This window comes from Triticum urartu, chromosome 4A (assembly GCF_056163025.1).
Source record: "Triticum urartu cultivar PI428250 chromosome 4A, HENAU_Tu73, whole genome shotgun sequence".
Lineage (NCBI taxonomy): Eukaryota > Viridiplantae > Streptophyta > Magnoliopsida > Poales > Poaceae > Triticum > Triticum urartu.
The window spans coordinates 609,382,292-609,454,380 of record NC_141876.1 but is presented as its reverse complement, the minus strand read 5'-3'; the positions used below and the strand labels follow the sequence as shown (position 1 = coordinate 609,454,380).

Here is a 72,089-nt window from a genome sequence, read left to right as displayed (position 1 = left end):
TTTTGAACTTATTTGAACTCCATACTTTTTCTATGTTCAAAATGCATCATTCAAAGCCACATCATCAATTTTCAACCCTTTCTGACTTCATTTGTTATTTTTCATGCATTTACTGGTTTTTTAGCTGAATGGCCCTGAAATTGAAAAGCACTACAAATGAACTCTAAAAAGGTTGAAAGTTGGCATGGTATCATCATTTCACCCACATAGCATGTACTAAAAAGTTGAGAGGGTTACGACAAAAACTGGATGCACTTCGTGTACAAAATGGACAATCTCTTTCGAAGTATCAAGGTTTCGGACGAAAACTCATCTGTTACAGAGGGATTTCATTTATTTGAACTTATTTCAACTCCAGATTTTTGTGTGTTCAAAATGCACCATTCAATGCCACATGGATAGATAAGTGACCAAAATAATAGAAGTTCATCATCACATTATGTGTGTCAAAAACCATTACAGATTCACATGGATAGGTAAGTGACCAAATTAATAGAAGTTCATCATCACATTAAAAACAAAGTACATACATAGTTCTCATTGAACAACATATAGCTCTCCAGAGCATCTAGTTAAACCATACATTGAAGCAATGTGAAACCTTTCAATGCAACAATAAATGCGATCATAATCACAACCAAGGTAAAAATTGATCCAACGGCATAATGATACCAAGCCTCGGTATGAATGGCATATTTTGCATCCATCTTGAATCGCATTGCATCCATCTTGATCTTGTGATCACCGACGACATCCGCAACATGCAACTCCAATATCATCTTCTCCTCCTCAATTTTTTTATTTTTTCCTTCAAGTGATTGTTTTCTTCTTCAACTAAATTTAACCTCTCGACAATAGGGTCAGTTGGCATTTCCGGTTCAACTACCTCCTACATAAATAAAATCTATGTCAACTTGATGGGCATAATTGTCATAAACAATAAACGAACCAAATAGTTATAAAAGATAATATATACAACATCCGAATCATAGCCAGGATGAGGGCCGACGGGGGCGGATACCAAAACCATCGCACTATATAATAACAAGCAATAATAAAAGTAAGAAAATTAGACAAGTATCTATCTAAAGTAAGAATTTTTTTTCTTTCAGAAGAAGATAAGAGGCTCACCACAGTGGTGCATGCGACGAGGTCGGCGTGGGCGATCGACGGCGGTGAAGACGGGGATGGGACGTGACGGACCGCTAAACCTAGACAAATCTCAGGGAAAATGGAGCTTGGAGGTCGAGCTTCGGGAGGAGAAAGCTTAACTAGCGTGGCTCGGGCATTTCATCAAACACCTCATGTCCATAGGAGGTGAGCTAGAGCACCCAAATGCCCTCTCCTCGCTGGCCAGAAAAAACAGAGCACTGTGGAGTGCTCTACTGCGGTGACGGGGTATACACACTGGTAGAAAAAGGGCCTGTTGTCTCGGTTCGTAAGGGCCTTTTGTCCCGGTTCTGGAACCGGGACTAAAGGGTCGGTACTAATGCCCTATCCCTTTAGTCCCGGTTCAATCCAGAACCGCGACAGATGGGCCTCCACGTGGCCTGTGCGCGGAGCCCAGGCAGGAGACCCTTTGGTCCCGGTTGGTGGCACCAACCGGGACCAATAGGCATCCACGCGTCAGCATTTCTGTGGCTGGGGTTTTTGTTATTTTTGAAAGGGGGGGGTGGGGGTTAATTTAGGTGTTTCATATATTGTGTTAGCTAGCTATAATTAATAGAGAGAAGTGTCCTCTCTTATGTCCATGCTTGGTCAACGCTACGTACTATACACATGTATAGAGAGGACTGGACACGCTAGCTAGCTAGTAAGCAAACGAAGGAAACAGAAGATCGTCATGAACATATATGCATACAAAGAGAAGTGATATCGACCACCTCTCCTTCTCCGAGAGATTGGTCGAACAACAAGTTCTCGTATATCTATCCGACACTACCGGCTACATATATACAATAATTATCTCTTACAAATATAATCATACGGATTCATGGTCCACATAGTATTCTCCGTCTTCAGCGATCACGTGGTCAAGAAAGAATGCCGCCAATTCCTCTTGAATTGCTCGCATGCGAGCTGGTGCTAGGAGTTCATCCCGCTTCCGAAACATCTAATTTAAAGAAGGGGGTCAATACATATATATATGAATGAATGAAACTCAACACAAATGATGGTAATAAAATAAAATTGTGAATGTTGTTATTTACGTACTTCATATTGTTCGTCAGTGTAGCCCCGCTCACAGGTCGTGTGGCAGATGGACTCGCAAACGTAGTATCCACAGAAATCATTCCCTTGTTCCTCCCACAACCACTTTACAAGAAATAGAGGTCAATCAAACTGATAAGCAAGAATGCCAAATGGTATTGATGAAACTAGCGCTTGAATCACTAGTAGATGCGCGGAACATGCTACTATAGTACTTACTTTCGGGTGTCTAAATTGCAGCTCCTTCGGCAGTCCCGGAGCTTTTCTGGTGAATTCTCTCCAAACCCTGCCGGACAAAGAAAACAATTACTTGATATATCAGGAAATGAACAAAGTTGCTGATATGGTGGATAATGATCGATTTAACTTACTTCTCGAGTATTTGAGTCATGTCTGCATAGTCCTGGGGATCTTTTCGTCTTGAGTCTAAGACGGTTACTAGTCCCTGCTCAAGCTTAATCTCTAGGAGAATCTAGTGGAAACTGCACACGCATGCATAACTCATCAATTACATTACTATAACCTTGACTAATATATAAGGGAAACCGAATACGCACAAGACAGTAACACTCACTTGAAGTTGTAAGGAAAGAGTATTATATCTTTGTTTTCATTTATTACCAATGATCGTAGCAAGTTGGCCTCGGTAGCTGCGGTATGAAATTTAACCTGAGTTGCATCTATGAGATATGTGTTAATGAACCCAATATCACCGACTTGTCTTTTCTTCAATTCGGCGATCTTCAATCTGCATAATATAGTGAGGATGATTATAAATACATGCAATGAAAGAGCTGAGCTATATAGAGAGACTTAATGACAGAAGTACTACTACTTACAGACAGTAGCAGGCGACCGTTGTTTTATCGAGGGCCAATTGATTGAAAAACTGAAAGAACTCCTCAAATGGAACAGGCAACAGTTCAATTCCAACGAGGTCATGGTCCTTTTTAACTTTCACATAAAAGTACTCCTCCCCCCAGAGTCTCTGCAGATTTTCAAGTACCAATCATGCAATCTTCGCATCATCGTTGATAGAGATCTTTCATCTTTGACGAGAGGCTTCCCGTACTCGTATCTTTGTATCTGCACCTCCATGGGTTCATAATGTACATCGTCGGGAAGGTAATCGGCAAGATTGCTATAACCGGGCACCATCCTCGGATCATTAGCGATGTTGTCGCTAGGCACCTTGAGCGGGGGGCACGATTGCTTCGCTTGTTCGCCGATCTGGGCAATTTGTTTCCCAGCTCGTCGTTCTTTCAGCCTTTGATCACTGACAGTACTTCCCGACCGCTCCGCTTCGGAAAATTCCTTTCCAATAATGCGCTCATAGTTTCCTTTCGGCGGAGACTTGGGTGGTTTTGTCAGGGCAGCCAGAGTGTGCTTCGCTTTCACCGGATCTACCTTCTCCTCCGGGGGTGGATGATTCTTTGCTTTCACCCCTTCAAAGAAGTTCCTCACTTCTTCTCGTGCGATCTCAGCATTCTCCTCCGGGGTCCTCTCGTATGGTAACTTCTGTGGAGTCTTCAGAGAAGGACCAAATCTGTATTTCCTCCCGCCTCTGGCTGTACTGCTAGACGCCAGCTGAGCAGATGGAGCGGTTGTCTTCTTCACTTGCTTATGAGGCGGAGGAGAAGGACTACGACGCGCCGGAGCAGCCGGAGCGGCGGCAGGTCTCTTCCGCCCTTGCTGACGAGGCGGAGAAGGAGGAGGCTAGCTGCTCGGGCGCGTTGGCATAGGCGGAGAAGGAGGCGGAGTGCCGCCACGCGCTGGAGAAGGAGCCGGTCGAGTGCCCTGATCGTCACTTGCCGGAGGAGGAGGCGGTGGAGGAGGCGGAGTGCCCTGACTCGCCGGAGGAGGAGGCGATGGAGGAGGCGGAGTGCCCTGACTTGCCAGAGGAGGAGGAGGAGGCGGAGGCGTCTAGTTCGGAAGGTTGATGAGCTCCTTCCGCCATAGGCATGGAGTCTTCAGAGCAGACCCCAGCCTAGTCTCCCCTTCACCGGTAGGGTGGTCAAGCTGGAGGTCCTCAAATCCCTCCGTTATTTCATCCACCATCACCCTAGCATATCCTTCTGGAATCGGCCGGCAGTGAAAAGTTGCACCGGGTTCAGTAGGATAAACAGAGCCAACAGCCGCCTTGACCTTCAAATTCATCCATTGCGTCATAAGGTGGCAATTTTGAGACTCCGTGATAGCATCCACGGGATAACTGGCAGGAGCCGTCAAGGCATGCTCCGGCTGAAGCAGCTCGGTGGAAGCCACGCTGATTCTCCGCTGAGATGGCGGGGTAGCTTCGGGGGAAGCTTCGGCAGTACGTTTGCTGCGGTTTGCTTCTCGTTCCTCTATCGCTTGTACCCTTGCTTGCAGCGCCTGCATTTGGGTCTGCTGCACTTTTTTCCTCCTCTCATGGGATTTGTAACCGCCTACGTCCGGAAACCCAACCTTCCACGGAATGGATCCTGGCGTGCCTCGTGTCCGTCCAGGGTGCTCAGGATTCCCGAGGGCCATTGTGAGCTCGTCGTTCTCTCTGTCTAGAAAGAACGTCCCTTGCTGCGCTGCTTCGATATACTGCTGAAGCTTCCAGACTGGTATGTCCATTTGATCGTTCGTCCAAATGCACTTCCCTGTTACAGGGTCCAAGGTTCCGCCAGCCCCGAAGAACCAAGTCCGGCAATGGTCTGGCCAGTTAATTGTCTCTGGTTCGATCCCTTTATCAACCAGATCATTCTCAGTCTTGGCCCACTTAGGCCGGGCTACGAGGTAGCCACCTGACCCCGTGCGATGGTGATGCTTCTTCTTCACAGCATTTTGCTTGTTTGTCGCCGACATCTTCTTACTCTTTTCTGATGTCTTGTGGGCCACAAATGCGGGCCAGTGATCTCTGATCTTCTCATATCTGCCCTTGAATTCTGGTGTCTCATTATTTTCAACAAAATTATTCAGCTCTTTCTTCCACCTCCTGAATAGTTCTGCCATCCTCTTAAGAGCAAAAGACTTGATTAATTGCTCTTTAACTGGGTTCTCTGGATTATCCTCTAGCGGTAGGGTGAAATTTGACTTCAGCTCAGTCCAAAGATCATTTTTCTGCATATCATTGACATAAGACACCTCAGGGTCATCTGTAGCCGGCTTAAACCATTGCTGGATGCTGATCAGGATCTTGTCCCTAACCAGAACCCCGCACTGAGCAACAAATGCGTTCTTTGTTCGGATGGGTTCAATCGGTTGGCCGTCGGGCGCGATTGCTATGATCTCAAACCTTTCATCCGAGCTCAACTTTTTCTTCGGGCCTCGTCTCTTTACCGAAGTTGTGCTTGATCCGGAGGGCTAGAAAAAAGAACAAAGACTTAATTAATATGTGTACACACCAAAACAATGAATGCATCAATTAGCTAGTCAGCACAGGCTTAACTAATATATATGCCTGGCCGGACTCGGTTCGGTCCCCGGAGCCGTCATCACGGTCTCCTTCTTGCATCGGCATTGGGTTACCGGAGCCGTCCTCATGTTCTTCTTCTTGCACCGGCATTAGGTCACCGTAGCCAGCTTCTTCACCCTCTCCTTCCAGACCATCGGTGTCATTGAGAAACAACGAGACGGCATCACTTCCTTCTGCGATTATGTCCCTCAACAACACTTCTTTTGCTTCGTCTCGGGCGGTGTCCATAGTTTCTACAAATAATTACAACATGGCAATTATTATTCAAACATGACAGATGGATATATTAGTGGCAAACGTAGAACTAGCTACCTAATCATAGTAAGGAATCATATATATTAATTAGTGGCCTCGACGCTGCTTCTCTAGGGTTTGGGGTGGCCTCGACAACGCTTCAAGGGTTTGGGGTGGCCTCGAGAACGCTTCAAGGAGGGGGTAATATCGACCCCCCCCCACGTGTTGAAGCTATCGGGAGGGGGTATATCGACAACCACGACACTACATCTATGTCCCTCGACGACCCTCGTTCCCGATAAAAAAAGAGAAAGAAGAAGAAAAAAAGAGGAGAAGAAAGAATAGAGGAGAAGAACTCCTCTATTCTTGCTTCTCCTCTTTTTTTTTCTTCCTCTTCTTTTTTTATCCTCTTCTTCCTCTCATGTTCGAGAGGATCGCCGAGGGATCGGGAGGTTGCCTAGTGTCAAAGGATTCAACAAAACCATGTCTTCATCATTAGGCGAAAGTAACAGGTGCATGATGGTACGAAGCTCTCCAAAGTTATTTTGGAACGGAGTCCTAGATAGGATAATTCACTTTTTGGTACAAAGTTTAGCAAGAACCTTCCAAATATCGTTATTTGGAAGGCCTTTGCTGAAATTCATACAAAAAGGCAAATTATCCTATCCGGGACACCATTCCAAAATAACTTTGGAGGACTTCGTCATGCCCTGGTTACTTCTGGCTAATGATGAAGCCATGGATTTCTTCAATAGTTTGACACTAGGAAACCTCTCTCGACCCCTCGGCGATCCTCGACCCCTCGAACCCTCGACGACCCTGGAACCCTCGACCCCTAGACGACCCTGGAACCCTCGACCCTCGATCCCTCGACCCTATAGAACCCTCGACCCTGAAACCCTCGACCCTTGACCCCTTAACGACCCTCAACCCTCTACCCTAGTTCCCGACCCTCGACCCCTCGGCGATCCTCGACACCCTCGTTCCCGATAAAAATTAAGAAGAAGAAGAAGAAGAAGAAGAAGAAGAAAGAGGAGAAGAAGAAAGGAATAGCTAGAGGAGAAGATCAAAGAAAAAAAAGAAGAAAAAAAAGAGGAGAAGAAGAAAGGAATAGTGGAGAGGAAGAGAAAATAGAATATTCTATTTTCTCTTCCTCTCCACTATTCCTTTCTTCTTCTCCTCTTCTTTTTCTTCTTTTTTCTTCTTCTTATTTATTTCTCCTTTTCTTTTCCTCTCCTCTTCTTCTTTCTTTCCTCTTCCTATTTTCTTCTTTCCTATCCTTCTTTTTCTTATAAATTTTAGCATATTCTAAATTTTCTTCTAACTTTCTATATATGAACAAAAAACTTTCTATGAACAAAAAACTTTCTATATATATATGAAAAAAAAATTCTATGAACAAAAAAATTAAACTAACATACACATATACATACACATATACATTATACATTGTATATGAACATTATACATACACATATACATACACATATACATTATACATACACATATACATTATACAAAATTTTCTATGAACATATACATACACATAGCCACATACATACATACACATATACATTATATATATATGAACAAAAAAATAAACTTAAAAAAATGAAGGGCAGGGGCGGCGGCACGGCAAGGCAGGGGCGGCGCGCGGCGGCCGCGCAAGGCAGGGGCGGCACGCGGCGGGGCGGCGTGCGGCGGCAGCGAAGGGCAGGGGCGGCGCGCGGCGGCCTCGCAAGGCAGGGGCGGCGCGCGGCGGCAGTGAAGGGCAGGGGCGGCGGCGCGATGGCAGCGCGCGGCGGCGACGGCAGCCAGTACAGGGGGAGGAGCAGGGGAACAGGGCGGCGCTCACCGCGAGGTGGCGTCGGCGACGAGGAAGAAGCTAGGCTCGGGGACGGCGGAGGCCTGCTCGGGGGTGAGGGCAGGGGCGCGCGGGCTCAGCGACGGCGATGGAGACGCGACGGCGAGGCATGGGCGACGGCAAGGGCGGCGGACGGCGTCGGGGCAGCCTGGCGACGTCGATGAGCTCGGCGTCGTCGGGGCAACTGGCGAGGGAAATGGTGAAAATTTCCTAAGTGTTGCTTATATAGCTAAGGCATTGGTCATGGTTCGTGGCACAAACCGTGACCAATGCCCCCCTTTAGTCCCGATTGGTGCTACCAACCGGGACCAAAGGCCTCTTTTCAGCAGCCCAAAGGGCGGGAACCGGCGGCCTTTGGTCCCGGTTGATGGCACCACCCAGGACTAAAGGGGGGCATTGGTCACGGTTGGTGCCACCAACCGGGACCAAAGGCCTTGTGCTGCCCCGCGCCCAAATGTTTAGTCCCACCTCGCTAGTTGAGAGGGAGCCGCACCTGTTTATAAGGTGCGGTGCGCCTTCCCTCTCGAGCTCCTCTCTAAAGCAGGCTTTCGGGCCTAACCGTGCAATTTGTGCCTGTGGGCCTACTGGGCACCCGCGGGCCTGAATCCTGGCCCATGGTAGGGTTTCTAGTCGTATTCAGGCCGTGGGTGCCCAGTAGGTGGCACTTTTTTTGTTTTTTTGTTTTTTTGTTTTCTTTGTTGCTTTATTTATTTTATTTTGTTTCTACTTACAACAAAATACTTATTGTTACTATTTTTATTTTTTTCCAGTTTTTTTTGTTTTGTTTTCTGTATTATTTATTTTCTTTTGTTTTTTGCTTTATTTTTAATTCTTTTTGCTTTTAGGTCAGCAAAATTATAAACTTTATGTTGCTTTATTTATTTTATTTTGTTTCTACTTACAACAAAATACTTATTGTTGCTATTTTTTCTAGTTTTTTTGTTTTGTTTTCTGCATTATTTATTTTCTTTTGTTTTTTGCTTTATTTTTATTCTTTTTGCTTTTAGTTTTAGAAAAATTATAAACTTTCTGTTAGTGCCATTAGTTTTCAAATTTGAAAACACTTTTTTAGTTTTTTTTTGTTTTCTTTGTTGCTTTATTTATTTTATTTTGTGATTAACTTTACTATAAAAATAGTTTTTTTCCTGTTTTTTGATTTATATTTTGCATTATTTATTTTCTTTTGTTTTTTGCTTTAATTTTAATTCTGTTTGCTTTTAGGTTAGCAAAATTATAAACTTTCTGTTAGTGCCATTAGTTTTAGAAAAATTATAAACTTCCTGTTAGTGCCATTAGTTTTCAAATTTGAATTCTTTGAAAATTGTTTGAATCACAAGTTTGTGATTAACTTACTAAAAAAATGAGAATAGATGCGCTTATAGAGAAAATTCAACCTAAATTCCTAGTAAATTTCTATGAATTTCAGAGAAATTCACTATGAATTTAGGTTAAACTTTTCTCTATTAGGGCATCTATTTTCACTTTGAGAGGAGCTCAACAAGGCAGAGAGGGAAGGGCTTATAAACCGGTGTGAGCCCCCTTCGGTTGGCGAGGTGGGACTAAACTCTGCCCGCAACGAGGACCAACCCTTTAGTCCCGGTTTGTGGCACAAACCGGGACTAATGGTCATGGGCCAGGGGCGAGGAGCAAAATTATAAACTTTCTGTTAGTGCCATTAGTTTTAGAAAGTTGAAAGTTGAAAGTTGGCATGGGCCAGGGACTAATGGTCATGGTATTACGAGGGCCGAACCATAAGACATGAAAGCATTTCAAATAAACTCTGAAAAAGTTGAAAGTTGGGATGGTATCATAATTTCACCCACATAGCATGTGCATGTACAAAACGGACAATGGTAGCATGTTCGTGTGTTACAAAGTTGGCATGGTATCATCATAATAGTTGCGGGAGAAAGTCTTCACTTTTTCTTCGCTTGTGTCATTTGCTTATTGCGCCGTAACCATGGATAATCTTCATTGTTTATCAGGATGCTTGGGTCAGCCTTGACATTGAAGCGAGGAATTTCACGAAACTTTTCATAATCTTCAGACATGTCTGTCTTGCCGTCCACTCCCAGGATGTCCCTTTTTCCTGAGAGAACTATGTGGCGCTTTGGCTCATCGTATGATGTATTCGCTTCCTTATCTTTTCTTTTTCTCGGTTTGGTAGACATGTCCTTCACATAGATAACCTGTGCCACATCATTGGCTAGGACGAACGGTTCGTCAGTGTACCCAAGATTTTTCAGATCCATTGTTGTCATTCCGTACTGTGGGTCTACCTGTACCCCGCCGCCTAACAGATTGACCCATTTGCACTTAAACAAAGGGACCTTAAAATCAGGTCCGTAGTCACGTTCCCATATGTCCACTATGTAACCATACTATGTGTCCTTTCCGCTCTCGGTTGCTGCATCAAAGCAGACACCGCTGTTTTGGTTGGTGCTCTTTTGATCTTGGGCGATCGTGTAAAATGTATTTCCATTTATCTCGTATCCTTTGTAAGTCAATACAGTCAAAGATGGTCCCCTGGACAACAAGTACAACTCATCACAAACAGTGTTGTCACCTTTGAGACGTGTTTCCAACCAACTGCTGAAAGTCCTGATGTGTTCACATGTAATCCAGTCGTCGCACTGCTCCGGGTGTTTGGAGCGCAGACTGTTCTTGTGTTCATCGACATACGGGGTCACCAAGGTAGATTTCTTTAGAACTGTGTAGTTTGCTTGAGACCAAGAATATCCGTCCCTGCATATTATTGAGTCTCTTCCAAGAGTGCCTTTTCCAGTCAGTCTCCCCTCATACCGCGATTTAGGGAGACCTATCTTCTTAAGGCCAGGAATGAAGTCAACACAAAACCCGATAACATCCTCTGTTTGATGGCCCATGGAGATGCTTCCTTCTGGCCTAGCGCGGTTACGGACATATTTCTTTAGGACTCCCATGAACCTCTCAAAGGGGAACATATTGTTGGAAATATGCCCTAGAGGCAATAATAAATTGGTTATTATTATATTTCCTTGTTCATGATAATCGTTTATTATCCATGCTATAATTGTATTGATAGGAAACTCAGATACATGTGTGGATACATAGACAACACCATGTCCCTAGTAAGCCTCTAGTTGACTAGCTCGTTGATCAATAGATGGTTACGGTTTCCTAACCATGGACATTGGATGTCGTTGATAACGGGATCACATCATTAGGAGAATGATGTGATGGACAAGACCCAATCCTAAGCCTAGCACAAAGATCGTGTAGTTCGTATGCTAAAGCTTTTCTAATGTCAAGTATCATTTCCTTAGACCATGAGATTGTGCAACTCCCGGATACCGTAGGAATGCTTTGGGTGTATCAAACGTCACAACGTAACTGGGTGACTATAAAGGTGCATTACAGGTATCTCCGAAAGTGTCTGTTGGGTTGGCACGAATCGAGACTGGGATTTGTCACTCCGTGTAAGCGGAGAGGTATCCCTGGGCCCACTCGGTAGGACATCATCATAATGTGCACAATGTGATCAAGGAGTTGATCACGGGATTATGTGTTACGGAACGAGTAAAGAGACTTGCCGGTAACGAGATTGAACAAGGTATCGGGATACCGACGATCGAATCTCGGGCAAGTATCGTACCGCTAGACAAAGGGAATTGTATACGGGATTGATTAAGTCCTTGACATCGTGGTTCATCCGATGAGATCATCGTGGAACATGTGGGAGCCAACATGGGTATCCAGATCCCGCTGTTGGTTATTGACCAGAGAACGTCTCGGTCATGTCTGCATGTCTCCCGAACCCGTAGGGTCTACACACTTAAGGTTCGGTGACGCTAGGGTTATAGAGATATTAGTATGCGGTAATCCGAAAGTTGTTCGGAGTCCCGGATGAGATCCCGTACGTCACGAGGAGTTCCGGAATGGTCCGGAGGTAAAGAATTATATATAGGAAGTGCTATTTCGGCCATCGGGACAAGTTTCGGGGTCATCGGTATTGTACCGGGACCACCGGAAGGGTCCCGGGGGTCCACCAGGTGGGTCCACCTGCCCCGGGGGGCCACATGGGCTGTAGGGGGTGTGCCTTGGCCTATATGGGCCAAGGGCACCAGCCCCAAGAGGCCCATGCGCCAAGAGATGGGAAAAGGGGAGAGTCCTACAAGGGGAAGGCACCTCCGAGGTGCCTTGGGGAGGATGGACTCCTCCCCACCCTTGGCCGCACCCTTCCTTGGAGGAAGGGGCAAGGGCTGCGCCTCCCCCTCTCTCTTGGCCCTATATATAGTGGGGAAAAGGAGGAGCAAACCAATCTAAGGCCTGGCGCCTCCCTCTCCCTCCTGTGACACATCTCCCTCCTCCCGCAGCGCTTAGCGAAGCCCTGTTGGAATCCCGCTACTTCCACCACGCCGTCGTGCTGCTGGATCTCCATCAACTTCTCCCTCCTCCTTGCTGGATCAAGGCATGGGAGACGTCTCCGTTCCGTACATGTGTTGAACGCGGAGGTGCCGTCCGTTCGGCGCTAGGATCATCGGTGATTTGAATCACGACAAGTACGACTCCATCAACCCCGTTCACTTGAACGCTTCCGCTTAGCGATCTACAAGGGTATGTAGATGCACTCTCCTTCCCCTCGTTGCTGGTTTCTCCATAGATAGATCTTGGTGACACGTAGGAAAATTTTGAATTTATGCTACGTTCCCCAACAGTGGTATCAGAGCTAGGTCTATTGCGTAGATTCTATGCACGAGTAGAACACAAAGTAGTTGTGGGCGTTGATTTTGTTCAATATGCTTGCCGTTACTAGTCTTATCTTGATTCGGCGGCATCGTAGGATGAAGCGGCCCGGACCAACCTTACACGTACTCTTACGTGAGACCGGTTCCACCGACAAACATGCACTAGTTGCATAAGGTGGCTGGCGGGTGTCTGTCTCTCCCACTTTAGTCGGATCGGATTCGATGAAAAGGGTCCTTATGAAGGGTAAATAGCAATTGGCATATCACGTTGTGGTTTTGCGTAGGTAAGAAACGTTCTTGCTAGAAACCCATAGCAGCCACGTAAAACATGCAACAACAATTAGAGGACGTCTAACTTGTTTTTGCAGGGTATGCTATGTGATGTGATATGGCCAAAAGGATGTGATGAATGATATATGTGATGTATGAGATTGATCATGTTCTTGTCAAGGGAATCACGACTTGCATGTCGATGACGAGACAACTTCAAGAAGACACGATGATGGAGATCATGATGATGGAGATCATGGTGTCATGCCGGTGACAAGATGATCATGGAGCCCCAAGATGGAGATCAAAGGAGCTATATGATATTGGCCATATCATGTCACTATTATTTGATTGCATGTGATGTTTATCATGTTTATACATCTTGTTTGCTTAGAACGACGGTAGTAAATAAGATGATCCCTCATAACAATTTCAAGAAGTGTTCTCCCCTAACTGTGCACCGTTCCTAAAGTTCGTCATTTCTAAGCACGCCGTGATGATCGGGTGTGATGGATCCTTACGTTCACATACAACGGGTGTTGACGAGCCTAGCATGTACAGACATGGCCTCGGAACACATGCAAAACACTTAGGGTTAACTTGACGAGCCTAGCATGTACAGACATGGCCTCAGAACACAGAAGACCGAAAGGTCGAGCATGAGTCGTATAGAAGATACGATCAACATAAAGATGTTCACCGTCGTTGACTAGTCCGTCTCACGTGATGATCGGACACGGCCTAGTTGACTCGGATCATGTAATCACTTAGATGACTAGAGGGATGTCTATCTGAGTGGGAGTTCATAAGATGAACTTAATTATCCTGAACATAGTCAAAAGGTTTTTGCAAATTATGTCGTAGCTCGCGCTTTAGTTCTACTGTTTAGATATGTTCCTAGAGAAAAATTAGTTGAAAGTTGAAAGTAGCAATTATGCGGACTAGGTCCGTAAACTGAGGATTGTCCTCATTGCTTCATAGAAGGCTTATGTCCTTAATGCACCGCTCGGTGTGTTGAACCTCGAACGTCGTCTGTGGATGTTGCGAACATCTGACATACACGTTTTGATAACTACGTGATAGTTCAGTTAAATGGTTTAGAATTGAAGCACCAAAGATGTTTTGAAATGTCGAAAAACATATGAGATGTTTTGAGGACTGAAATTGGGATTTCAGGCTTGTGCCCACGTCAAGAGGTATAAGACCTCCGACGATTTTCTTAACCTGCAAACTAAGGGAGAAAAGCTCAATTGTTGAGCTTGTGCTCAGATTGTCTGAGTACAACAATCATTTGAATCAAGTGGGAGTTGATCTTCCAGATAAGATAGTGATGGTTCTCCGAAGTCATTACCACTAAGCTGCTAGAGCTTCGTGATGAACTATAACATATCAGGGACATATATGATGATCCTTGAGATATTCGCGATGTTTGACACCGCGAAAGTAGAAATCAAGAAGGAGCATCAATTGTTGATGGTTGGTGAAACCACTAGTTTCAAGAAGGGCAAGGGCAAGAAGGGATACTTCATGAAACGGCAATTCAGCTGCTGCTCTAGTGAAGAAACCCAAGGTTGAACCCAAACCCGAGACTAAGTGCTTCTGTAATAAGGGGAACAGCCACTGGAGCAGAATTACCCTAGATACTTGGTAGATGAGAAGGCTGGCAAGGTCGATAGAAGTATATTGGATATACATTATGTTGATGTGTACTTTACTAGTACTCCTAGTAGCACCAGGGTATTAGATACCGGTTCGGTTGCTAAGGGTTAGTAACTCGAAATAAAAGCTACGGAATAAACGGAGACTAGCTAAAGGTGAGCTGACGATATGTGTTGGAAGTGTTTCCAATGTTGATATGATCAAGCATCGCACGCTCCCTCTACCATCCAGATTGGTGTTTGCGTTGAGCATAGACATGATTGGATTATGTCTATCGCAATACGGTTATTCATTTAAGGAGAATAACGGTTACTCTGTTTATTTGAATAATACCTTCAATGGTCTTGCACCTAAAATGAATGGTTTATTGAATCTCGATCGTAGTGATACACATGTTCATGCCAAAAGATAGTAATGATAGTACCACCTACTTGTGGCACTGCCACGAAAGTCATATCGGTATAAAACGCATGAAGAAGCTCCATGTTGATGGATCTTTGGGCTCACTCGTTTTTGAAAGGTTTGAGACATGCGAACCATGTCTATTGGTGTATATGCATGAAGAAACTCCATGCAAATGGACCGTTCGGACTCACTTGATTTTGAATCACTTGAGACATGAAAATCATACCACATGGGCAAGATGACTGAAAGCCTCGGTTTCAGTAAAATGGAACTAGAAAGCAACTTGTTGGAAGTAATACATTTTGATGTGTGCAGTCCAATGAGTGCTGAGGCATGTAGTGGATATCGTTATGTTCTTACTTCACAAATGATTTGAGTAGATGTTGAGTATATTTACTTGATGAATCACGAGTCTGAATTATTGAAAGGTTCAAGTAATTTCAGGGTGAAGTTGAAAGATCGTCGTGACAAGAGGATAAAATATCTATGATATGATCATAGAGATGAATATCTGAATTACGAGTTTGGCACAGAATTAAGACATTGTGGAAATTGTTTCACAACTAATACAGCCTGGAACACCATAGTGTGATGGTGTGTCCGAACATCATAACTGCACCCTATTGGATATGATGCATACCATGATGTCTCTTATCGAATTACCACGATAGTTTATGGGTTAGGCATTAAATACAACCACATTCACTTTAAATAGGGCACCACGTAATTCTGATGAGATGACACCGTATGAACTATGGTTTAGAGAAACCTAAGTTGTCATTTCTTAAAGGTTTGGGGCTGCAACGCTTATGTGAAAAAGTTTCAGGCTGATAAGCTCGAACCCAAAGCGGATAAATGCATCTTCATAGGACACCCAAAACAGTTGGGTATACCTCCTGTCTCAGATCCGAAAGCAATAAGGGATTGTTTCTAGAATCGGGTCCTTTCTCGAGAAAAAGTTTCTCTCGAAAGAATTGAGTGGGAGGATGGTGGAGACTTGATGAGGTTATTGAACCGTCACTTCAACTGGTGTATAGCAGGGCACAAAGAGTTGTTCCTGTGGCACCTACACCAATTGAAGTGGAAGCTTATGATATTGATCATGAGACTTCGGATCAAGTCACTCCCAAACCTCGTGGGATGACAAGGATGCGTACTACTTCAGAGTGGTACGTAATCCTGTCTTGGAAATCATGTTGCTAGACAACAATGAACCTACGAGCTATGGAGAAGCGATGGTGGGCCTAGATTTCGATAAATGGCTTGAGGCCATATAATCCGAGAGAGGATCCATGTATGAAAAACAAAGTGTACACTTTGGAAGAACTACTTGATGGTCGTAAGGCTGTTGAGTGTAGATGGATTTTTAAAAGGAAGACGGACAATGATGGTAAATGTCACCATTAGGAAAGCTCGACTTGTCGTTAAGATGTTTCCCGACAAGTTCAAGGAGTTGACTACGATGAGACTTTCTCACTCGTAGCGATGCTAAGAGTCTGTTGGAATTGTATTAGCAATTACTGCATTATTTATGAAATCTTGCAGATAGGATGTCAAAACATTGTTTCCTCGATGATTTTTGAGGAAAGGTTGTATGTGATACAACCGGAAGGTTTTGTCAATCCTGAAATATGCTAATAGGTATGCAAAGCTCCAGCAATCCTTCTAAGGACTGGAGTAAGCATCTCGGAGTTGGAATATATGCTTTGATAAGATGATCAAAGATTTTGGGTTTATACAAAGTTTATGAGAAACTTGTATTTCCAAAGAAGTGAGTGGGAGCACTATAGAATTTCTGATAAGTATATGTTGACATATTGTTGATCAGAAATGACGTAGAATTTCTGGAAAGCATATAGGGTTATTTGGAAAGTGTTTTCAATGGAAAGCCTGGATTAAGCTACTTGAACATTGAGCATCAAGATCTATAAGGATAGATCAAAACGCTTAAAAGTACTTTCAAATGAGCACATACCTTGACATGATCTTGAAGGTGTTCAAGATGGATCAGTCAAAGAAGGAGTTCTTGTCTGAGTTGTAAGGTATGGAGTTTAGACTTAAAGCTCGACCACGGCAGAAGAAAGAGAAAGGACGAAGGCCGTCCCCTATGCTTAAGACGTAGGCTCTACAGTATGCTATGCTGTGTACCGCACCTGAAGTGTGCCTTGCCATGAGTCAGTCAAGGGGTACAAGAGTGATCCAAGAATGGATCACAGGACAGCGGTCAAAGTTATCCTTAGTAACTAGTGGACTAAGGAATTTTCTCGAATATGGAGGTGGTAAAAGAGTTCGTCGTAAAGGGTTACGCCGATGAAAACTTTGACACTAATCCAGATTATTCTGAGCAGTAAACTGGATTCGTATAGTAGAATAGTTATTTGGAATAGCTCCAAATAGAACGTGGTAGCTGCATCTAGGAGATGACATAGAGATTTGTGAAGCACACACGGATCTGAAAGGTTCAGACCCGTTGACTAAAACCTCTCTCACAAGCAACATGATCAAACCCAGAACTCTTGGGTGTTAGTCACATGGCGATGTGACCTGTGAGTGTTAATCACATGGCGATGTGAACTAGATTATTGACTCTAGTGCAAGTGGGAGACTGTTGGAAATATGCCCTAGAGGCAATAATAAATTGGTTATTATTATATTTCCTTGTTCATGATAATCGTTTATTATCCATGCTATAATTGTATTGATAGGAAACTCAGATACATGTGTGGATACATAGACAACACCATGTCCCTAGTAAGCCTCTAGTTGACTAGCTCGTTGATCAATAGATGGTTACGGTTTCCTAACCATGGACATTGGATGTCGTTGATAACGGGATCACATCATTAGGAGAATGATGTGATGGACAAGACCCAATCCTAAGCCTAGCACAAAGATCATGTAGTTCGTATGCTAAAGCTTTTCTAATGTCAAGTATCATTTCCTTAGACCATGAGATTGTGCAACTCCCGGATACCGTAGGAATGCTTTGGGTGTATCAAACGTCACAACGTAACTGGGTGACTATAAAGGTGCATTACAGGTATCTCCGAAAGTGTCTGTTGGGTTGGCACGAATCGAGACTGGGATTTGTCACTCCGTGTAAGCGGAGAGGTATCCCTGGGCCCACTCGGTAGGACATCATCATAATGTGCACAATGTGATCAAGGAGTTGATCACGGGATGATGTGTTACGGAACGAGTAAAGAGACTTGCCGGTAACGAGATTGAACAAGGTATCGGGATACCGACGATCGAATCTCGGGCAAGTATCGTACCGCTAGACAAAGGGAATTGTATACGGGATTGATTAAGTCCTTGACATCGTGGTTCATCCGATGAGATCATCGTGGAACATGTGGGAGCCAACATGGGTATCCAGATCCCGCTGTTGGTTATTGACCAGAGAACGTCTCGGTCATGTCTGCATGTCTCCCGAACCCGTAGGGTCTACACACTTAAGGTTCGGTGACGCTAGGGTTATAGAGATATTAGTATGCGGTAATCCGAAAGTTGTTCGGAGTCCCGGATGAGATCCCGTATGTCACGAGGAGTTCCGGAATGGTCCGGAGGTAAAGAATTATATATAGGAAGTGCTATTTCGGCCATCGGGACAAGTTTCGGGGTCATCGGTATTGTACCGGGACCACCGGAAGGGTCCCGGGGGTCCACCAGGTGGGTCCACCTGCCCCGGGGGGCCACATGGGCTGTAGGGGGTGTGCCTTGGCCTATATGGGCCAAGGGCACCAGCCCCAAGAGGCCCATGCGCCAAGAGATGGGAAAAGGGGAGAGTCCTACAAGGGGAAGGCACCTCCGAGGTGCCTTGGGGAGGATGGACTCCTCCCCACCCTTGGCCGCACCCTTCCTTGGAGGAAGGGGCAAGGGCTGCGCCTCCCCCTCTCTCTTGGCCCTATATATAGTGGGGAAAAGGAGGAGCAAACCAATCTAAGGCCTGGCGCCTCCCTCTCCCTCCCGTGACACATCTCCCTCCTCCCGCAGCGCTTAGCGAAGCCCTGTTGGAATCCCGCTACTTCCACCACGCCGTCGTGCTGCTGGATCTCCATCAACCTCTCCCTCCTCCTTGCTGGATCAAGGCATGGGAGACGTCTCCGTTCCGTACGTGTGTTGAACACGGAGGTGCCGTCTGTTCGGCGCTAGGATCATCGGTGATTTGAATCACGACGAGTACGACTCCATCAACCCCGTTCACTTGAACGCTTCCGCTTAGCGATCTACAAGGGTATGTAGATGCACTCTCCTTCCCCTCGTTGCTGGTTTCTCCATAGATAGATCTTGGTGACACGTAGGAAAATTTTGAATTTATGCTACGTTCCCCAACACATATTGTGTAGAAATACGGGCCCCAGGATGACAATCTCGTCGACTAGATGAACTAGGACGTGTGTCATGATATTGAAGAAGGATGGTGGGAACACCAGCTCGAAACTGACAAGACATTGCGCCACATCACTCCTTAGCCTTGGTACGATTTCTGGATCGATCACCTTCTGAGAGATTGCATTGAGGAATGCACATAGCTTCACAATGGCTAATCGGACATTTTCCGGTAGAAGCCCCCTTGATGCAACCGGAAGCAGTTGTGTCATAATCACGTGGCAGTCATGAGACTTCAGGTTCTGAAACTTTTTCTCTGGCATATTTATTATTCCCTTTATATTCGATGAGAAGCCAGTCGTGACCTTCATACTGAGCACGCATTCAAAGAAGATTTCTTTCTCTTCTTTCGTAAGAGCGTAGCTGGCAGGACCTTTATACTGCTTCGGAGGCATGCCGTCTTTTTCGTGCAAACGTTGCAGGTCCTCCCGTGCCTTAGGTGTATCTTTTGTCTTCCCATACATGCCCAAGAAGCCTAGCAGGTTCACGCAAAGGTTCTTCGTCACGTGCATCACGTCGATTGAGGAGCGGACCTCTAGGTCTTTCCAGTAGGGTAGGTCCCAAAATATAGATTTCTTCTTCCACATGGGTGCGCGTCCCTCAGCGTCATTCGGAACAGCTAGTCCACCGGGACCCTTTCCAAAGATTACGTAGTGTAAATCATTGACCATAGCAAGCACGTGATCACCGGTGCGCATGGCGGGCTTCTTTCGGTGATCTGCCTCGCCTTTGAAATGCTTGCCTTTCTTTCGTCATTGATGGTTGGTCGGAAGAAATCGACGATGGCCCAGGTACACATTCTTCCTGCATTTGTCCAGGTATATACTTTCAGTGTCATCTAAACAGTGCGTGCATGCGTGGTATCCTTTGTTTGTCTGTCCTGAAAGGTTACTGAGAGTGGGCCAATCGTTGATGGTCACGAACAGCAACGCCTTAAGGTTAAATTCCTCCTGTCTGTGCTCATCCCACGTACATACACCGTTTCCATTCCACAGCTGTAAAAGTTCTTCAACTAATGTCCTTAGGTACACATCAATTTCGTTGCCGGGTTGCTTAGGGCCTTGGATGAGAACTAGCATCATAATGAACTTCCGCTTCATGCACATCCAAGGAGGAAGGTTATACATACATAGAGTCACGGGCTAGGTGCTGTGATTGCTGCTCTGCTCCGCGAAAGGATTAATGGCATCCGCGCTTAAAACAAACCATACATTCCTTGGGTCCTTTGCAAACTCATCCCAGTACTTTCTCTCGATTTTTCTCCACTGCGACCCGTCAGCGGGTGCTCTCAACTTTCCATCTTTCTTTCGGTTCTCACTGTGCCATCGCATCAACTTGGCATGCTCTTCGTTTCTGAACAGACGTTTCAACCGTGGTATTATAGAAGCATACCACATCACCTTCGCAGGAACCCTCTTCCTGGGGGGCTCGCCGTCAACATCACCAGGGTCATCTCGTCTGACCTTATATCGCAATGCACCGCATACCGGGCATGCGTTCAGATCCTTGTATGCACCGCGGTAGAGGATGCAGTCATTAGGGCATGCATGTATCTTCTCCACCTCCAATCCTAGAGGGCATACGACCTTCTTTGCTGCGTATGTACTGTCGGGCAATTCGTTATCCTTTGGAAGCTTCTTCTTCAATATTTTCAGTAGCTTCTCAAATCCTTTGTGATCCACAGCATTCTCTGCCTTCCACTGCAGCAATTCCAGTACGGTACCGAGCTTTGTGTTGCCATCTTCGCAATTGGGGTATAACCCTTTTTTGTGATCCTCTAACATGCGATCGAACTTCAGCTTCTCCTTTTGACTTTCGCATTGCGTCCTTGCATCGACAATGACCCGGCGGAGATCATCATCATCGGGCACATCGTCTGGTTCCTCTTGATCTTCAGTAGCTTCACCCGTTGCAGCATCATTGGGCACATCGTCTGGTTCTCTTGATCTTCACCAGCTCCCCCCGTTGCAGCATCACCGTATTCAGGGGGCACATAGTTGTCATCGTACTCTTCTTCTTCGCCGTCTTCCATCATAACCCCTATTTCTCCGTGCCTCGTCCAAACATTATAGTGTGGCATGAAACCCTTGTAAAGCAGGTGGGAGTGAAGGATTTTTCCGGTTAGAGTAAGACCTCGTATTCCCACATTCAGTGCATGGACAACACATAAAACCATTCTGCTTGTTTGCCTCATCCGCATCGAGAAACTCATGCACGCCCTTAATGTACTCGCGGGTGTGTCTGTCACCGTACATCCATTGCCGGTTCATCTGTGTGCATTATATATAATTAAGTGTCCAAATTAATAGAAGTTCATCATCACATTAAAACCAAAGTGTATACATAGTTCTCATCTAACAACATATAGCTCTCCAGAGCATCTAATTAATTAAACCATACATTGAAACTATGTAAAACATTTCAATGCGAAAACAAATGCAATCATAATCGCAACCAAGGTAACAATTGATCCAACGGCATAATGATACCAAGCCTCGGTATGAATGGCATATTTTCTAATCTTTCTAATCTTCAAGTGCATTGCATCCATCTTGATCTTGTGATCATCGACGACATCCGCAACATGCAACTCCAATATCATCTTCTCCTCCTCAATTTTTCTTATTTTTTCCTTCAACAAATTGTTTTCTTCTTCAACTAAATTTAACCTCTTGACAATAGGGTCGGTTGGCATTTCCGATTCACATACATCCTACATAAATAAAATCTATGTCACGTTGGTCGGCATAATTTTCATAAACAATAAATGAACCAATAGTTATAAAGATAATATATATACCACATCCGAATCATAGACAGGATGAGGGCCGACGGGGGCGGATACCAAAACCATCGCACTATATAAGATGCAATAATAAAAGTAAGAAAATAATACAAGTATCTATGTAAACATACAAGTAAGAATATTTTTCCTTTCAGAAAGAAGATAAGAACAAGAGGCTCACCACGGTGGTGCCGGCGATGAGCTCGGCGCGGGTGATCGACGGCGGTGAAGACGGGGACGGGGCGTGACGGACCGCTAAACCTAGACAAATATTATGGAAAATGGAGCTTGGAGGTCGAGCTTGGAGAGGAGAAAGCTTAAGTAGTGTGGCTCGGGCATTCCATCGAACACCTTGTGTGCATAGGAGGTGAGCTAGAGCACCACCTAGCCCTCTCCCCCTCGGCCAGAGAAAAACAAAGCACTGGGGTGCTCTGCTCGCGAGCGAGGGGTATATATAGGCACCTCATTGGTCCCGGTTGGTGACATGAGCCGGGACTAAAGGGGAGCCTTTGGTCCCGGTTCAAGCCACCAACCGGGACCAATGGTGGTGGGCCAGGAGCGAGGCCCATTGGTCCCGGTTCATCCCACCAACCGGGACCAAAAGGTCCAGATGAACCGGGACCAATGGCCCACGTGGCCCGGCCGGCCCCCTGGGCTCACGAACCGGGACCAATGCCCACATTGGTCCCGGTTCTAGACTGAACCGGGACTAATGGGCTGACCCGGCCTGGACCAAAGCCCTGTTTTCTACTAGTGACATAGGCAAATCATTTGTCCCGATTCGTGGCTGGAACCGGGACTAAAGCCCAGCCTTCTGTCCCGGTTCGAGCCAAGAACCGGGACCAATGTTTGTGGGCCAGGAGCAAGGCCCATTGGACCCGGTTCGTGCCTGGAACCGGGACAGATGGGTCCATACGAACCGGGACCAATGCCCACGAGGCCCCGGCCGTCCCCCTGGGCTCACGAACTGGGACGAATGCATCCATTGGTCCCGGTTCGTGGAAGAACCGGGACTAATGGGCTGGCCAGATCCGAACGAAAGCCCCTTTTTCTACTAGTGTAGGAAGAGAATAACCAATCATCATAGAGAATAAATCCATGAAAACCATCTCGATAATTGATACGTCTTCAATGTATCGTTCCATGCTACTCCCTCCGTTTCGGTGAATAAGTCATTCATGTAGTTCTAGGTCGATGATTTAACTATCTAAATATGTGCTATATGTGGCAAAATATATATATTTAGAAACTACATACGTGTAGAAATCTAGTGATATACTTTTCATGACATATAACACATATTTAATTCTTCAAATCAATGACCTAGAACTACGCGAATGACTTATTCACCTAGACGGAGGTAGTATTATATTATCTACTTTGGATATTTTATATGCATTAAAATATCATTTTTGGACTGGCCTATTAACCTAGTGCCCAGTGTTAGTTTATGTTTTTCCTTGTTTTTGTCTTTTTTACAGAAAATCAATATCAAACGGAGTCCAAATGGAATAAAACTTTACAGTGATTTTTCTTGGACCAGAAGATATCCACGAAGCTTCGGGAACAGGCCCGAAGACCCACGAGGCGGACACAAGCCGCCAGGGCGCGCCCTAGGGGGCACCCCTAGGGCTTGTGGCCCCTCGTGGCTCTTCCAACCCTAATCTCAGCTCTATAAATACCCAAATATTCCCCATACGTCAGAGGGCACGTCAAAAATACTTTTCCATAACCGCAATCTTCTGTTCTCGTGAGATCCCGTCTTGGGACCTTTTCTGGTACTCCACTGGAGGGGGATTCGATCACGGAGGGCATCTACATTAACCTTGCTGCCCTACTGATGATGTGTGAGTAGTTTACCACAGACCTACGGGTCCATAGTTAGTAGCTATATGGTTTCTTCTCTCTTTTATCTTCAATACAATGTTCTCCTCGATGTTCTTGGAGATCTATTCGATGTAATATTCTTTTGCGGTGTGTTTGTTGAGATCCGATGAGTTGTGGAATTATGATCAGATTATCTATGAATATTATTTGAGTCTTCTCTAAACTCTTTTATGCATAATTAATATAGCTTTGTATTTCTCTCCGATCTATCGATTTGGTTTGTCCAAGTAGATTGGTATTTCTTGCAATGGGAGAGGTGCTTTGTGATGGTTTCAATCTTGCGGTGTCCTCACCCAGTTACAGAAAGGGTAGCGAGGCACGTATTGTATTGTTGCCATTAAGGATAACAAGATAGGGTTTATATCATATTTCTTGAGTTTATCCATCTACATCATGTCATCTTGCTTAAAGCGTTGCTCTGTTCTCATGAACTTAATACACTAGATGCAGGCAGGAGTCGGTCGATGTGTGGAGTAATAGTAGTAGATGCAGAATCATTTTGGTCCACTTGTCACAGACGTGATGCCTATATTCATGATCACTTCCTTAGATATCGTCATAACTTTGCGCTTTTTTATCAATTGTTCAACAGTGATTTGTTTAACCACTATATGCTTTCTTCGAGAGAGAAGCCTCTAGTGAAACCTATGGCCCCTGTGTCTATTCCTTATCATTTATTCTCAGGTCTATAAAACCAAAAAAACGAAAAATACCTTGCTGCAATTTATTTGTATTTACTTTATTCTACCTTTTATTTATATTTTAAATCTATCTCTATTAGATCTCACTCTTGCTAGTGACCGTGAAGGGATTAACCTCTTTTCCGCGTTGTGTGCAAGTGTTTTTTAGTTTGTGCAGGTGCATCTATTGGGGACTTGCTTGTACCTCCTACTAGATTAATACCTTAGTTCTTAACTGAGGGAAATACTTATCTCTACTTTGCTGCATCACCCTTTTCTCTTTAAGGGATAAATCAACACAAGCTCAGGAAGTAGCAATAATAACGTGATGCTCCACAATAAGATTAATGATTTAACAAGCCTCGGTCTCTAGATGAGTGTGAATAGAGTTATACACACCGATTTTACAACTTGGAATTCCTCTTACGCCGGTGACGCTGAAATGGTATGAGTATGAAGGTGGAAGAAAAATACAAGATGAAAACCTGGTGGTTCTTCTTCTCCGGATCTCTTCTCTCTCTGTTCTAGATGAAGAGGCGGCAGCTAGGCCTCTCTGATGCGTTGATCACCTTCACAAAAGTTGCTCCTATAGATAGATGAGCGAGAGCCCCTGGCTCCTTGTACTACCACCCATACGAGCGCTAGCGTTAATTTGCTTGCCCGTCTTGTGCTATGGTGGGCTAGGGGGTGAATCTCCTATGATGGAATTCGCTCCATTTGGCTTGATTTGGACTAATCCTCCTTGGTTTCCTTCTATAGATGATTTTTCTACCAAACAATGAAAACAAGTTTTATTCTCTCTCATAGCGTTAGAAATAACCAAGAAATAATACAAACCCGATGAAAACCCAAGTAAAACCCCTTATAAATAGTCTCAAATTCTTGAGCCATCACTCGATTGCGCACCGACCCGGGAGTGGGCCTACCCGGCTGCACGCTGACTCGGTCGTGGGCTTAGGCCCACGACTCCCTACCATGATGCTTATATATTGGAGGCATTCGCTGGCCAGAGTGCTAACCAACTCAGTTCCTACTCACGCAACCCTAATTGTTATCTATTATTCCTCTCTTTATGCTGTTTCCGGTGATCCTCTCTTGTCGACCATGTGCACAGCTGGAGAGCAGGCCTCCAGAACCACGTCCTTTGCCACCCTGCTGCACCATAAGAAGGGTGATAAGATTCTTGGGAAGCATCTCTACGTGCCTCCTTCTGGTTCGCCTTCTTCTCCGTCCTCTGCTTCGACGACACTGACGCCATGCCCAAGGATGACGCCGCCAAGAAGGAAGGTGCTGACAAAGCTGTAGCCATTGCCGCCACCGCCGCCTTAGCTTGCCCGAGTGGAGCTTATGACTCTTTCATCCCCTATTTACCCCTTCATGTGCTAGCCAGATATGTTCTGTTCATATATGTCTTGGTTCTATGTTTTGTCTGGGCACGCATCCTTAGATTTCAGTATGATCTTTGTATTGTTCTTGCCATATTCATGATTTGGTTACATCGGAAAAGTGAAGTACTACACATACTATGAGGAGACATAGATGTATCGCACCGACTGGAAAGGTACAAAGCAACAACATATGTGTACTTGTATCTCCAAATCACCCCCCCCCCCCTCGAAAAAGTCAACTTTCTCTCCGGTGCAACTTGGAATTACTAACAATATCATGCAAATGGGCCAGACCTCTAACCTTTAACTTGGTGTTGCATTACTTGTATTTTGTGATATTCGATAAAAATAGGGAGAGCTCCACGTATATCATTATCTACTTGTTCTACTTTAGAGCATGGTTAATAGTATAGCCAAAAGCCGGCTATATGAAGTTGTCATGTCACTTATAGTCAACCTAATAGTTCACCCATACAATAGTTAGTCATACTAATATGTTATGTCATTAATATGTGGTCCATCTCTTTCTCTAACGAAGTTTGTTCGAGCTCGTATTACAGCCGGTTGTAAGCTTGTAACTCGCTTCTCTTCTCCCTCACCTCTTCAATTTCTTCCAACTAGACAAAAGTTTGATGTGTCATCTCTTATAGTCTGCCTACGTTATTTTATTGTAGTTAATCTTATGTCAATTTCTTCATCGGTAATGTGACGTCCTACTCCCAGTGAAACACAAAGAAGTAGAAAATTTAGCATTCGCCGCAACTAGACTAGAGCATCTACATTGTCTCAAAAGATACGAGCGAGTGCAAAGCTCGAGGCACATTGGTAACATAAATTCATAATACATGTACTACGGTATATGTGTGTACTTGTATCTCCAAGTCAACTTTCTCCCGAGTGCAACTTGGAATTGCTAACGTGCATGGCACAGACCTCTGACTTGTTGCTTGTTGCTTGTGCATAATTTACCAACGAGTGGAACTATCTCTAAATGTTCACCTTACTATGGGGCAAAATGGTAACAATAACTATGATCAAGTAGACATGGATGTATCTCACCGACCAGAAAAGGTACGAGAAACAACAACACATATGCATGTGTACCACTAGTGCCTCCAAGTCAGCTTTCTCTCCATTGCAGCTTGGAGTTACTAACAATAATATGCGTCGGTCAGACCTCTGACCTTTTACCACGTCGTTTGTTAAGTTATACCTAGAAATTGGTATGCCTACAAATTCAATAAATAGAATTAATTGTCTCACTTCTGCATATTTTGTGAGATTTCATCTAAATAGGGTGAGCTCCACGTATATCATTATCTACTTCATCTAGTTTATGTCAATTGCACCATCGGTGTAACATGACATCCAGCTCCTAGTGAAACACAAAGCAGTGGAATGTTTAACAGTCACCGCAACTAGACTAGAGCATCTGCGTTATCTCCAAAATTACGAGCGAGTGAAAGCTCGGGGCACATTGATAACATCATTAAATAATACACATACTACAATATATGTGTGTACTTGTATGTCCAAGTCAACTTTCTCCCGCTCCAATGCAACTTAGAATTGATAACGTGCATGGCACCAACCTCTGACTTGTTGCTTGTGCATTTAATTCGATCGAAGATCCATCCATATACTAAACTAAGTGAGGTGTAGCTATTAGAAGTATAATAGTGTTTGAGATAGAGATAAGAGTTAGAGATAGGATTGGTTTAAACCATGTACGACTTGTCCCCTACTTCAAGTCTCTCTCATATTGTACTCTATATATACTTCATACATGGGTCACAACATACAACAATATAAATATTTAGCCATCTACAATCTCCACATGATATCAGAGCGGTTAGTCTCACGACGCCGATTCTAGATTTTCTCCACCACTTCCGCAGTGCCCCGCCCGCGGGGAGATTAATCTCCTCTCCCCGGGGGCACAGCACCTGATCTGGTCAAGGATTAGATCAGTTCCATAGACTAGATCGGTTCTATACATTACTTTGAATTTTTCAGCTTTATAGATTAGATCCAATTTAGCCATAAATAAATCCCATAATTAGATCAAATTCCGGTGAAAAGTTGTGCAGAATCGGCATCAGAGTAATGTCCACGGTTGTGCATGCCTGCGGCAACGCATGGGGCACGAGGTGGACATCCGCATCGCAAATGTCAGTTCATCTGCACCGACCAGGGACAACGACGTGCTTCTGCTCGCAACGACGACCAGCTCCATGTACGCATGGGCTCTACATCGACAATTCGCCCAGCCGTGCGCTGCACGGCTGCAGTCCATCGGCAAGAGCCTGCAGCCTCATCGACTCCATGGCCCATGCACGCATCGACCAGCAAGAACACGGCCGTGTGCACATGCATACGTGCGTGGCAACACTGGCCACAGGCCTGACTCGCCATGATGCACATGCCTACATGCATGGCATGAGCCGTGGACTCCAACCACGGCCCTTCTGCAGGGTCGACCGGCAACTCGCGGGCGCCTCGCCACTATGCCGACAGGCACGTCCGATCACGAGAGGGTGCCGCTCTCACGCAGAGAATTCGATCCGATCTACAATGATCCTCAAGGCTTATGCGCCAGAGTCCGCTCCATAAGATCTGCAGCTACCCCGATACGTACATGGTGGGCTGGTGGCTACACGTCCGGCTACACCGAGCCGAGCATCGCACGACCGAGACCAACAACAATTCTTCACCGACCGATCTGCACTGCATCAAGCCGATCTACACTGACCCCGCGCCGCATCATCAAGCTGTAAGACTACGTTAGGCCCCATGGCCAACACTTCATCGCCAAGGTTTTTATCATCCTCATCGTCAACACACCGCCGCCACCTCGTCCACAAGATGGACACCTAGCGTCCTATGACAGACTGCAAGACACGACCTCGACAACGGCATCGACCGCGTCACGACAACGGCATCGACCGCGTCATTCACGACGGCACGACTGCATCGACACAGCGTCACTACAGTGACGACCCTACACGGCCACACGGTCTTGGCAAAACCGATGTGTGCTCGATGGGCTTCCTCCAGTATTGGCAAAACCTGTTGACTCATCGCCGACGACACCCTCTGACATCCGCAAGGTGCATCATCCACGTCTGCAGCTCCGTCATAGCGCAATTTTTTGCGTCTCCGGCTTTGTGCGGCTTCATCATCCACGACGACTACTACATCGACCACAGCTACATCACGATCGGTAACCTCGACATCGACCACATGACTACGTCTATAGCAACACATTGGCAACAACTCCAGTCAACAACGTCCGCCTCGTCACCAGCGTCCATGCCACTCCCGCTGTGACTGCGGGAGGAAATAGAGGAGAGTCAAGGAAGGCACCAGAAGGGGACGCAGTCACCGCCCTAGGTGCCAACCCATCATAGACGCCGTTGATGATGGCGCAGCGGAGAAGACGGCAGAAGCGCAAGACTTCAAATTCAGTCGTCATCGTTCACTTCACTCCCGCTATGACCGAGGGGGAATATTAGAAGTATAATAGTGTTTGAGTTAGATATAAGAGTTAGAGATAGAATTGGTTTAAACCATGTATGACTTGTCCCCTACTTCAAGTCTCTCTCCCTTATATTATACCCCAAACATGGGTCACAACATACAACAACACAAATATTTAGCCAACCCTAGAGCTCTTTCTTGAATGCCTATAAATAACAACATCTCTGGCTCCTACGTATATTGTGCTTCCTAGTTGTGTCTTCCTCTCTAAAGTCTCTAGCTACTTCTTGCCGCGTAGAACAAGCAAATGGCTTCTGCAGGTTCATCCACTACTCCCGCTCTCAAGGCAGCCTTCATCGCCGCCATTCTCGCCGTCCTGGTTCTGCCATCCATGGGCCGCTGCCCGTCGCTCGGGCCGCAGGCAGCGCCCACGCCTGCGCCGACACCGGCGATACGGTGCAGCGATTGTGACCAACGCTGCAGCACGACGTGTTTAGCCAACGGCGTCCTTGTATGCAAGAACGACTGCGAGCTCTCGGGCTTCCAATGTCGCGACTGCTGGGACATGCAATTGGTCGTGTGCCTCAGACCCTGCAAGAGTGACTGTCGCACCGCCGCCTGCATCAACGACTAATTTCTGGGATACCATTGGAGTAAGAGAAGCGTTGCTTGGAAACAACAGGTAAACACTATAGCAAACATTGTCTAAGTGGGGCAAATGGCACGACGCATCAGAAGGCTAAATTTTGTTTCACTTTTAACAATTTTTGTAATTAGGTCTGTGAACCCCTTAGTTTTTCTTAAAGGATCTTGTGGACGATGTGTCTATTTATTTGCAAATAATAAAGCTAACCATGAGACTAGTCATAGTGGGGAGTAACTTAGACTAGTGTTATGCATATGACACTGGTCTATGTTACTATCTTCATATTGTAAAGTAATGTAAAAGTAGTATCATACTACCTCCATCCTGATTTATTAATTTTCATTATAATCTGTGTTAAATTTTAACCATAAATTTAACTAACAAAATGTTCATGCATGTCACCAAAAATTATATCATTGAAAACTATGTTCAAATACGAATCCAATGATATAATTTCTTTTACATGCACTAACATTTTGTCAGTTGAATCTTTGGTCAAAATTTAACACAAATTACATAGAGAACTAATAAACCGGGACGGGCGTAGTAGATGATTGCATTTATTAGATTGTACTCCTTTTGCTTTGGTTGCGTTATGTTACAGTATGTTACTCCAAACACCTCTCTTCTCATTAAATACATGCCACATAAGAAAATTTGTCTTGAAATATGCTATGTTAATAGCTAAGTTACTTCCACTATGACCAGAACCTGTCCAGCGATGGCCACTTGGCAAGAACCCCTCAAGCGCAGGCAAGTCAATTAATTAGCCTAAAAAAGCAAGTCAATTAATTCTCTAAATCCAGTAACAACTAGCTATTCCCGTTCCTTCCATCTATCACGTGATTCCAGCCCCATGTGCCAAGATGCAGCGCTGCAGAGGAGCTTGATGGTGGATGTGGACGGCGGGGGAGCTGCACGATGGTCGTGGACAGAGCTCCGGTGGGTAGCGACGTAACGAACAGACGAGCTGCCGGAGCGCCAAGGAACGCGGCCTTGGAAGACGGGGTAGAGCAGCGGGGACGGCGGCCATGGCCACGTCCGCGGCGAGCGAGCCGGATAGGTCGAGTTTCTGGGAGCCGAGGAACGCGGCGAGAGCATCCGAGGCGGCCAAGACGGCGGCTGCCATGGCGAGCGAGAGGAATATGGAAAAGGGAATTGGGATTTCGCTGCGGAATTTAGTGGAAACAGAGGATTAATGGCCTATGATTCGGTTTTGCCAAGTGCCGTCCGCTGAATAGGGTCTCACGATCAACGCGTGCGACCCAGGTTGCATAGGATTTTTTTTCTCTATGTGAGGTGTAGCTACCCCTAGAGTTCTTCAATTTCTTGAATACCTATAAATGGCATCGTCTCCGGCTCCAACATATATTGTGCTGCCTAGTTGTGTCTTCCTCTGTAACGTCTCTAGCCACTTGTTTGCTGCATCCAGAAGAAACAATAGCTTTTGCAGGTTCATCCACTACCCTCGCTCTCAAGGCAGCCTTCATCGCCGCCATGCTCGCTGTTACCCTACGCCCAAGTGTGTTAAACCCTGCCAAAGTGACCGCAGCGCTGCCGCCTGCGTCAGCGACTAACTTTGGTGATTTTGTTGGAATGAGAGACATTGCTTGTGGAGAAGCGGTAAAGACTATACTCCCTTCCTTTTTACTCCGCGTACTACATTTGTGCCAAGTCAAACTTTGCAAAGTTTGACCAAATGTATACTTAAAACTATCAACATCACAATATCAAATATATATATACACTATCAAACTACATTTTATAATGAATCTAACAATATTAATTTGGCATTGTGAATGTTGATACTTTTTATTTAAGTCTGGTCAAAGTAGAGATACTTTGACTTCGGACAAAACTTATATACAGACTAAAAATGACAGGAGGGAGTATATAGCAAGCACTGTCTAAGTGAGGGGGATGGCACCACACGTCTGATAGCTAAATTTTGTTTTATACTTTTAATAATTTGTGTAATTGGGTTTGTGAACCCCATAGTTTTTGCTAAAGGATCTTGTAGAAAATGCAACTATTGCTTGCAATTAATAAAGCTAGCCATGATGCCATCTTCTATATCTATTTAAATAGCTGGGGGGGGGGGGGGGGGGGGGGACAATAGTTTTCTATTTGTAAATAGCTACAACCGACTACTATTTGACATGTAAGCAAGTCATGCATGTAAGAGTTTTCTATTTGTAAATAGCTACAACCGACTACTATTTGACATGTAACCATGCCATGTAAGCAAGTCATGCATGTAAGAGTTTTCTATTTGTAAATAGCTACAACCGACTACTATTTGACATGTAAGCAAGTCATGCATGTAAGAGTTTTCTATTTGTAAATAGCTACAACCGACTACTATTTGACATGTAACCATGCCATGTAAGCAAGTCGTGCATGTAAGAGTTTTCTATTTGTAAATAGCTACAACCGACTACTATTTGACATGTAACCATGCCATGTAAGCAAGTCATGCATGTAAGAGTTTTCTATTTGTAAATAGCTACAACCGACTACTATTTGACATGTAACCATGCCATGTAAGCAAGTCATGCATGTAAGTCACAAATTAAATTGTTTTTACATTACTCTAAGCATGCAGCGGGTTAATCATAAGTTATATTTTGCATTAGCTTTTGTATTGAAACTATGTGTTGGGGGATTGCAGCATACATATGTGAATTTTAAGAAATCAGAATTTTGATAAAATATTAACAGATTTGAAAAATGCTTACGGATTTTAATAAAAGTTTGTTAATTTTGAAAAAGTATATGAAATTGATACAAAATACAATTAAAAAACCCTCGCAGATGTTTTAAAAAAGTTCATGTTCAATAAAAAAAAAAAAGAAATCTGGCTCTCCTATGAACTATCGGAGGGTCTGTGGGCGCGATTGACTGATTGGCTACTAATCAAGCACAAAATAAAATTTGTCCATCCGGTCAACCATGGTCGTCTACTTAGAAAGAATAAGTCCAACCATGATCGTGCCCTCGTGGGCTGCTAGGCCTACAAATAATTCATCCTCAAATTTTCTAGTAGAGGGGAGGAAGGAGAGTGTAGGTATCAAGAGGGGACGATGGATCATGCCGATGAAGGGATATGTTAAACTCAATGTTGACATGATGTTTGGTTCAAAGACACTTCAAGTTGTACTGGGAGCTATCCTCGGATATGATGGGTTAAACTCAATGTTGACACGATGTTTGGTTCAAAGACACTTCAAGTTGTACTGGGAGCTATCCTCGGATATGATAAAGGTGGTTTCATTGCAGTGTCAAATGAGAAAATTGAGGATGTATTGGATGCACCATATGCTGAAGCTTATGCGTTATATCATGGCCCACTATTGGCATAGCAACTCAGAATCAGAAATTTGGTGGCGGGGTATGATGTATGGAGGTAATAGACACGATGAATAATGTAGGTTGCACCGTGTCAGGTGTTGTGGCAATTTATGCGGACTATAAGGTCTTATTACTAAGCTATATTTCGGTTTCTATTGTCCACTATCCTAGGGAGGCAAACTGTGTCTCTCATGAGCTAGTTAGATTTGCGGTCTCGATCTCAGCCTTGATGTGTATTAAGGAGGTGCCGGTATGGGTTGTAATGTGGATGGTGAATGGTGGATGATGTAACGATGGTTTGATTTAATAAAGTTCCTGAAGTTTTCTACAAACAAGTTCCATCCATCATCCCCAGCCGGGGAGCTCCTATACAACACGCGCCCCTCACGCTCATGTGACCACTACACTGGCCACGCCCCATTAGCTTTGACCACTAGGTATATTTTTTATGTACTTACGACTAGCTTTGACGGCTCGCTATCTCTACATGTGTACCGCCCGGCTTGTCAATTTTTGTTTTGGATTTTTATTTAATGAAAACAAATGTCAAATTATAAAAATCATTAATTTGGAAAAAGTTTATACAGCTTTAAAAATTCATTGAATTAAAAACATGCTCATGAATTTGAAAAATATTCAAGATTTTTTTAAAAAACTAAATTTCAGAAAAATCACAATTATAAAAAATCTTCACGAATTTTAAAGTGTTAAAGTTCGGAAAATTGGAATTTTTTCGAAGATTTGATAAAATATTCATTAATTTTGTAAATTATTTTGAAATTTAAAAATCATCAATTTGAAAAAACTATCACAAATTTGAAATAAAATGCTTGGATTTTTAAAAAGTTTGTCTACTTAGGAAAGTACATGAAATTGATGAAAAGAAAAAGAATTAAAAAATGCGCACAAATATTTTTTAAAGTTCATGATAAATAAAGTGTAAAATAGAAAACATAAATAAATAACAAATACGGAAATCTGGCCCACCTATGAACTACCGTAGGGTCTGTACATATATATAGTGACGGCGTGGGCTGCTGGGCCAGCAAATAAATCATCTTTGCCTAAAAAAAGGAAGCAAATAAATCATCCTCAGATGGGATCAGACGAGAGCGAGGCAATGCGCCAATGGCGGTTCGCTACTTCAACTGTATATGAACACGATCCCATCGCCATCGCGGCACGTCTCGAGGATCAATCTTTCGTCCCCGTCCACGGCAACAATCTCCACACCATCGGCCATGGCTCCGCCGCTGCGCCCCGGCTGGGTCCTGCTGAGCCCGCATGTGCACAACCTCGACAAACTCCAGGCGGCCCCCCACCTGAATCACAACGAGCCGTCGTCGGAGTGGGCGGCGATCAGGTGCACCACCACCAGGACCGCCGATGGCCACGACGAACACAAGGATCCCGTAGACGGCGTCACGCTCCTGGCACGGGTCATGGAGCCCCCGGCCCTATCCGCGCATGTGTTTTGATTTTTGGTTTGAGCTTTTTTTCGCCCTAGGCGGAGATGGCCGAATTTCGGCCATTTTTAAAAATTTCGGCTGAAATTTGACTAATTTTTTACTGTAATTTGACTTAAATTTGACTTAAATTTATCAAATTTGAGCAATTTCGGCTTAAATATACTTTTCGCCCCAGGCCGAGATGGCTGAAATTCGGCTGAAATCCACTTTTTTCGACCGAAAATCAAAAACACAGATCCGTGCGATCCGCCTCCGCAGTGGGCGGTAAAAGTTCGACGAGGACGTAGCGTTCGTCGAGGCCGCCGCCGACAGGATCGTGGTGCTCATCGTGACTTTCCGATGCCACGACCGCGACAGCGACAGCTACGACGAGCCCCAACACTTCCTCGTCTACAACGCCGCTGACGCGTCGCTCGCCGCAGTGCCGCCCCTGCGCGAGATGGACTGCACGCCCTCTCTCGTGACGCACCCTCTGCCCGTGCGCCGCCGCGACGATGCCGGTGAGTATGTGCTGGCCATCATGGCGATGCATCACCTGTACGACACGAAGGCGTGGCGTGAGTTGAGGCGGGAGGTGGTCTGCCTGTGGCCGCCGCCGTCGTCCTCCAGGCTGTTCGACGGGAGCGTCTCGCCGTGGGGGTACAAGCAACCGCTCTTCCCACCAGAAAAGCCAGAGTACCTCCGGGTGCACACGGCCTTCGTCCCACTGCCGCCGGAGTGCCGCCTCGGCCAGCTCTGCAGCAATAACCGCCACCAGCGATGGCGGCGGCAGCGGTTTCATCAAGCTCGTCTGCATCGGCAAGGAGCGCGGCTCTGAGGCCTGCAAACGGAAAGGTGCGATGGCACCCGGGGGTCCCGACACCCTCCTATCTCGTCCATCCACTGGCAACAGGGCCGGCCCTGGCATGTTAGGGGCCCCTGTGCGAACTCCGTATGATGGGCCCGTGGACTATAATAGACAAAAAAATTCCACGCCTATGTCTACCGCAAAAATTCATTATAAAAGCAAGTGTAAATTTCATTAGCAAATAGTCTTAATATATCATGGATGTATCACATTCTTAATTAAATCTTAACTCTAAACTAAATATATATGACATTCTTAATTCTTGATCCAATTTGACAGAAGTTATGCTCAGGCTCTAGCGGTCCAACCACAACCATGCATCAGAGAATTCGATAAGCACCAGACATATTTCGGTAGCAATCTATAGCTGTAACAAAATTAAACATCTCATCTGCTGACACGAATATCTATTTGCAAAGTCATTATCAAGCAATGCTACCACCAGCAGAATCTATCTAACAGAAATTTCATGTACAAAAATAGAGGAATCAAGTAGGTCAAACATCATATATCAGAAATAAATTGACAAGGCCAAAGAGTTGAGATCTAGAAATTACATCACTGGGGAATGGCTTGGGTTGTCTATGAATCTGGGGCACACACTGCTGGCTGCTGCTCTTGCGTTCCTGCCAGAGTGGTGTGTCGTCGGGCACACACTGCTGGCTGCTGCTCTTGCGTTCCTGCCAGAGTGGTGTGTCGTCGGCTCGCTTCCGCTAACCTGGGGCGTATTTATAGGAAGCGAGAAGCCGAAGAAATCCTAGGGCCCTTGGAAAATTCATTAATTAGCTTGAGGAATTGGGGTCTTGGGCTCATAGGAACTTTGGGCAATCAATTGCTGAAGACTGAAGACTGAAGAAACGATGGCGGGTGGGAGACGAACGAGCCGGCGACGTTTTCTGGAAGAGAACGAGCGAAAACGGATCTTGGGATTGCGTTCGTGCGTGACTTTGCTTCCTCTCTCTTCAGGGGCTGGGCCTGCTTCCTTTGTGTATTAGATTTTTTTAGTAATATATATAAACTGCTATGCACAAGTATGGGCCCCTGTTTGGGCTGGGCCCTAGGCGGTCGCACTCCTCGCCATGGCCCAGGGCCGGCCCTGACTGGCAATAAGATTCGAGCCAGCCTCTGTCCATATGCACACGATTTGCAGCAGTAGCAGCGTAATTAGGCAGGCTTTTCCTTCCTCAAGGGAGGAAGTCTATTGGACCGTGACTCGAGGCATGCAATGGTCCCAGTCTCCAAATCGCTGTAAAATGCGTACATTGTATGACAGACGTTTCTCTGTCACGAGACAGGATGCTATCTCTCCGTTATTGCACATGCATGGAGAGCGGCGTTGCAGCACCCGAGCACCAGTGCTCTCCATATTTGACTTTTTCAAATTCGTATTTTTGAAGTTTTAAAAAAATGTGAAATTATTTTCCAGGATGCATATACACATTCCGAATACCCGTTGCAAGTTTCGGTACAAATGTCGTTTTGTTTTGGACTATAGAAAAAAACAAATTTCTGACATTATATACGAGAAAAAAGGTGCCATATCTGTCAGAAATTTCTCTTTTTTGTATTTCCTAAAATACAAAGTATTTCATCTCTAGATTTCTACCAGTCCTTAGGAATATGTGTACGTATTCACATATTTGTTTTAAGATTTTTTTGAGCATCGAAAGTGTGTTTTTCAAAAAATTCAAATATCAAGAGCAATGAAGCTCGGTAGCTGCAAGCACTTTTCGCACATGCATGCACAATCTCTCTCTCTTCTCCGATAAAACGTTGCAGAGGCCGGTCTGCGGGTAGCTCGGAATCCACCATGTTGAACCAGTATCGGGATGTGTGTTGTCAGCCGTATAGCCTTTTCCACCGTGGCATGAAAGGCCGTATATTAGCGTATTCCATGGTAGGCCCCTAGTAGGAGGGATAGGTATCTGACATAGGCGAGGCAGCATCTCTTCATCCAATTTGGCCAGTCTGTGGGCTGACTAGTGATTTGATGGGCCATCACTTCTTTTTGCAGGTCGCCATTATTGAGACTATTGATGAAGGAGAGTTTTGTCAGGGAGGGTTCCTTGAAGATCCACATTTATTAGCACCCTAATCACAGGTCCTCTAGACAATATTTTGCTCACAAAATAGTTTTTTGCTTAAATGTTGTACTTTGGGAGATTAGCGATGTCAAAATAGAGAAACACTTAGAAGGAAAACTAAACAAACGAACAAGAGCGTTCTATGTGATGCCTGATGAACAATACTTTCAATGGTGGTAATTACTTCGATCAAGATCTAACATCTAATTGTACATCAACATTGCACACGCAGGGTTTGGGTGCGGGTAATCCTTATTGATTCGTTCAGAGAGCAGTAAAGCTGGGTCACCTGTCGCACCGCTGGCTCACTGTCGCTCCTCACCCGTGAGATGCTAAGGTGTTGAAACGAAAGAAGAGGAGAGAGAGAGAGAGAGAGAGAGAGAGAGTGCGCGGCATGCAAAAGTAACCAGAGAGAGTTGTCGGCTGCAAAGCCTTTTGAATAGTTTTTTAAGAGGTATTTTCACGACCGGGTCGACATGTCAACTCCTGCACTTAACGAGGCACCAGAACTGCTAATGGTTTCCTTGGCTACAGTGAGTCGCACAAATCTCGATGGACCATATTCTAAAGGAATGGTAAGATAAGGGGGTGCCTAGGCACCCGAGATCTAAAAATCCATTCTCAGCCTGCAAAACGTGCGACAAGCCCGTGCCGCCTGGGGACATGGCGGTGGAGGTATGGGCAATGGACGTGGCCACCGAGCAGTGGGAGAGGGACGACGGCGGTGAGGACCTCCGTGTGGCTGAACTGTGGGAAATGGAGGGCTTCAAGGCGGCGAGGCTACCACGCGTGGAGCCGATCCTCCCGATGTTGTGTGCATTGGAGAACAATGGTGGTGGTGGCGGTGGCGGCGTGTTGTGCTTCAGCCTCAATGCGGGGGACTACAAGCAGGTCCACCAATGTTGCCTCGACATGAGCACCAAGACCTTGCTGCCGCCGCCTATCTTGATCGATGACTGGTGGTCTAGTCCTCATCTCTGTTGCAACTTCTTAAAACACGTGTTCGCCACCACACCAGACAATGACGATGAAAAGGACGTGGAGGAGGTTCTCCCACCCAAGAGAGGTCGCGGTGAGGAGGAGAAGGAGGAAGAAGACAATGTGTGCTCAGTTCCTCCGCCAAAGAGGTCCATGCTGCCATTGCCAGTCACCTCCAACCGACATTAACTACTTATTGCCGGGTGACAAGCGATGCACTTGTGATATATGATATTCCCCTGGAGTATAAATAAACGTCTTATGTTTTGATACAAGGGAATAAGTATTAACTCGTGTGCGTGTCACTTTAGGGCCACTTGATTTTTAAGATTTTTTCATGCCTTAATAGGTTTATAGGATTGGAAGCCCTAGGATTTTTTTTCCTATGGAACTCAGAATACAAATTTCCCTCGGGGCCAATCTCATGGAGTTCTTGCGTTTTTATTATGGTGCAAAAAATAACTAAAACAACATATCTTTCGGTTGTTATTTCATGTATGATTCAGTATGCCATGATATCTGAATCCTCTATCTGTGAACCAAAGAAGCCCTTCCATTTCTTTTCTTTTTTCTTATGCAATAGTACTAATTAAGAACATACCCACCTTGGGGCTCTAGTGACAAATTAAGTTGATCACAACCAGATTTTGTGCTGCTTTAGATAGGGTATGGAGTCATGGATAGCTCCTAGAAGAATTATTTCATTCTGCTTGGTTAATTCACCTATGTTATATTTGATCCATCGCCCTGCTTTCCCATGCATGAACCACTGAACACAATCTCTATAAGTAATTTCGAAGAGTTTTCACTGGGATTTGGTTGAGTTCAACTGAGCAACAACAAGATTCATCTACCAACATTGATACCCTACCCTTTCTTAATTGTAACCACTCAAAGTGCAAAATGAATACCTAAGTCGGCCGAAATTTCCAGAGCATTTTATCGCACAATATCGCTTCCACATGCCCCCTCTATCGAGAACTTATCTATTTCTACTCTTGTCGTCCTAGCATAGGATGTCATCCCACAATTAAGCTCCTCGGCAGGCTTGCTGATCGTCCTCGGCTAGAGGAGGCGTTTTGCCCGATATGCACCTCAACATTGGCATATTGAGCTAACAACTAACAAAAATATAATAATTAGCATATAACTGTTATAATATATTTTTTCAAAGAGAATGATGTCAGACTGATTCAACAAACTGCAAAAGCAACTAAAGCTCTTATATTAGTTTTGAATCAAATGTGCCATAAATTCAGTAATTGTCATTTCTAAGATGTATATATGCCTCGACATTCAGTTAGGAAGGATCAAATTGACCGCCTAAGTGTGCTTCCCTAACACATCAATCAATCAATATATATGTATATAGATACTAAGCTTTGTTGATTTGAATCGTCCTGGTGCTTTGGGGGTAGTGGTGTCATTGCGGGCCCCCCCTGTAAGTGCATGTGTTGTGTAGTTTTTATTTCTCTTTCACTTCTAATTTTTAATTTGTTCACATTTTAATTCCTGAGCGCTTATTAAAACTTGTGAACATTAAAAACACAAACATTTTTTTAAAATTAACATATTTGTTGGATTCATTAATATTTATTAGATTTGTAGATATTTCTTAAGTCTGTGATTTTTTAGAAGTTTGAAAAATTATTTAATTTACAATTATTTTCTAAAATCAATGATTATTTTATAAATTTGTGATTTTTTCTAAAATTTATAATATTTTTAGAAATCCTTGAACATCTATTAATTCAGCTAACTTTTTCAAATAAAAAATAGAGTTGATTTTTTTTCTGAGTTAGAAGTCAGGTGAGTGAAGAAACTAAATAAAGAGTAGGGAGCCGAGTGAGGAAAACATCTATTAATTCGGCTAACTTTTTCTGGGTTAGAAGTCGGGTGAGCCCCATGTTAGCGTTACATAAATACTTTCACTGTTTTAGTATGGAATATGAGCTCTCGGTAGGCTCAAACAATCACCACCGGCTGACATGCTGACATCAAGGCTGAACATGTAAAGACACTCCAATCACACAACAAATAACTTCATTCTCGTCTAGGCACAAATACTTTCTCCAATAGCAATGGAACAAGACATATGAAAAAAAACACTCTCAAAACATAAGTCAACACAGATAAAATCAAAACAAAACAACTATCATAATAATCTACTCTACTAGATATAAAAGATTTAATCCAACAAGCGAATAACGGCGAAGCGAAGCACGGGTTAGCCTATAGTCAAAACTAGGTCCATGACTACCCACACAAAAAAAACTATGTCCATGGCAAGCACTTGCTCCTATTTTCTTGGACTTTTGGAGCTCTTTTACTATTTTATTTTTATTTTTATTGCATCTTTATTACTAGTAAAAAAAAGTTTTGATGGAATCTACTAATCCACGTGACAGTGGTATAGCCCATCAGGGTTCAAGTCCTAGTGCTCGCATTTATCCTGAATTTATTTCAGAATTTTTGGTGATACGCTTTTAGCGGGAGGATACGTTCCTGCCGACTACAAGGCGCCTACGGTAACTTCGTAAAATCTCGATATGCCGGCTCAGTTTCTTGAAGGTGCATATAGGATAGTATGTGTTTATAAGGGTGAGTGTATGCGCGCTTATACGAGCTTTTGCGTCTGCGTTGCGTTAAGAAAAAGACTGACTGACAGCTTTCTGAACTGAAAAGCAACGATAAGCAACCAATGGCGCTGACCGCAGCTGTCACCCACGCCTCGCGCGCGCTCCCGCGGCGGCGCCACCGCCGCGCTCCGGCTCCCTCCACCCGCCTCGCCCCTCCCCTCTCCACGCCGACACCGCCGCCGACACGTCCGGCGACCCTCGACCGCGTGTTCTCCGACCTGGAGGCCCAGCCGCGCCTCCTCACGCCGTCCCTCCTCGCCCCGCTCCTCGCCGCGCTCCCGCTCCACCCGTCCCCGCGCCGCCGCCTCGCGGCCCTCCGCGGCCTCCTGCCCGTCTCCCTCCTCCGCCGCCACCCGGACCTCGCGCTCCGCCTCCTCCACATCCACGCCTCCCTCGGCCTCCTCGCCTACGCGCACCACATCTTCGACCACCTCCTTCCCGCGCGCACCCGCCGGGACCGCGCGTTCCCGTGGAACTGCCTCGTCGCCGGCTACGCACACGTCGGCCGCTACGACGATGCGCTTGCCCTCTACCTCCAGATGGACGAGGAGGGCGCCCCGCGCGACGGGTTCACCTTCGAGAGCGCGCTCCGGGCCTGCGCAGGCGCCCGGTCCGCCGAGCTCGGTCGGGCTGTGCACCGCGACGCCGTGGGCGCCGGCCTCGCTGCCGACGTCTCCGTGTGCGACGCCCTCGTGGAGATGTACGCCCAGTGCGGCGACCTGGAGATGGCGTGCCAGGTGTTTGACGCAATGCCGGAGAGGGACGCCGTCTCGTGGAACGTCATGCTCGCTGGCTTGCTGGGGCACGGTGGCCTCTCTCCTCAGGCAACGGAGGTCTGGAGAAGGATGCTCGGAGAAGGGCACAAGCCCGACTCGGTCGTGCTGTCGAAGATGCTCTGCCATCACCCTGATGATGGCAAACAGGGACTGGAGGTTCATGCCTGGGTGATTCGCCATGAGCTTGAGATAGAGTTGCCAGTGGCAAATGCTCTGATTGGAATGTACGCCAGAAAGAAACAGCTAGGACATGCTCTTTCCATTTTCGAGTCGATGCCCGCGAGGGATCTGGCGTCATGGAATGCTATAATCTCTGCACACAGCCAACATTTCGGCGTTCTCATGATGTTCCGCCGCATGGTTGACTCCGGACTGCAGCCGAACGAGGCCACCTTCGTCGCGGTGCTGTCCGCATGCGACAATCTAGGGTTGGTGGAGGGCGGCATGAGGCTGTTCTCTGAGATGGAGAACAAGTACAGGATTCAGCATACTGTACAGCACTGTACCTCTGTGGTCAACATGCTAGGCAAAGCTGGGATGGTGGATGAGGCTTATGAGTTCATGTCGAAGCGGCCGCATCTCGGCAGCGAGCCAACAGTCTTGAGGGCGCTGCTTCATGCTAGTTCAGTACATGGCAACATAAGGATAGGCGAAATTGCCGCCAAGAAGTTATTCGACCTGGAGCCTGACAATGCGCATCATTTCGTCACACTGATGAAAATGTATGACAACACGGGTAGGTTGGAGGAGCTCGAGAAGGTGAAGAAAACGATGAGGGATAAAGGGCTTTAACGTTGACCTGTTGGGTCACCACTAATCTCAACTTCTGTAGAAAGCCCCGGCATCTTCATTGCTGCCATGTGGTGGTGATTTCTTACCAGTCTGCCAAGCTCCGGCATCTTCTGTATTAACATACATTAAGATTCAAATGTTTTTATAGCAAAGTATCAGCAGGACAGGGATTCTGATGTTTATACCAGTATCAAACAGAGCATGTTTCATGGCGCACAGTGTACAGTATTTATTTTGTCTGGAAAATAGAAACTCTTCGATTTCATCTTGCTGATCAAATACCTGATCTTTTGGCACAAAACTGGAAGTTGCTTCTTAGGGAGTGCGAGCTTCTTGTCCATGACCTACAAGGATCAGATGATGAATGAATGAAAGGAGAAAAGCTCTAGAAGAAATGTAACTGGCAGATGAATCAAGGTACTAAAGTCTCAAAGTTGCCCATGGACGCCCACTCTGAATCTGCAAATGATGTCTGTATTTAGCACTGGGTTTATAGCATGCCATGAAGATCTGTATGCCCTCTCAACGTGCTAGTTGCTTGAGACCTTTGGGAGGGTAGGTTGTATAGCTTCAGAGGATCTGGCTCTCGGCACTGTCGCTACTTGATCAAATGCCCGATGAAATGAGAAATGTGAACAGCCTGGGTTGTCACTTGGGAGCAATTATATCATGTCCCCTCAACGTGCTAGCTGCCTGAGACCTTTGGGAGAGAAGGTTGTGCAAAGCTTCAGATGATCTGGCGCTCTGCACCATCGCTACTGGAGCACTGTCTGGCTGCTGCTGCTGTGGCGAATTTGGAACCGTCGACACGACATCATGTTCCGTGCCAGGCGGCCCTCTAAACCGCCTCCTCACTGATGCTGCCGGGGACGTCATGGTCTGGTCTTTCAGGCTAAGCAGCCAGACTTAAAATGATCATGGGAAGATTTGGGAAGCACTGACGAAAGTTTCAGAATATTTGGGAAACTACCCGAGCCTGCATGTTTAACTGCAGTTCCGGACCAATTCACTATACCATGGAATATTTGGACCTGTTTCAGAATATTTGGGAAACAACCCGAGAACGCACGATATTTTGGACCAGTTTCATTAGATTATTTATAATAAAGGATAACTAAACCAAAACAGGCAGAAAACTGTCAAATTTAAAACTTGGACACAACCTACTGTAGACTGTAATGGTACAACACTAGGAATAATATTCTACTCCCTCCGTTTCTAAATATAAGCCCATTAAGAGATTTCAATATGGACTGCATACAAATGTATATAGACATATTTTATAGTGTAGATTCACTCATTTTGCTCCGTATGTAGTCCATATTGAAATCTCTGAGAATGCTTATATTTAGGAACGGAGGGAGTATCATATAGGACTCTGACATGAACTAAAATTTGCAGCATCTGATCGAACCTATTATGGATAAATTGTAGGAATCCAACACTTTTCTCCTAGTAGAAGACATATAAATGCTTCCCTTCAAAAAAAAAGAAGACATATAAATGCTAATTTAGCTGCACATAGAGTCTGCTACGTTTAATGTCATTGGCGATGTTCTTAGCATCCATGGCAATACCAGCCAATCCCCTTCTCCCTAACCCGGCACAATAGAGCCCATTTGCCCCTTTCCAATGATTAGGGAATTCCTTCTTGGGCAAGCCATCGCTATTTAGCATGTCCTTATCATTCTGCACTTGCAAATCTTACTTGATTTAGAACATATAACAAGTCTTGCATCTAGAGAAGTTACAGTGGACGAAATTAAAATCTCAGTTTATCTTATTACCTTGAGCCATGAATTTGCTGTGCTTTTGTATCCGGTTGCAAACACAATGGCATCAAAGGAGGCTTCCTTCCCACCTTCAAATTCAATTATTTTTCCTTTGATCTTAGTAATCCTTCCATGAACCTACAACAGGTTAAAAACTATAACTTGTCATATATGAAACTAAATTTCTTATACTATGTACATTTTGACCAAGGATATGCTCACTTTAATTTTGTCATTCTTGATTAACCCTATGGTGCCAACATCAATCACTGCGGATCGACCAGTTTCCGACTTCAGGACAAGTGGACCCTTTTCTGGTCTTGTGATGCCATGCCTAGAGAGGTCCCCGAATACGAAATTTGCCATCATCAAAAGGAGACCATCTATCATCTTTAGTGGAAGATAATGGACAAGTGTCATCCCTAGTCGGATTAATTCCTTTGTCATTACATGAATCTGCAACCACAAAAGGGTCACCATCTTTTGCAATATGCAAGATAAAATAAGATATATAAAAGAGATTTGCAGTTAAAGTCACATATATTATACATACCGGACTTCGTATAACTATAGAAGTATTGGCACAATGAGAAGCAAGGTCGTAGGCGATCTCCATCCCAGAGTTACCAGATCCGATGACCAACACATTCCTCCCGGAGTAGTCGATGCCTGACTTGTAACATGATGAGTGGATGGCCACACCCGAGAAGTTTTCCAGGCCAGGGACCACTGGAATATTCTCAACACTATTCTCACCACTTGCCACAACAAGAAACTTCGCCCTGTAATTAACTATTGTGCACTTTGCCATGTCGCGCGCCATGATGGACCAATATTTTCCATTGAAGTCATATGTGGATGACTCAACAACAGTGAGATACCTCGGATGGATAGTGAAACACTCAATGTAGTCATCCACGTACTTGATGAAAGTGTTCTTTGGTATGTATGTTGGGGTATCTGCTGGGTACGGCATGTGTGGCAACTCACAAAATTCCCTCGCTAGATGTAGCTTCAGCCGGTCATACGTGCGGTTGCGCCATAGTGATGCGCTGCAATTCTCACGCTCAACGATGACATAGGGGATAGAGAATTGGCTAAGGCATGCTGCAGTTGCGAGCCCTGCAGGCCCTGCGCCCACAATCAAAACTACGACCTCCTCCATCACTACAACAACAGAGCGTATGAATATGTGAGATTACATATGTATGTAGGATGGACACTCCATAGTAACTCGAGGTATATTTTGCTCCCTTGATAGAATATTGGGAAGAGCACCTACATATGAGGCTTATACATAAATTTAAAATTTTCACATGGCAATTCTGTTTTTTGAACATGTCTATATTGTGAAAGTAAAAAAAACACATGTTTATATTATGGGATGCAAAAAGGGTAAACTTTGGTGCACACTAACTCAGTATGTCATATTCCCTTCAATAATTAGAGAATTATAAATACCACATTTATTGTGAAATCTAATCTGGATACAAAATTGGTAGGAAACACAACTCAGTTCTGTTACATTTCCCATCTAAATTCACAATAAGATTCAGATATATTTAGGCCATATTTGATGCTTCTATTTTATTTTTGCAGGGAAATGCTTCTAATTACACTAACTACAAATTAAAATAAGATAAGGTTATGTTCAGAATTTTTTGTAATGTTTTTTCTTTTTCTTATGAACGTTGCGAATCCCAATTGTATTAGTTTGGTGTACTCAACTTTGATCTTCTTGAGCGTAACAACCACATCGCTCATAGTCATCCTCTGGCCAGGCAAGTAGCTAGAGCAGATCAATCCCAATTGGAAGATCGACGCTAGAAAACAACCGTCCCGGCTGCAGCAAGGAAGAGAGGAACCTTGCAGAAGCTGACCATCAACAACTTGGACAAGTTCTGCAGGAAATGCCCGATGAATAAACCCACTGCCTAAGTGTTAGTTGTGCACCAAACATAGGGTCTGTGGGTCTCCTTCCAGTGAAGGCTTCAAGGAGCATAATTCTGTAGCTTAACGCGTCGCTCTTCCTTGATGCCTTTCCGAGTGACCCATAATCTGTTCAAGAAAACATTGTAGGGGAGCGCGACAGAAAACAAAAAATTTCCGCACTATGAACATGCCAGGATCACTATGGAGATGCATACAAGGTTTTGATCTGATCATTACCGACTCGTGGCGCAGCGGAAGTAGAGTCGATGTAGATCGTCGATGCAGATCCCCGCAGGTAGGATTTACAACCTCCCAACCGCGAGGATGTTCTCCGTCATCTATACCACGGACAGGCCTTCGGGAGGCGGTCGGACAGTCCCTCGGACGATGTCACGGACAGCTCTTCAGGAGCCACTCTCAGAAATTCAAACGGTCACTCAGACAACCCTTCAGGAGCCACTCTCAGAAGCTCGGACGGTCACTCGAACAGCCCTCTGGGAGGCCCTTGAACAGCCCCTCAGGCAAAAGATCGAACCTACGACCTCTCTACGGGGTTGCACACATATGGTGTCAGCTATCCGGTAGGGCTTCGCCGTCCAAAATTAGTTTCTGTTGGAATCCAGACAACCTTTCGGCTCTACGAAACTATTTCATCTGAGGGAGAGAGAAAGCTAGATCATGCATGGCATGTGTATGAGAGTTGGAGTGTGGAGAGCTTCTCTCTACCTCTATTTATAGGACAATGTAAGGGGTAGGGTGGCACGTGTAAACCCCAAAATGCCCATGGTATATGTCTCACATAAAAGGCATAATGGAGAGGCAAGTGGAGCTCCATGGAGCTCCACCCTTGGCTGTCCACCACTAGTGGGCCCTTTCAAAAAGGGGCTCTTATCCTTCCATGTCATCCCTCTTGATCTTTTGGGAAAAGCCCCAAAAAGTGGCTTTCCAAAAAGCATCTAAATAGTGTTTTCCACTATTCATGAAAACATTTTTTCGTGACCGATTAATCTGAAAATATCTGTGAAGGTCCAGAACATTTCTAGTACCCCATATAAAAATTCTGGATGCGTTCCAAAACATTTTCGATTAATGATTTTCATTAGCAAAAAGCAACCAAAGCATTTCCAGCAGCTCCAGAACATTTCCGGTTCTTTTCTCCGGAAAAATTCCATAAGTTTCCAGAACAATCGGGTACCCTCCAAAAAGTTCCAGGTGTATTCCAAAACCTTTTTGGCTCAATGGTTTACTCTGAAACAACTTTTTGGTTTTGCCGAAACTTTTCCGTTGTGTCCAAAACTTTTTCAGTGACTTTCTTTCAGACTCCCTGTCTAGTATTTAGTAGATACATGAGTACATGACCCTTAAGCGTGTGACCCTTTAGGTTCAGTGAAGTATAGACATGTCTGGAACACTTTCCGATCAATGATCAATAGCGAAACCGTGGACATCCATATTGATCCCTATACCCACGTGAATGAATATTCGAGTGAACATGTATTGTTGTGTGATATTCTTGTTGCTTTGCGATATGTTACAAACACCCGAGATGAGACTTATCGGCATCCCCGTGGATCAACACTTTTCCACTATGCCAGTTACCTCGTTACCGGTTTTGTTCCCTTATCTCGTTTCCACATTTCGGCATCCCTGTGAACAAATCACATTGAGTCTGGCCAGATGATGATGGATACCATAACACCGAGATGGCCCTAAGTATGTCTCTCCATCGCCGGAGGAGAAAATCCCAATCTTGAGCTACCTCATTCCTTGTCATACTTTTTCATGAACCCGTAAGCCGCCGTAATAGCCACCTAGTTACGGATGGCGTTTAACAAACCCAAAAATTCACGAAGCAAGAACGCAGGAACTCGACACCCTCAAGGTCTAAGAAATTATGCAACACTTGAGCCAGTCATAGAGGCATGACTAGGAATACATTTTACTTTTTAATATACCACACATGAAATGAGTTTCCCTCCGAGCCTCATGATTATTGCAGACTCGATAATCATTGCAGTTATAGCATGGAACATAAACTTCAATTACAAACTCGGAGATACAATAACTATTGTTACTGCCTCTAGGGCATATCTCCTATAGACTCCCACTTGCACTAGAGTCATAATCTAGTTAAATGGCTTCCCTAGCACCAATGGCTATCTAGTGTTGCTCATGCTTTGCTCATGGTAGAGGCTTTGTCATCGGGTCTGACACGTTCAGATCCGTGTGAACTTTGCATACTTTCACTAAACCCACTTCGACGTGATATCGAATGAGTTTATATTTGCGTTCAATATGTTTTGTCTTATGGTGAGAACATGGCTCCCTTGCCTGAGCCACGGCGCCATTATTATCACAATAGATTTGCACCGGGTCCAGAGCACTTGGAACCACACCAAGGTCTTCAAGAAATTTCTTGATCCAGGCCGTCAGCTTGGAGGCTTCTGAAGTACCAACATATTCTACCTCCGACGTAGAATCCGCCACAGTCTTCTGCTTGGAACTTTTCCAGTCCACCGCGCCACTATTCAATACATAAACATAGCCTGTTTGAGATTTGAAGTCATCTGTGTCAATCATGAAGCATGCATTGGTGTAACCAATTACAACGAGCACTTCATCACCTCCGTACAGAAGAAGCAAATCCTTGATCCTTCTGAGGTACTTAAGAATATTTTTGGCTGATGCCCAGTGTTCCAATCCTAGATCACTTTGGAACTTGTTGCTAACACTTAGCGCATAGGAAACATCTGGTATTGTACATACCATGGCATACATAATTGAACCAATTGCTGAAGCATATGGAATATCATTCATTTTTACTCTCTCATCGAGAGTCCGAGGACACTGATTATTGCTCAGTGTTGTGCCAGGTGACATAGGGAGTAGGCCTTTCTTGGAGTTTCTCCATGTTGAACCTTTTCAACACCTTGTCAATGTACGTACTTTGGCTAAGCGCTATCATGGCGTCTTGATCTATCTCTATAGATCCGGATGCCCAATATGTATGTCGCTTTGCCTACGTATTTCATTGAAAAATTCTTCTTTAATGAGTCTTTTATTTTGCTAAGAAAATTCACGTCATTTCCAATCAACAATATGTCACCCACATATAAGATTAGAAATGCTTTTGCGCTCCCACTAAACTTCTTGTAAACACAAGATTCTTCGTCATTCCTGATGAAGCCAAACTCTTTGAACACTTCATCAAAACGAATGTTCCTGCTCCTTGATGCTTGCTTTAGACCATAAATGTCCTTTGGAAGTTTGCATACCTTTTCGACATCCTTAGAAACGACAAAACCTTCAGGCTGTATCATGCATACATCTTCTTTGAGATTTCCAGTTAGAAAATCCATTTTGACGTCCATCTGCATATTTTATAATCGAAATAAGCAGCAATTGCTAGTAATATCCGTACAGACTTAAGCATAGCTACAGACGAGAAAGTCTTGTCGTAGTCCACTACTGGAACTTTTTCGCGACAAGTCTAGCTTTATAGATAGTAACGTTACCATCCGCATCTATGTTTCTTTTGAAAATCCATTTACAGCCAATGGGCTTTACGCCTCCTGGAAGTTCTACCAAGTTCCAAACTTGATTTTCGTACATGGATTTCATTTTGGATTTCATGGATTTATGCCATTCCCTTGCCCTGCCATCGCTCCTTGTAATGCGTAGGTTCATCGTCTTTAAGGATGAAGATTTCGTTATGATATGAAACCAGTCAGGTGGTACGATGGCCCTACCTGATCTACGCGGTTCAGTCACAGACTTTTCTGAAGTTTCCGCATCACATGCGACAACTTCCGGCTTGGTTGTAGGGATAGTTTGCAGAATTTCTTCTGGTTCCTTAGCCATATCAATGGTCACTGAAGATTCACTAATCTCGTCAAGTTGTACTGTCCTTCAACTCACCTCTTTAGTGAGAAATTCTTTCTCAAGAAATTGTCCATTTCTGGCAATAAACACTTTGTTATCGGACGAGTGGTAGAAAGAATACCTAATTGTTTCCTTGGGATAACCTACAAAGTAACATTTTTCTGATCTGGCATCGAGTTTGCTTGGTTGCAGATGTTTTACAAAAGCATTACAACCCCAAATTTTAAGATATGACAAATTGGATTTCTTCCCATGCCATAACGTATGGTGTGGTCTCAACAGACTTAGACGGTGCTCTATTAAATGCATAAGCGACAGTTTCTAGTGCATGTCCCAAAAGGATATCAACATATATTTAAGAGACATCATTGACCTTACCATGTCTAATAGGGTTCGGTTACGTCGTTCTGACACTACATTTCGATGTGGAGTGTCGGGAGGCGTAAGCTGTGAAATGATTCCACAGTCACTCAGATGTTGGCTAAACTCATGACTAAGGTAATCGCCGCCATGATCTGATCGCAGCCTAATCCTTTTGTTACGATGATTTTCTACCTCATGCTGAAATTCTTCGAACTTGTCAAAGGTTTGCGACTCATACTTCATTAAGTAGATATATCCATACCTACTTAAATCATCAATAAAAGTCACGAAGCAGAAATACCCACCAAGTGTGATTGTGCTCATTGGACCACATACATCACTATGTATTTTTTCCAACAATTTACTCGCCCGTTCAGGATGACCCATGAACGGTGTCTTGGTCATTTTCCCCATCAAGAAAGCCTCACATGTGTCAAATGAATCAAAATCAAACGACGGTAAAACTCCATCTTTTTTGAGTCTTTGCATGCGTTTCTTTCCGATGTGGCCAAGGCGACAGTGCCACAAGTAAGTGGTGGTGGTATCAGCCTTCTTAAGGTGTTTAGCATTCATGTTAAAGACATCATTTCCACATTCAAGATTTAGTAAAAAGGCCCCAACAATGGGTGCAAATCCATAAAACATATCAATACAATAAAGTGAGCAACCATTGTTCTCAAACTTGTAGGAATACCCATCGTGTACCAAACATGATCCAGAGATAATGTTTCTACACAATACCGGAATAAAATAACTGTTGCTTAGTTCTTAAATAAATCCTGAAGGGAGACGTAGAGGCATAATGCCGATGGATTGAGCGGCGATCCCAGCGCCATTGCCGACGCACATCACGACTTCATTCTTTGCTAGCTTGTGGACCTTCTGAAGCCCCTGTATCGAGTTGCAAATGTGAGCAACCGATCTGATATCAAATACCCAAGAAATAGAATTCTTCTTGATAGCAAGCAAAATGTCAATGACATTAACATGTATAACAGTTATACCTTTTCCGGTTTTTTCGGTCTTATTATCTGCCAGGTACTTCTTGCAGTTTCTCTTCCAGTGTCCCATGCCTAGAAGCGCTCAGTTTCAGTCTTGGCTCCACCCTTAGAGTTGCTTTGGGAGCCGGTCTTTCTGGCGCCCTTGCCCTTGTTGGACTTGCCTTTCTTTTTGAAATTGGCAGTTTTATTCACAAGAAACACTTGCTTCCGTTTTTTCCGCGGTCCTCCTTCTGCAGTTTTTATCATGGAGAACACCTCATTCGGTGTCTTCTCCATCCCATTCGTATTGTAGTTCATGATAAAAACCATCGTAAGATGGGGGGAGTGAAGCAAGCAACATCTATTTAAACGAGGCCAAATGCTGGGAAGGAATCACACCCCTCCGCCGCTCCCTCATCATCTCCTCCTTTACCATTTTCTCCACTCTTTCGATGGCATCCGAAGAGCAGTTTTCCAGCATACAAGCCAGCTGGGTGGCCAGCCGAGCCCGCTGGATAAGAGCGAGGAAGCTCGCTGCTCCACCTCCTTGCCTAGCCCGATGGAGCCAGTTGCCGCGGCCCTAAGTCAGCGCGTGGTTTAGCAACTCGTCGCTCTAGGCCATCTCGAGGAGGAGTGGCGAGTTGCTCCATGCCAACACGGCGGCATGGGCATCAACGTTGTCGTCGACGACAATGCGTCGTCTAGTGCCTCCCATGTCTGTGACCGCGCATCCCATGTCTGCGACCACGTCTCCCGTGCCTGTGACCGCGCCATGCAGGCGGAGACAGAAGCTAGGTGCGCGGAGGTCGACGAGTCGGTAGCCAGCGCGTCCACGTCCGCCGCCATCATCGTGGAGAAGTAGAACATAGGAGGCCGCCGCCGCTTGGGTCCCATAAAGGCTACCTCCGAGACACCGCCGGCGTGCACAATCAGTGTATTTCCCTCTCGCCGGCCACTGTCGTCCCCTTATCAAAAAACCAACCATGGTCTGTGTAGCATAGGGACCCTTCCCATCCGGCTGAAGCATTAGGCGGCGGTTCCACTCCGATGAGCGGTGGGGAAGCTAGCCATCCTTTATGCTGAAGCATATACCTCCGCGGCTCACCGCTGCAAGTCATGGGGACGATGTTGGAGACCAATTGTGCTTCTGTTCTCTTGGTTCACGGCCTAACACGATGAATGGGCCTTGGCGGCCATTTAGACCTAGCAAGACAAGCTCCACTTAGTTGATGTAAATGTTTTTTAGTAGTCAACGGGGGTTGTTGGGGATATTACTGTTGGGGAACGTAGTAATTTCAAAAAATTTCCTACGCACACGCAAGATCATGTGATGCATAGCAACGAGACAGGAGAGTGTTGTCTACGTACCCAACGCAGACCGACTGCGGAAGCACTGACACGACGTAAAGGAAGTAGTCGTACGTCTTCACGATCCAACCGATCAAGCACCGAAACTACGGCACCTCCGAGTTCGAGCACACGTTCAGCTCGATGACGATCCCCGGACTCCGATCCAGCAAATGTCGGGGAAGAGTTCCGTCAGCACGACGGCGTGGTGACGATCTTGATGAACTACAGCAGCAGGGCTTCGCCTAAACTCCGCTACAGTATTATCGAGGAATATGGTGGCAGGGGGCACCGCACACGGCTAAGGAATAGATCACGTGGATCAACTTGTGTGTCTAGAGGTGTCCCCTGCCTCCGTATATAAAGGAGCCAAGGGGGAGGGCTGGCCGGCCAAGGAGGAGGGCGCAGGAGAGTCCTACTCCCTCTGGGAGTAGGATTCCCCCCCCCCCCCAATCCTAGTCCAACTAGGATTCCTCGGAGGGGGAAAAGAGGAGGAGGGGGCCGGCCACCTCTCCTAGTCCTAATAGGACTAGGGGAAGGGGGAGGCGCGCAGCCCATCTAGGGCAGCCCCTTCTCTTTTCCACTAAGGCCCACTATGGCCCATATAGCTCCCGGGGGGTTCCGGTAACCCTCCTGGTATTCCGGTAAAATCCCGATTTCACCCGGAACACTTCCGATATCCAAACATAGGCTTCCAATATATCAATCTTTACGTCTCGACCATTTCGAGACTCCTCGTCATGTCCATGATCACATCCGGGACTCCGAACAACCTTCGGTACATCAAAATGTATAAACTCATAATATAACTGTCATCGTAACCTTAAGCGTGCGGACCCTACGGGTTCGAGAACAATGTAGACATGACCGAGACACGTCTCCGGTCAATAACCAATAGCGGGACCTGGATGCCCATATTGGCTCCTACATATTCTACGAAGATCTTTATCGGTCAGACCGCATAACAACATACGTTGTTCCCTTTGTCATCGGTATGTTACTTGCCCGAGATTCGATCGTCGGTATCCAATACCTAGTTCAATCTCGTTACCGGCAAGTCTCTTTACTCGTTCCGTAATACATCATCTCACAACTAACATATTAGTTGTAATGCTTGCAAGGCTTATGTGATGTGCATTACCGAGAGGGCCCAGAGATACCTCTCCGACAATCGGAGTGACAAAACCTAATCTCGAAATACGCCAACCCAACATGTACCATTGGAGACACCTGTAGTACTCCTTTATAATCACCCAGTTACGTTGTGACGTTTGGTAGTACCCAAAGTGTTCCTCCGGTAAACGGGAGTTGCATAATCTCATAGTTATAGGAACATGTATAAGTCATGAAGAAAGCAATAGCAACATACTAAACGATTGGGTGCTAAGCTAATGGAATGGGTCATGTCAATCAGATCATTCAATTAATGATGTGACCTCATTAATCAAATAACAACTCATTGTTCATGGTTAGGAAACATAACCATCTTTGATTAATGAGCTACTCAAGTAGAGGCATACTAGTGACACTTTGTTTGTCTATGTATTCACACATGTATTATGTTTCCGATTAATACAATTCTAGCATGAATAACAAACATTTATCATGATTATAAGGAAATAAATAATAACTTTATTATTGCCTCTAGGGCATATTTCCTTCAGTCTCCCACTTGCACTAGAGTCAATAATCTAGATTACACTGTAATGATTCTAACACCCATGGAGCCTTGGTGCAGATCATGTTTTGCTCGTGGAAGAGGCTTAGTCAACGGGTCTGCAACATTCAGATCCGTATGTATCTTGCAAATCTCTATGTCTCCCACCTGGACTAGATCTCGGATGGAATTGAAGCGTCTCTTGATGTGTTTGGTCCTTTTGTGAAATCTGGATTCCTTTGCCAAGGCAATTGCACCAGTATTGTCACAAAAGATTTTCATTGGACCCGATGCACTAGGTATGACACCTAGATCGGATATGAACTCCTTCATCCAGACTCCTTCATTTGCTGCTTCCGAAGCAGCTATGTACTCCGCTTCACATGTAGATCCCACTACGATGCTTTGTTTAGAACTGCACCAACTGACAGCTCCACCGTTTAATGTAAACACGTATCCGGTTTGCGATTTAGAATCGTCCGGATCAGTGTCAAAGCTTGCATCAACGTAACCTTTTACGGTGAGCTCTTTGTCACCTCCATATACGAGAAACATATCCCTAGTCCTTTTCAGGTATTTCAGGATGTTCTTGACCGCTGTCCAGTGATCCACTCCTGGATTACTTTGGTACCTCCCTGCTAAACTTATAGCAAGGCACACATCAGGTCTGGTACACAGCATTGCATACATGATAGAGCCTATGGCTGAAGCATAGGGAACATCTTTCATTTTCTCTCTATCTTCTGCAGTGGTCGGGCATTGAGTCTTACTCAATTTCACACCTTGTAACACCGGCAAGAACCCTTTCTTTGCTTGATCCATTTTGAACTTCTTCAAAATTTTGTCAAGGTATGTGCTTTGTGAAAGTCCAATTAAGCGTCTTGATCTATCTCTATAGATCTTAATGCCTAATATGTAAGCAGCTTCACCGAGGTCTTTCATTGAAAAACTCTTATTCAAGTATCCCTTTATGCTATCCAGAAATTCTATATCATTTCCAATTAGTAATATGTCATCCACATATAATATCAGAAATGCTACAGAGCTCCCACTCACTTTCTTGTAAATACAGGCTTCTCCGAAAGTCTGTATAAAACCAAATGCTTTGATCACACTATCAAAGCGTTTATTCCAACTCCGAGAGGCTTGCACCAGTCCATAAATGGATCATTGGAGCTTGCACACTTTGTTAGCTCCCTTTGGATCGACAAAACCTTCCAGTTGCATCATATACAACTCTTCTTCCAGAAATCCATTCAGGAATGCAATTTTGACATCCATCTGCCAAATTTCATAATCATAAAATGCGGCAATCGCTAACATGATTCGGAAAGACTTAAGCATCGCTACGGGTGAGAAAGTCTCATCATAGTCAACCCCTTGAACTTGTCGAAAACCTTTCGCGACAAGTCGAGCTTTGTAGACAGTAACATTACCGTCAACGTCAGTCTTCTTCTTGAAAATCCATTTATTCTCAATTGCTTGCCGATCATCGGGCAAGTCAACCAAAGTCCATACTTTGTTCTCATACATGGATCCCATCTCAGATTTCATGGCTTCAAGCCACTTTGCGGAATCTGGGCTCACCATCGCTTCTTCATAGTTCGTAGGTTCATCATGATCTAGTAGCATGACTTCCAGAACTGGATTACCGTACCACTCTGGTGCGGATCTTACTCTGGTTGATCTACGAGGTTCAGTAGTATCTTGTTCTGAAGTTTCATGATCATTATCATTAACTTCCTCACTTATTGGTGTAGGTGTCGCAGAAACAGTTTTCTGTGATGTACTACTTTCCAACAAGGGAGCATGTACAGTTACCTCGTCAAGTTCTACTTTCCTCCCACTCACTTCTTTCGAGAGAAACTCCTTCTCAAGAAAGTTTCCGAATTTAGCAACAAAAGTCTTGCCTTCGGATCTGTGATAGAGGGTGTATCCAATAGTTTCCTTTGGATATCCTATGAAGACACATTTCTCCGATTTGGGTTCGAGCTTATCAGGTTGAAGCTTTTTCACATAAGCATCGCAGCCCCAAACTTTCAGAAACGACAACTTTGGTTTCTTGCCAAACCATAGTTCATAAGGCGTCGTCTCAACGGATTTTGATGGTGCCCTGTTTAATGTGAATGCGGCCGTCTCTAGAGCGTATCCCCAAAATGATAGCGGTAAATCAGTAAGAGACATCATAGATCGCACCATATCTAGTAAAGTACGATTACGACGTTCGGACACACCATTACGCTGTGGTGTTCCGGGTGGCGTGAGTTGCGAAACTATTCCATAATTTTTCAAATGTACACCAAACTCGTAACTCAAATATTCTCCTCCACGATCAGATCGTAGAAACTTTATTTTCTTGTTACGATGATTTTCCACTTCACTCTGAAATTCTTTGAACCTTTCAAATGTTTCAGACTTATGTTTCATTAAGTAGATATAACCATATCTGCTTAAATCATCTTTGAAGGTGAGAAAATAACGATATCCGCCACGAGCCTCAATATTCATCGGACCACATATATCTGTATGTATGATTTCCAACAAATCTGTTGCTCTCTCCATAGTACCGGAGAACGGTGTTTTAGTCATCTTTCCCATGAGGCACGGTTCGCAAGTACCAAGTGATTCATAATCAAGTGGTTCCAAAAGTCCATCAGTATGGAGTTTCTTCATGCGCTTTACACCGATATGACCTAAACGGCAGTGCCACAAATAAGTTGCACCATCATTATCAACTCTGCATCTTTTGGTTTCAACATTATGAATATGTGTATCACTACTCTCGATATTCAATAAGAATAGACCACTCTTCAATGGTGCGTGACCATAAAAGATATTACTCATATAAATAGAACAACCATTATTCTCTGATTTAAATGAATAACCGTCTCGCATCAAACAAGATCCAGATATAATGTTCATGCTTAACGCTGGCACCAAATAACAATTATTTAGGTCTAATACTAATCCCGAAGGTAGATGTAGAGGTAGCGTGCCGACCGCGATCACATCGACTTTGGAACCGTTTCCCACGCGCATCGTCACCTCGTCCTTAGCCAATCTTCGCTTAATCCGTAGCCCCTGTTTCGAGTTGCAAATATTAGCAACAGAACCAGTATCAAATACCCAGGTGCTACTGCGAGCATTAGTAAGGTACACATCAATAACATGTATATCATATATACCTTTGTTCACCTTGCCATCCTTCTTATCCGCCAAATACTTTGGGCAGTTCCGCTTCCAGTGACCAGTCTGCTTGCAGTAAAAGCACTCAGTTTCAGGCTTAGGTCCAGACTTGGGTTTCTTCTCTTGAGCAGCAACTGGCTTGCCGTTCTTCTTGAAGTTCCCCTTCTTCTTTCCTTTGCCCTTTTTCTTGAAACCAGTGGTCTTGTTGACCATCAACACTTGATGCTCTTTCTTGATTTCTACCTCCGCAGCTTTCAGCATTGCGAAGAGCTCGGGAATAGTCTTGTTCATCCCTTGCATATTATAGTTCATCACGAAGCTCTTGTAGCTTGGTGGCAGTGATTGGAGAATTCTTTCAATGACGCAATCATCTGGAAGATTAACTCCCAATTGAATCAAGTGATTATTATACCCAGACATTTTGAGTATATGCTCACTAACAGAACTGTTCACTTTCATCTTGCAGCTATAGAACTTATTGGATACTTCATATCTCTCAATCCGGGTATTTGCTTGAAATATTAACTTCAACTCCTGGAACATCTCATATGCTCCATGACGTTCAAAACGTCGTTGAAGTCCCGATTCTAAGCCGTAAAGCATGGCACACTGAACTATCGAGTAGTCATCAGCTTTGCTCTGCCAGACGTTCATAACATCTGGTGTTGCTCCAGCAGCAGGCCTGGCACCCAGCGGTGCTTCCAGGACGTAATTCTTCTGTGCAGCAATGAGGATAATCCTCAAGTTACGGACCCAGTCCGTGTAATTGCTACCATCATCTTTCAACTTTGCTTTCTCAAGGAACGCATTAAAATTCAACGGAACAACAGCACGAGCCATCTATCTACAATCAACATAAACAAGCAAGATACTATCAGGTACTAAGTTCATGATAAATTTAAGTTCAATTAATCATATTACTTAAGAACTCCCACTTAGATAGACATCCCTCTAATCCTCTAAGTGATCACGTGATCCAAATCAACTAAACCATGTCCGATCATCACGTGAGATGGAGTAGTTTTTTCGGTGAACATCATTATGTTGATCATATCTACTATATGATTCACGCTCAACCTTTCGGTCTCCGTGTTCCGAGGCCATATCTGTATATGCTTGGCTCGTCAAGTATAACCTGAGTATTCCGCGTGTGCAACTGTTTTGCACCCGTTGTATTTGAACGTAGAGCCTATCACACCCGATCATCACGTGGTGTCTCAGCACGAAGAACTTTTGCAACGGTGCATACTCAGGGAGAACACTTCTTGATAATTTAGTGAGAGATCATCTTATAATGCTACCGTCAATCAAAGCAAGATAAGATGCATAAAAAGATAAACATCACATGCAATCAATATAAGTGATATGATATGGCCATCATCATCTTGTGCTTGTGATCTCCATCTCCGAAGCACCGTCATGACCACCATCGTCACCGGCGCGACACCTTGATCTCCATCGTAGCATCGTTGTCATCTCGCCAATCTTATGCTTCCACGACTATTACTACCGTTTAGTAATAAAGTAAAGCATTACATCGCGATTGCATTGCATACAATAAAGCGACAACCATATGGCTCCTGCCAGTTGCCGATAACTCGGTTACAAAACATGATCATCTCATACAATAAAATTCAGCATCATGCTTTGACCATATCACATCACAACATGCCCTGCAAAAACAAGTTAGACGTCCTCTACTTTGTTGTTGCAAGTTTTACGTGGCTGCTACGGGCTTTAAGCAAGAACCAATCTCACCTACACATCAAAACCACAACGATTGTTTGTCAAATAGACTTCGTTTTAACCTTCGCAAGGACCGGGCGTAGCCATACTTGGTTCAACTAAAGTTGGAGAGACAGTCGCCCGCAAGCCATCTATGTGCAAAGCACGTCGAGGGAACCGGTCTCGCGTAAGCGTACGCGTAAGGTTGGTCCGGGTAGTCTCGTCCAACAATACCGCCGAACCAAAGTATGACATGTTGGTAGGCAGTATGACTTGTATCGTCCACAACTCACTTGTGTTCTACTCGTGCATATAACATCAACATAAATAACCTAGGCTCGGATGCCACTGTTGGGAAACGTAGTAATTTCAAAAAAATTCCTACACACACGCAAGATCATGTGATGCATAGCAACAAGACAGGAGAGTGTTGTCTACGTACCCAACGCAGACCGACTGCGGAAGCGCTGACACGACGTAAAGGAAGTAGTCGTACGTCTTCACGATCCAACCGATCAAGCACCGAAACTACGGCACCTCCGAGTTCGAGCACACGTTCAGCTCGATGACGATCCCCGGACTCCGATCCAGCAAAGTGTCGGGGAAGAGTTCCATCAGCACGACGGTGTGGTGATGATCTTGATGAACTACAGCAGCAGGGCTTCGCCTAAACTCCGCTACAGTATTATCGAGGAATATGGTGGCAGGGGGCACCGCACACAGCTAAGAATAGATCACGTGGATCAACTTGTGTGTCTAGAGGTGTCCCCTACCTCCGTATATAAAGGAGCCAAGGGGGAGGGCTGGCCGGCCAAGGAGGAGGGCGCAGGAGAGTCCTACTCCCTCTGGGAGTAGGATTCCCCCCCCCCCAATCCTAGTCCAACTAGGATTCCTCGGAGGGGGAAAAGAGGAGGAGGGGGCCGGCCACCTCTCCTAGTCCTAATAGGACTAGGGGAAGGGGGAGGCGCGCAGCCCATCTAGGGCAGCCCCTTCTCTTTTCCACTAAGGCCCACTATGGCCCATATAGCTCCCGGGGGGTTCCGGTAACCCTCCCGGTATTCCGGTAAAATCCCGATTTCACCCGGAACACTTCCGATATCCAAACATAGGCTTCCAATATATCAATCTTTACGTCTCGACCATTTCGAGACTCCTCGTCATGTCCATGATCACATCCGGGACTCCGAACAACCTTCGGTACATCAAAATGTATAAACTCATAATATAACTGTCATCGTAACCTTAAGCGTGCGGACCCTACGGGTTCGAGAACAATGTAGACATGACCGAGACACGTCTCCGGTCAATAACCAATAGCGGGACCTGGATGCCCATATTGGCTCCTACATATTCTACAAAGATCTTTATCGGTCAGACCGCATAACAACATACGTTGTTCCCTTTGTCATCGGTATGTTACTTGCCCGAGATTCGATCGTCGGTATCCAATACCTAGTTCAATCTCGTTACCGGCAAGTCTCTTTACTCGTTCCGTAATACATCATCTCACAACTAACATATTAGTTGTAATGCTTGCAAGGCTTATGTGATGTGCATTACCGAGAGGGCCCAGAGATACCTCTCCGACAATCGGAGTGACAAAACCTAATCTCGAAATACGCCAACCCAACATGTACCATTGGAGACACCTGTAGTACTCCTTTATAATCACCCAGTTACGTTGTGACGTTTGGTAGTACCCAAAGTGTTCCTCCGGTAAACGGGAGTTGCATAATCTCATAGTTATAGGAACATGTATAAGTCATGAAGAAAGCAATAGCAACAAACTAAACGATCGGGTGCTAAGCTAATGGAATGGGTCATGTCAATCAGATCATTCAACTAATGATGTGACCTCGTTAATCCAATAACAACTCATTGTTCATGGTTAGGAAACATAACCATCTTTGATTAATGAGCTAGTCAAGTAGAGGCATACTAGTGACACTTTGTTTGTCTATGTATTCACACATGTATTATGTTTCCAGTTAATACAATTCTAGCATGAATAACAAACATTTATCATGATTATAAGGAAATAAATAATAACTTTATTATTGCCTCTAGGGCATATTTCCTTTAATTACTACTGGGCGTAAACCGGCCTATCTGGGCCGGATTAGCTTCATCAGTAGTTAAGCATGTTAAAGCCCATGAAGGTAGATGAGGGCTCAAGACCCATAATCGGTTGAGAGCCCGTAGCCGTAAACCGGCGTCAATATGTAACTTGTATTGTAAGTTAGGAATAAGTAGAGACCAAACCGGACACATCTATGAGCCGGTGTTGGGACTCTGTAAACCGACGGGCGTCACCCATGTATATAAGGGGACGGCCCGGCGGCGGTTCAGGGAGGGACATACAACAACTCGAGACATAGGCGAAGCTTATTGCTCCCTAGTCATCGAAACACCCATCAATTCCATCACAACTAGACGTAGGCTTTTACCTTCATTGAAGGGGCCGAACTAGTATAAACTCTCTTGCGTCCTTGTGTCCGCTTTAACCCCTTCAAGCTAACCCGTCGCGATGGCTCCACGACTAAGTGCTTTCTCTAGGACATCTGCCGTGACAAAACCACGACAGTTGGCGCCCACCGTGGGGCTATCGCACGATGGTTTCCGGTTCTTGGAGGGCCGCTTTGAAGGACTCAAGGGCTACGCTGTAGGCCGGATGACTAAGAGTCGTCGCGGCAAACTTTACATCGACAACGCAGGCTGGGGCCCCGAGGCCGGCTCAATTGAGTACGGGTACCGGGTCCCCTTTGGTAGCATTCAAGTTTTCATTGGCAAGATCGATGAACCGGGCCCTGAGATGGACATCTGCACCGACCTCGTCGAGACGGCTCAGCGTGCGGGATCCGCCCGGATTAAACCGGCCATGAAGCGTGCCTTCGTGGGAATGATCCATGGAGGGAGTTATGAGGATGGATCGGAGCTTCGCGGGGCAACTACCGTTTGTTCCGGTGATGACTTTTCGACCGGAGAAACCGAATCTCTTTATCTGCTACAAGATGGCCGGATTGAGAGCTGTTCCGATGGTGACAGTATTCCGGACCCCTCTGATCTGCCTAACCGGGTTGGAATATTCATGACCGGAACACAAGCAGCGCTTCACTCTTCAACAACCGCGGCGACGATCTCCGGTTTAGCAGCGGCAACGGTTGCCGGGGCAGGAGGCCCCGTGCGCCCGCCGGCTCAGGTTCTATCAGAACTATTTGATGCGTTGGCTGTGCTTATGGCAGAAGTTAATCCACCAGATCAGGACGCTCACAACACGGAGATTGCAAAGATAAAGGAACAAATCACCCAGGCCAAAACGGATCTGGCGGCTGAGGACACCAGGATGGCCGCAGAGCGGGCCGCTTTAGACGCACAGGCCTACAGGCTTATGTTGGACCAGAGTGCGTCGCATGAAGTCATGAGGAGGAAGCACTGGTCCCGCTTACCTCCGGTTTTCGAGGCCAGAGACCTTTTCAACACTCCAGGACCAAGAACTAGCAATCCCCTGGAGGGGAACCGGGCAGAAGCCCCTGGGACCGGTGCACCGGTTCAGCCCCGTCAGATGGACCCGCCTCATCAAAACACCGTTATACCTCAGGATGCTTTAACACCTCCGGGTCACTACTCCAACCCAATGGACAATCTTGTTGCCACTGCTGCACGACTGGAGGCCATTCCAGTTGAGGGTGACTCGCCGCAGGCAGTAGAGACGCGACGGGTCAAGGAACTTCTGAGGACAGCTTTGGCCCAACAGGAAGCATACTCGTACAGCTGCGACCGGATCCACTCGACCCCCCGTCCAAGCCGGAGTTATAGCAGACATATGGATGAACCAACAGTGTCGAGTAATGAACGACGTGGAGCACCCCGTGGTAACAACCCGACGGGTGGAGCTGATGACGCTCAGGAAGTGGTGAACCGGGCCCGAGCGCGTAGGGAGGCCGAGTTAGCCGCACAGCATCAGGCTCGGCAGCTCACGCCAGTTCGTCCAACCATTTCGATCGAACCTGGTGTTACTTCTAGTTCTTTGGGGGTGCCTTGCCTCATCCCCGCTTTACGCAACGTGCACCTGCCCAAGGATTTCAAAGGCCCACGCAAGGTACCAAATTATACGGCGGATCAACCACCAGAGACATGGGTAGAGAGCTATGAGATGGCCATGGAGATGCTTGATGTGGATGACATGGCGTGTGCGAAATACTTCACCATGATGCTTGAAGGAACGGCCCGTACTTGGTTAAAAAGCTTGCCCGCTAATTCTATCAGCTCATGGGCCCAATTACGAGCCCGGTTTATCAACAATTTCAAGGATACCTGTAAACAGCCTATGTCGATAGTGGACTTAGCTGCATGCGTCCAGGAGGAAGGAGAGTCAATGACTCATTGGGTGCGCCGGGTTTCACAAGTGTTGCACTCCTCAGACCGCATCAACGCTGACACCGCAATATTAACCCTAGAAGGCAACTGCCGGTTTGGGCCCCTGAAGTTGAAATTGGGACGGATGAAGCGTCATTGCACCGACATGGGGACCCTCATGGCCGCTTTGGTAAAATATGCTGACTCTGATAGTACCAAGGATCCCGAATCTGATGATGACAAGACAGGGAAGGGGAAGAAGAACAGCAGCTCCAAAGGTCAGCAGCATCACTGGGTAGGCAATGGCGGAGGAGGCAAGCGTAAAGCGGATGGCAACATGGATTTTGTGGCTAATACCAACGTACAGGACAATGGCCAGCGGCGCAAGGGTAGGCCGAAAAATCATAGTGGAGCACCCAACCCCAACCCAAACCGCCTGAACTATCTGTTAAGCCAGTCCTGTCTAAAACATGGGACGAAGGAGGAGCCAGCAAACCACCTTTGGAAGGATTGCTTTATTATGCAGGAGTTCAAGAATTATAATAATTTCCGGTATGATCACGGATCTGGCGATGGCTCAGGGTCTGGGCCGGGTTACGGTGGAGGAAGTTCCGGTTCAGGATTTAATGGTAATCCGGGCGGACATAATGGTCAAAATAGTCAGAACAACCAGGGTGGTTACAACCAACAGCAGCAACAGTCAGGTTACCAAAGCAACCCAAAGCAGTTGAGTAGTGGGCAGTACCATGTCTTTACCACTAGCTTGGACAAGCGAGACCGGAAGGTTTAGAGGCGGGCAGTCAACTCTATTGAACAGGCCACACCCTGTTATCTACGTTGGTCTGAACAGCCAATCATATGGAGCAGAGAGGATCACCCACTCCAGATCAATAATCCGGGTCAGTTGGCTCTGGTGGTGGCGCCTCAGGTGGGAGGTTATAAGTTCACCAAGGTGCTCATGGATGGAGGGAGCAGCATTAACATCCTATACTATGAGACCTTTCGTCGTATGTGTAGGGTTTCGTAGTAATTTCAAAAAATTTCCTACGCTCACGCAAGATCATGGTGATGCATAGCAACGGGAGGGGAGAGTATGATCTACGTACCCTTGTAGATCGACAACGGAAGCGTTTGGTTGATGTAGTCGTACGTCTCCACGGCCCGACCGATCAAGCACCGAAACTACGGCACCTCCGAGTTCTAGCACACATTCAGCTCGATGACGATCCCCGGACTCCGATCCAGCAAAGTGTCGGGGAAGAGTTCCGTCAGCACGACGGCGTGGTGACGATCTTGATGTACTACTGCAGCAGGGCTTCGCCTAAGCACCGCTACAATATTATCGAGGACTATGGTGGAAGGGGGCACCGCACACAGCTAAGAATATGATCACGTGGATCAACTTGTGTTTCTCTGGGGTGCCCCTGCCTCCGTATATAAAGGCTCAAGGGGGGGGTGCGGCCGGCCTAGGAGAGGCGCGCCAGGAGGAGTCCTACTCCCTCTGGGAGTAGGATCCCCCCCCCCCAATCCTAGTTGGAATAGGATTCGCGGAGGGGGGAAAAGAGAGAGGGGGGCCGCCCCCCTCTCCTTGTCCTATTCGGACCAAGGGAGGGGAGGGGCGCGGGGCCCATCTTGGGCTGCCCCTTCTCTTTTCCACTAAGGCTCACTTAGGCCCATATAGCTCCCGGGGGGTTCCGGTAACCTCCCGGTACTCCGGTAAAATCCCGATTTCACCCGGAACACTTCCGATATCCAAACATAGGCTTCCAATATATCAATCCTTATGTCTCAACCATTTCGAGACTCCTCGTCATGTCTGTGATCACATCCGGGACTCCGAACAACCTTCGGTACATCAAAACGCATAAACTCATAATATAACTGTCATCGAAACCTTAAGCGTGCGGACCCTACGGGTTCGAGAACAATGTAGACATGACCGAGACACGTCTCCGGTCAATAACCAATAGCGGGACCTGGATGCCCATATTGGTTCCTACATATTCTACGAAGATCTTTTATCGGTCAGACTGCATAACAACATACGTTGTTCCCTTTGTCATCGGTATGTTACTTGCCCGAGATTCGATCGTCGGTATCCAATACCTAGTTCAATCTCGTTACCGGCAAGTATCTTTACTCGTTCTGTAATACATCATCCCGCAACTAACTCATTAGTTGCAATGCTTGCAAGGCTTAAGTGATGTGCATTACCGAGAGGGCCCAGAGATACCTCTCCGACAATCAGAGTGACAAATCCTAATCTCGAAATACGCCAACCCAACATGTACCTTTGGAGACACCTGTAGAGCTCCTTTATAATCACCCAGTTACGTTGTGATGTTTGGTAGCACACAAAGTGTTCCTCTGGCAAACGGGAGTTGCATAATCTCATAGTCATAGGAACATGTATAAGTCATGAAGAAAGCAACAGCAACATACTAAACAATCGGGTGCTAAGCTAATGGAATGGGTCATGTCAATCAGATCATTCAACTAATGATGTGATCCTGTTAATCAAATGACAACTCTTTGTCCATGGTTAGGAAACATAACCATCTTTGATTAACAAGCTAGTCTAGTAGAGGCATACTAGTGACACTCTGTTTGTCTATGTATTCACACATGTATCATGTTTCCGGTTTAATACAATTCTAGCATGAATAATAAACTTTTATCATGATATATAAGGAAATAAATAATAACTTTATTATTGCCTCTAGGGCATATTTCCTTCAGTATGGGACTAACAGATAAGAATCTCAAACCGTCCAATACAGTATTCCACGGTGTAGTGCCTGGCAGATCAGCATATCCCGTTGGTAAGATAGCTCTCGAAGTGGCCTTTGGGGATGATCATGATTCCAGGTCGGAGACATTAACGTTTGAAGTGGTGAAAATCCAAAGTCCATATCATGCCCTGTTTGGGCGTCCGGCATACGCCAAGTTTATGGCTCGGCCCTGTTATGTGTATTTGCAGCTCAAGATGCCGGGTCACAAGGGGACAATAACGGTTCACGGAAGCCGCAAAATCGCTTTGGAATGCGAGGAAGGAGATGCGGCTTATGCAAAGTCGGTTTGTGCCACCGAGGAGTTGAAGTACTATAAAGACAATGTTGATCCGGCGGACATGACTCCGTTGAAGAAGCCAACTACGGAGCATGATTTGGCCCTGAAGTTCAAATCGGCAGCAGAAACTAAGCTTGTTGACTTCGTACCTGGCGATTCGTCCAAGCAGTTCAGCATTAGTGCCAACTTGGATCCGAAATAGGAAAGCGCGCTCATCGAGTTCATCCGTGAGAATCGGGACATTTTTGCATGGAAACCCTCTGACATGCCAGGTGTACCGAGGCAACTCGCTGAGCACGCACTTAATATGGATCCTAAATACAAACCGGTGAAACAGTTCCTCCGCCGGTTTAACAAAGAAAGACGCAAGGCGATTGGAGAAGAGGTAGCCAGGCTCTTAGCAGCTTGTTTTATTGTTGAAGTTTTTCACCCTGAGTGGCTTGCCAATCCGGTGCTAGTCCTTGAGAAGAACGGCACCTGGCGTATGTGTGTGGATTACACAGATCTTAATAAGGCTTGTCCAGCAGATCCTTTTGCCCTCCCCCGTATTGATCAAATCATTGATGCTACGGCGGGTTGTGAGCGTTTAAGTTTTTTGGATGCATATTCTGGCTATCTCAGATCAAAATGGTAGTTAAGGACCAGGAGAAGACGGCATTCATAACTCCCTTTGGAGCCTTCTGCTATGTGTCTATGCCCTTTGGGCTCAAAAGTTCCCAGACAACTTATCAACGGTGTGTACAAAATTGTCTTCACAAGCAGATTGGCCGTAATGTACATGCTTACATGGATGATATCGTGGTTAAATCCAGGGAGAAGGAGACTCTGGTTGATGATTTGAAGGAAACCTTTGATAACCTAAGGACGTACAAGATGATGCTTAATCCGGACAAGTGTGTCTTTGGTGTACCGGCGGGCAAGTTATTGGGTTTTCTCGTGTCCAACAGGGGAATTGAGGCTAATCCGGAGAAGATCACAGCCATCACCTCCCTGGCTAAACCGAAGTGTATCAATGATGTTCAACGCCTGGCAGGCCGAATTGCCGCGTTAAGCCGGTTTATCAGCTGCCTTGGTGAGAAGGCGATCCCTTTGTATCAGATGTTGAAGAAGACGGATCAGTTCGTCTGGAGTTCTGCTGCTGATGAAGCATTTGAGGACTTAAAGCGGCAATTGGCCAATCTGCCTGTGCTCGTCGCTCCCATTGACAAGGAGCCGTTACTGCTATATGTTGCTGCTAATGCTCGTGCGGTCAGCGTGGCTATTGTGGTGGAATGAAAGGAGGCAGGTAAGGAGCATCCGGTTCAACGTCCGGTCTATTATATCAGCGAGGTACTCATTGAGTCCAAGCAAAGGTATCCGCATTGGCAGAAGCTGGTGTACGGAGTTTTTATGGCAAGCCGGAAGCTTAAGCAATACTTCCAAGGGCACCCAATTACGGTGGTCAGTTCTGCTCCTTTGGGAGATATCATCCAGAACCGGGAAGCAACTGGCCGGATTGCAAAGTGGGCTATAGAGTTGGGGCCATACGGTTTGAAATATGTGCCTCGGACAGCGGTTAAGTCTCAAGCACTTGTTGATTTCATCAATGATTGGACGGAAATGCAAGCACCTAAAGAAAAGCCGGATCATACGTATTGGACCACCCATTTTGACGGATCCAGGCAGTTGGAAGGCTCAGGGGCTGGAGTCGTATTAACTTCCCCACGAGGTGATAAGTTTTGTTATGTTCTCCGTTTAATGTTCCCTTGTACTAACAATGCAACTGAGTATGAAGCCTTGCTCCATGGTCTTCGGATGGCTAAAGAGATGAATCTAAGTCGAGTTAAGTGCTTCGGTGATTCGGACCTTGTGGCTCAGCAAGTGTCTGGCACTTGGGACTCCAAGGACCCACTCATGGCAGCATATCGTCGTGAGGTGGATATTGTTGCAGGTTATTTCAGAGGCTATCAGGTGGACCATGTGGACCGACGGAAAAATGAAGCGGCAGACGCTTTAAGCCGGCTGGGCTCTCAGCGCAAACCGGTCCCACCCAATGTTTTTCTGGATGTGCTGCACAACCCGTCGGTGAAGATCCCTGGTGAAGAGGATTTGGCCATTCCTGATCCGGAGGCTCAATTGGTGGCAGTTCTTCATGTTATTCCGGATTGGACGCTTCCTTACCTGGCGTACAAGAACCAGGGCGAGTTGCCAGAAGATGAGATTCTGGCCCGGCAGATAATCCGGCGATCCAAGTCCATGGCTGTCATCAACGGTGAGTTGCATCATTGCAGTGTATCAGGAGCTCTTCAACATTGCGTGTCTCCTGAAGAAGGCCGTGAAATTTTGCGCGAGATCCACGAAGGAGATTGTGGTCACCACGCCGGTTCAAAGTCTCTGGTGGCTAAAGCGTTTCGCCATGGTTTCTATTGGTTAACTGCTCATGCTGATGCGAAGGATCTGGTTAGACGATGTGATGGTTGCCAAAGATTTTCAAGACGTGCTCATGTACCGGCTCAAGAATTGAGGATGATTCCAATTACTTGGCCGTTTGCGACTTGGGGGTTGGATATGGTTGGGCCTTTCAAAAGGTCCAAAGATAAGAAGACCCACCTCCTGGTGGCGGTGGACAAGTTTACGAAGTGGGTGGAGGCAGAACCTGTTAGCAAGTGTGATGCAGCCACGGCGGTTCAGTTCATCAAAAAGGTGATTTTCCGGTTTGGCTTTCCGCACAGTATTATCACAGATAACGGTACCAATTTGTCCAAAGGTGCTATGAAGGAGTTCTGCGAACAGGAGCACATCCGGCTCGACGTTTCATCAGTGGCACATCCACAGTCCAATGGTCAAGAAGAAAGAGCTAATCAAGAGATCTTGAGAGGCATCAAGCCCGGCTCATGGTTCCTTTGCAGAGAACGCCGGGTTGTTGGGTAGAAGAATTACCATCTGTGTTATGGAGCATCAATACAACACCCAACAGATCAACAGGATACACACCATTCTTCATGGTTTATGGAGCGGAGGTGGTTCTCCCCAGTGACATCCGTCATGATTCACCTCGTGTCACGGCTTATATTGAAGCGGACAACGAAACAGCATGGCAAGATGCTTTGGACCGGTTGGATGAAGAGCGTGATATCGCAGCAGCCCGATCGGCGATTTACCACCAGGATCTTCGTCGTTATCACAGTCGCCGAGTCAGAACCAGAACCTTTCAGGAAGGAGATTTGGTGCTTCGGCTCATCCAAGATCAGACTGATATGCATAAGCTATCCCCACCTTGGGAGGGGCCTTTCGTGGTCAGCAAGAATCTGCACAACGGGTCGTACTATCTGATTGATATTCGAGAGCATAAGGACTCACGTACATCAGAGGAGGAGACTAACAGGCCGTGGAATATAGCTCATCTTCGGCCTTACTATACCTGAGCCATTGGCTATACTTATGTACATATTACGACAATGTATATATTTTAATAAACCGGAACCTCAGCTAAAATGGGGTATCTGTTCTTTTACATCATGTGAGGTTACACGGAGTTGCTTTAAAGCGGCCTCCGGTTTAACCCTTGAGTTCGCTTTGCTAAAAGCATCATGTTATATCACTTGGACGATTGGTCGTGTCCGAACCAATACCATGCCTCTTGATAGGCGAAAGCCACCAGATCACTTGGGGACTTGGTCATGTCTGAACCAGTCACGCCTCTTGATCGGCCTAAGGCCACAGAATCACTTGGGGGCTTGGTCGAACCCGAACCATGACCACGCCATTTGGTCGGCATAAATGCCACAAGAATCACTTGGGGACCTGGCTAACTAGAACCATAGTTACACCTAACGGGAGCTTGGTCGTGTTTGGCCATGGTTACACCATTTGATCAGCTTAAATAAATCTTTTTTGGTCATGTTTCATACTTTTCTTTGAAGGGGGTTTTTTGCTTTTCATTGTGTTTTTAAACCGACAAAGTTTTTTAACCAATCAATTGACGGAACACAGTTCACGTCAATCCGGAGACTATTTGCCCAGTTTGATCCTTGTTGTTAACATCCTCTTATGGAGTAACACGGTGTTTATCACAACCCGGCACGGTTTTATTATAAACCGGCACAATATAGAAGGAGTTATCAGTACTCAAAATTTGGGTTATCACCCTTACTACAAAAAGTTGGTAAAACCAACGATGTGATTCAATGTCACAGGTATGATATATTTCATATTTGATTATACATATATATAGGAGTCGTTATTTCCTCCAACAGTGTGGGTTTGCAAAACTCCGCTTCAAAGTTGGCCAAGCCAACTTCACACTCAACGGTGGCAGGTATTATGTATCGCAAATTTTTTGATCATATATACTTAAAATTTTGTTTTGGATGTTTTGACTTTATACATACAGACATCATATTTCGCCTGACGGTACAACCGCGGTGGCACTTAACGAATTTCTTATTTCAGAAAGTATTTTGGAAAGTTCATTACCACAGGAAGAACAAGTTATGCACGAAGGCATATCAACATCAAAGGTATCAGCTAGCCTATTACAAGGCACAATGGTGCCCATAATAACATAATTGTTTTTCACAAAGGAGAGACAGTTTTAAAACCGGCTTCCGGTTTAAGATTGGCCACCAGCCTGGCCTGATGGTTGTGGGTCATCCTGCGCCGCTTCAGCTTCTATTTCTCTACCCAGTGGCTGGAAATCCACAGTTGTCCAGTTGATTCCCATTAGTGCTTGAAAAACAGCTTCGTCATGGATTAGCGAAGACGGGTCAATATCGGGAGCGTAAGTATGCTTACGGATTGGAGGGATCAGGTTTTCCGATTCATGGATTGGTGTA

General features: G+C 45.4%; 2 protein-coding genes, 1 long non-coding RNA gene and 1 pseudogene across 11 annotated transcripts; 2 read left to right on the top strand and 2 right to left on the bottom strand.

The window, feature by feature from the left end:
* The first annotated feature begins 29,663 nt into the window (after window positions 1–29,663).
* LOC147977300 (uncharacterized) lies at window positions 29,664–31,414 on the top strand. Its single transcript, XR_015602208.1, has 2 exons — window positions 29,664–30,106; window positions 30,779–31,414. It is a non-coding gene; the product is annotated as an uncharacterized LOC147977300 (long non-coding RNA).
* Window positions 31,415–41,467: 10,053 nt separating this feature from the next.
* On the top strand, window positions 41,468–43,188 carry LOC125529166 (pentatricopeptide repeat-containing protein At4g25270, chloroplastic). Its single transcript, XM_048693576.2, has one exon. The coding sequence runs from the start codon at window positions 41,501–41,503 to the stop codon at window positions 43,004–43,006; it is 1,506 nt and encodes a 501-aa protein (XP_048549533.2). The 5' UTR covers window positions 41,468–41,500; the 3' UTR covers window positions 43,007–43,188.
* On the bottom strand, window positions 43,019–47,439 carry LOC125529165 (putative indole-3-pyruvate monooxygenase YUCCA11). Of its 9 annotated transcripts, none has more exons than XM_087519261.1 (6): window positions 46,507–47,439; window positions 45,332–45,945; window positions 45,001–45,234; window positions 44,794–44,916; window positions 43,289–43,350; window positions 43,019–43,116 (listed from the first exon to the last, which is right to left on the bottom strand). In XM_087519261.1, coding segments are annotated over exons 1-6 (1,062 nt in total). In that variant the 5' UTR covers window positions 46,508–47,439; the 3' UTR covers window positions 43,019–43,088. The 9 variants fall into 9 exon arrangements, with proteins under 9 accessions (XP_087375387.1, XP_087375389.1, XP_087375385.1 ...); XM_087519263.1 differs by having other exon boundaries at window positions 43,026–43,113; XM_087519259.1 differs by having other exon boundaries at window positions 43,028–43,116; window positions 43,192–43,350.
* A 1,116-nt stretch (window positions 47,440–48,555) lies between these two features.
* LOC147977299 (secreted RxLR effector protein 161 pseudogene) lies at window positions 48,556–49,527 on the bottom strand (annotated as a pseudogene).
* Between the last annotated feature and the right edge of the window lie 22,562 nt (window positions 49,528–72,089).

Coding starts and splice junctions, on each gene's coding strand:
- LOC125529166 (XM_048693576.2), top strand. CDS start 41,501: ATGGCGCTGACCGCAGCTGTCACCCACGCCTCGCGCGCGCTCCCGCGG.
- LOC125529165 (XM_087519256.1), bottom strand. Junction 44,917..45,000: donor TCAAGAATGACAAAATTAAA/GTGAGCATATCC, acceptor AACCTGTTGTAG/GTTCATGGAAGGATTACTAA. Junction 44,696..44,793: donor CAGCAAATTCATGGCTCAAG/GTAATAAGATAA, acceptor TTGCAAGTGCAG/AATGATAAGGACATGCTAAA.